The sequence below is a fragment of the Monodon monoceros genome, unplaced genomic scaffold, assembly GCF_005190385.1.
Source record: "Monodon monoceros isolate NGI ecotype Baffin Bay Population unplaced genomic scaffold, NGI_Narwhal_1 Super_Scaffold_21, whole genome shotgun sequence".
NCBI lineage: Eukaryota > Metazoa > Chordata > Mammalia > Artiodactyla > Monodontidae > Monodon > Monodon monoceros.
Window position 1 is genome coordinate 151,645,607 of NW_021703778.1, and position 72,089 is coordinate 151,717,695.

At 37.9% G+C, this 72,089-nt stretch overlaps 1 protein-coding gene across 2 annotated transcripts; it reads right to left on the reverse strand.

Moving 5' to 3' along the window:
- Positions 1 to 15,603: 15,603 nt before the first annotated feature.
- On the reverse strand, positions 15,604 to 24,806 carry DIO2 (iodothyronine deiodinase 2). Of its 2 annotated transcripts, none has more exons than XM_029239106.1 (2): positions 24,570 to 24,791; positions 15,604 to 16,191 (listed from the first exon to the last, which is right to left on the reverse strand). In XM_029239106.1, exons 1-2 carry the CDS (start codon positions 24,789 to 24,791, stop codon positions 15,604 to 15,606), a joined length of 810 nt encoding a protein of 269 aa, XP_029094939.1. The 2 variants fall into 2 exon arrangements, with proteins under 2 accessions (XP_029094939.1, XP_029094940.1); XM_029239107.1 differs by having other exon boundaries at positions 15,616 to 16,191; positions 24,570 to 24,806.
- Between the last annotated feature and the right edge of the window lie 47,283 nt (positions 24,807 to 72,089).

Consider the following 72,089-nt stretch of genomic DNA (forward strand, 5'->3'; position numbering starts at 1 on the left):
ATATTTGTTACCAGGAATAGACACCTAGCTAGCTTATACAAAAGCTTATACACAAGAAGTTTTACAGGCAGCTGAGAGAAGAGAAAGAGCAGGGCCACAAAAGTATAATAACTGGAACTGGGAAGTCCAGGCGTGGGGCACCTCATTTGTTTCTCTTGGACAGCATGGGCATCTGCCTTTTGGCCTCTCTCTGTCTCCTCTTTATCTTGATTGGCCTCCTTTGGTTGCATATGGTCCAACATAACGTCTTGGGAAATCCACCATCACTCATTTTTAACACCTAGGAACATTGGCTCAGGTGCCTCTCCTTTGATCCTATCAGGTATGACCATTAAATTCAGGGCTACATGATAATAGAAGGCAGTAGGGCTCAGTGTAAAGGCAGAGTTTTAAAAAAGGGGATGAAGACAGAGATGCAATCATTTAAGTGGCTAAATCTACTCTTCAAGAGTAGTTTGGGGCTTATTAATGGTGCCAAGGATGCATGGATTAAGGAGAAAAATGCAGGAAATGGTCTCCTTTATTTAAGAGCCAGGCCAATAAAGCATAAAACCAGGGTAGACCAAAGTGTGATACATCTCCTCCCTTTTCTTGTGTTTCCCCTCAATAGGAAATAGTGATTTCAGCCTTCTGTGAGTCATAAAGGGAAAAGAAAACTCTTCAAGGGGGCGTCTAATTGTGGTTTAGAAAAAAAATGCCTTATAAAAAATCTGTGCCTGATTTTCCCCTTACCAGCCAGTACACTCAGCATATTATCACCAGTAACCAAAATATTAATATAGTCCTAGATTGTAAATGTCTTTCAGTTGCCTTGTGCTTGCCTTGTGCCAGTTAGATTGTGTAAGTCACTGCAAAAGTACAAATGACGAACCCATACCATGGCCCGCTCGCCTTCTTTTCCACATCTGCCTCCATCTTTCACCACAAAGAGCCTTAGCCACATGGAGTGAACACCCACCTCAATCCATATTCCTCCTCCAAAACAATTATCCCTTTGGCTACTTTGGGGTCAAGAGAAAAAGAACAACAGTGTAGTTCACTCTTGGGAGGACAGACTGGGGAAGAGGACTGAGTAAGCACTGAGAACTGCCTTCAGCATCTCAGGTTCCCAGAGCAGTACAGAAGTAAGGAGAGGTCTAGCGTAGGGAGCACACCCTATTTGAGAGGTTGACCCTATAAAGTGCTGAGCCAAGGTCAGAGACCTTTTGTTGCCATGGTCCAAGAGCAGTGCTGGCTGGCCAAGAATGTCAGAAATCACCTAGGCATGCTTTGACCCAGGTGAAGTCTTTGACATTGAGTCTAGAACTATGCCTCTAAACTCAAAGCAGGGAAGGCAGCAGGAGCTTCTATGGGTCATTAGCCACAGGGAGCTGCGAGTGTCTGGATTTCTGCTCATGTGCTGTCAAGGAAGGGAAGGATCGTTCAATGAGACAATCACAGCTCCAAAAGAGTATTTTAGGTGGAGTGCAGCCATTATTCCATAAAATCCCAAAGATGTGATGTCTCTTCAACAACAGAGATTTAACATATTTGAAATCAAATTCAACACTTTTTCCTCTTCCTTCTTCCCTTCACTATCCTATCCGTGCTAAGAGCAGCATTGTTCTCCCAATAACTTTGACTCTATATCTCTTCAGTTTCTCTCTTTCCTGAACTCTCTAACAATGAATGCTGTCATCAAGTCCCCTTGACCTTCCTCTCTATTAGATCAAATGTCTCTCCTCTTTCCTATCCCTGCTTCAGAGATGTAGTTCTGGTCCTTATTACTTCCTGTCTAGACCATAACAATAAATTCCGGTCATTCTTCCACTTGAATCCAATCTAAACAATAACAAGACTTCTGTCTTAATCTTCTCAAAATACAAATCTGTTCACATTAATTTCCTTCTTAAAAAGCTTCAGTGGCTCCCCATTGGCCAAGAACTTTTCCAACCCCCTTAACCTGGTATCCAAGTCCTCCAAACACAGCTCCAGCCAAGCTCTTGACAGCATTTGTTTGCTTTTTTTGTTACTATAAAAATAATCCCAGGTAATTGTAGAAAATCTATGCAAAAAATATGAAAAATGATATAAATTTGAATCCTAATTTCACCATTCAAATGTATTTTGGTCTAACTACAGATGTCCTTATTTACAAAAGTGAAAACATCTTTTCTTTTTCATTTGATAGAATACCAGTAGCATTTTTTTATACTTGAAAATAATTTTTAATTGTTAAAATACCATATGCTGCACTGGCTCAAAAATAGAAATTCTTATGTATCATCTGTAGCAGCTTGCATACTACCTTTCACAAAGCAGACGATCAATATATACTAGACGCATTAAAATTATATCCAATTAATCTTAAATGAGGTGCTTAGATCTTGTATTCTGAGTAGGGATTTAAAATGATAATTTATGATATAGATATTGGGTCAAAGAGAGGAAACAGTGACAGACTGCATAAAGGGTATGAAGGTGCAATAATCATTTCTAGTATTTTCAAGGTTTACAGGCTAAAAACTAGGAATAATGTTGACTTGTTAAAATAACAAAGTAGCAATGTTTGATGGGAGAAGCAGTTTGTTGAATAAGATAACTTCCACCTTGAACACCTTGAGCTTTAATAGCTGATAAGATACTCAAGTTGCTACTTCATATTTAAAAGTGCCTAAAGGAAATAGAAAGAAGATGAGAGTTTAGGTCTGAAGACATAGATTTGGGATTCACTGTCATTAGCATAGAATTGGTGATAATAATGATTAGAATGGATAACATTCCATAGAAATGAATAGCATCAAGTTCTGCTTTCAGCAATAGGATCAGCTACATATTCCAGAAAAACCTTCTACTACAAACCCTGAGAAATTCTGGATAAAATAAAACAAACAGACTTTAAGGCATAGATGAGCAACAAAAGAGCAAGAGAAATTCACAGGTTTAAAAAAAGAAGCCTAGGGCTTCCCCGGTGGCGCAGTGGTTGTGAGTCCGCCTGCAGATGCAGGGGACATGGGTTCGGGCCCCGGTCCGGGAGGATCCCACACGCGGCTAGGTCCGTGAGCCATGGCCGCTGGGCCTGCGCGTCCGGAGCCTGTGCTCCGCAAAGGGAGAGGCCACAACAGTGAGAGGCCCGCGTACCGCCAAAAAAAAAAAAAAAAAAGAAGCCTAAAAGCCTGAAACTGAGTGTAAGCAAGTGTTAAAGTCACAGATTGCCTATGGGCATCTCCTGACAGCAGAAATCTAGATGGCCAAGACCAAGAAAGGTGAGAAGACCTCAGTCTGGGTCACAGTAATAAGTCAAATCTGAGACTCCTACAGAAAGTTGGGTTACTTGAAGGGATATTCACTCAATAAAAATGTGAGCCAGAAAAAGATTCATCCACTGGGAAAGAGAGCAACAGAGGAACCAGTTTGCCTTAGGTCTTGGTAGAAAGGAAAAATGAGTCTGCATTGGAAATTCATAATGACAAGCCTGCCCTCACATGGGGTAGGGACTTGAACACATGTTACCTTTGTATTCTAGTAAACTGCAAGCAAAATTAATTTTTAAGGGCTTCTAGGTTATTAGTGGCCCAGGACACCTGACAGAAGGAAACACAAATCCTGTCTAGAGAAACAATTCCCTTAACCTAGATTCCTCAGAAACGCCATAAATTAATATCAGCAAAAAGGAAGAATATAAAGTAAAATTATCAAAAACACAGGTAAACAATGCACTAACAACAAGTCAGAGAAAAACAGCCCACGGTCTTCAAATGTTGGAATAATCAGGTACAAATTATCTTAAAATATGATTTAAAAGTTTTGAGGGTAAAGAGAGAATTAAAAATAAGAATATAGAACATGGTACTTTCAAGAAATACCAAGGAACATTTGGAAAAGGACTCAAAAGAACTTTCATACATTAGTAACATGAATTTTGAACTTCAAAACTCAGTGGATTGGTTAAACAACAGATTAGACACAACTGCAGAGAGAACTGAAGAAATCATAAGACAGATCTGAAAAATTCAAAAAAAAGAAAAAAATGCAGCACCTTTAAAAGCTGAAAAAAGTATAAAAGCCTTGGAGAATAGAATAAGAACACACATACACCTATTTGGAATTAACAGAGGAAAAAATAAAGAAATGAAGAGAACTGATATTCAAAGAATTGATGGCTTTGAATTTTTTTGACTCTCTGAAAGACATGCATCTTCAATTCAGGAAGCACAATAATACTGATAAGAGTAAATACCAGGAAATTTCCATTTTACTACATGATAGTAAAATTTCAAAACACTATTGTCAAAGAGAAAATCTAAAATGTAGCCAGAGGAAGGGAAAAGTGCATAAAAATTGGTAACAGACTGTTCACAGACTCTCGGCAGCAATATTGGAAACACCAGTAGAATAATATCTCCAAAAGGTTATGTATAATTATATCCCTGCCTGAAGAACAAGAGTGAAAAAGGATATTTTTAAATAAAAAGAAAATAAAGATAAAAAGTCTACTACAAATGCACCATCGCTAAAAGAAGTTTTAAAGAATGAACTTTAGGAGAAAAGAAACTCATTTCATGAGGTAGACCTGATAGTCAAGAAGGATTGGCAAGCAAATGAATTGGTAAATCTGCAAGTAAATATAAATGAATATCTGTGTATGAAATGATAGTAATTTGAAAAAAAAAAGAACTAAAATATTGCACCAAAATAACATTTCAGAATATGTGTGAGACATTTATTGAGAAAATTACAAAATTTCATTGAAAAACAAAAAGAATACCTAAACCAATGGAAAGATATATCACGTTCATGTATAGAAAGATGCAATACCACATAAATGTCAATTATCCCAAAAAATAATTAGAAATGCAACAAACTTCTAATTGAAGTGCTAAAAATGTTCTTTCTTGGAACTTGGAAAATTGATTCTAAAATTTATATCAAAGAGCAAAGTGCCAAAAATAACCAAGATGCTCCTCAGGAAGACAAGTATGTATGAGGAAAGTAGGGGAAGGAATTTGTAATAACAAAGCTTTTTATGAAACTATAGTGTTAGTTTTGAATCATATGAAATGGACATTTTTATAGGGCAAAAACTAATATTGCTAACTTCTCATAGTTCAATATAATAATAAAAAAGATGTAATAAAGTATTGGTTTAGAGAACAACAAATAGATGAGGAAAATTCAGACTAGAGTACTTTGGGACGGGCCCATGCATATTTGAAAACTTGTCAGAGCTGGCATTATAGACCATTGGAAGAAAAAAAATATAAAGATGCTGTAATAATTAATTATCTGTTAGGAAAGTAAAGCCAAATTAGATTTCTTACCTAATATCATAGACAAAATTAGCTCCAGGTAGATAATCACATACTTATGAAAAGCAAATATTTAAAATGCTAGAAGAAAACATAGGAGTATGTCTTTACAGATATGTTTTCTCCTTCTTCTACAGTAAAAAAATTTTCAGGTGGGCACACGGCTGTCCAAAATAAAGACATTTTCTAACCTTCTTTGCAGGTAGGGTCATCTTGTGACAAAAGTTCTGGCCAATGGGATATAAGTGGAAATGTCCATAAAAATGTTTCTTAGAATCTCCTTAAAAGATAGCTGATACACCCATACTTTACCCCCCTTTTTTTCTCTTCCTTTTTGCCCTTCTGCCTGGGATATGGGTATATAAGAACAATAAGGCTTCATGAGGGTGGAGCAGAAAGCTAGAAGCAGCCTAGATCTCTCAGGACTTCATGGAACAGAGCTTCCTTACCTTCTGCAGATTTCCTACCTCAGGATTTTTGCATGAGAGAGAAAAATTAGCTTCTGTCTTGTTTAAGTCATTATTATTTTAGGTCTCTGCTCCTAACGCACAGGCAGACCTAATGCTAACTAGGGCAATTTGCAATGACATGTCTTTTCTCCTTATTTTAGAAAGTCTACAAGAGAAAAACAGGATAGGAATAATCCTATAGGAACATCCACTTTTAATAGACTAAATGGGAAGAGAGAAGAATAAAAAAGAAAGAAGAAGCTATAAGAGTTTAGAAGGGCCACATGCTGTGAAATACAGAGTGAGGATGGGAAAAAAATTACCTGTGGACTCGTCTAGATTAGAAGGAGGTCACTGGTGACTTTAGAGGACTCCAAAGAATGTTTCCAAAGAATGACTAAGAAGTCAGTGAAGCAACACAACACTCAAGGGATTATTGCCACTTGCACGTTACTTGGAGGCCTTCCAGCTCCACACAAAACCAGCATACAAACACGTTTGGTGTTTCTGGGCTACGGGTGTAACTAGATGTACCTGAATCATCAAGAAACAGAAATAGCCCTTACCCTGGATAATTTCTTAATGTCTTTTCCATAATTATGACACACCCAATAGGAACATGCCTGGTCTACTCTATCTGGTCGCAGTTGAATTGATAATTCAATAGGGATCCAACCTATCTCTCGTCTTCACTAAACAAGGGGATTCTTTTTTCTCTATTGTTTAGAAGATAACCATTTTATGCCATGGGATGAACTACACTGATTACTACCAATGTGTATTATAGATATCCATAGAAGTGTCCACCTGTAACAGAAAATGACAAATCTTCTGAAGGTGCAACTAAAATGTGGGCCTGATAACACTCACCATCTGTATGGAAGCCCTGAGCACCAGAACAATGGAAGAAGTGCATGCAGGCCAGAACTTAGAACTTAACAAAACATGAGTAGGCATTCCCCGGTTATACCCAAGGGAGATGCTTTTCAGAAATGTGCACAAACTGAGAATACACAGGCCAAAAGAAATTTTTCCATAAGAAATAGTGGTAAAGAATAAATTTAGGGGATTTCAGTCATTACAACATACAGCCTCTACTTATACATCCGTCAAGTATAATAGGGAGCACACTTAAATGGGTAGAGTAAGTAGTGGAGTTGACCAAAAAAAAAAAAAAAATTAGTGTTGGGTTTGATGAAGGAAAGTGCAGCCATTACAAAAGCAAGGGAGGTTTGTCTCCATAGGGTGATGACTGTTGGAAATGGGGGATTATGGTCCCCTAGTACCATCAGAGGGTGGAAATTCCTAAACTTTCCCTTAGGATTTTCTTCACTGTAAAGAATCTTTCCTATGCTGGACATTTACAATGCACCCCCCCCCCGGGAGAATTTGGTAGAGCACCTAAACCTCAAACAATTAAGGGAGCAAGGGCAACCTATAAGGTATAGATAAATAGAAACACAAAAAGCAATGAAAACTTGGTGGCTGAAGTAGGAACACCTGATGAATAAACATCCTGCAGCATTTATTGGGGATGCCACCTCCTACAGGAGTGGCCTATGAGGACACCTAGGCCTGTGGTCTGTACACGTTATTAAATTGCCTAGACTGCCTCACACGTGTTGTCTAAAATATATGAATCAAGATTTTTTGCCTCAATTACCTAGACTAAATCAACAACACAATCCACTCCATTCCATCCCATATCCATAATCATGGCATTAGGCTAAAGTTCTTATTTTTTTTGGAAGGAGAGGAGAAATAAGAAGGGGACAGCAAAGCCAGGAGAGGAAACAGAAGTTAAACTCCCTTTTCTAACTTTTTTTTTTTGGCCGCGCTGCATGGCATGCGGGATCCTAGTTCCCCGACCAGGGAGGGAACCCCAGCCCCCTGCAGTGGAAGCATAGAGTCCCAACCACTGGAATGCAAGGGACATCCCCAAACTCCCTTTTATGAAGCAGGAATGGGAATGGGTGGGTTCCTGGATCCCTAGCATTCTTTCAGTCCACTCTCCCTGGTTTGGGCCAGTTAAAATGGCTACCATTTATCAAGAGGTACCTGAAATCTCTGCCACTACTCTAGAAGACCTAGGCAACTGCAAGACCCAGAACTGTCCCCCCTGGATATTTAAGCTACATTGTACAAGTGTCAGTTTGGGCTCCAAGGGGATCAGGGCTCTAGCCAGTCTTGGTTCCTGAAGGTAGAACCATGGATTCCCAAAGTCTAGATGTGCAGGCTCACCCAGGACAGCTCATTAATTTCATAACAACAGACCCTGCATTTTCCTGATTAAGTTTTCAATTTGTTTCACTAGTGTATGTTGGGAATTTATTCTACTCTAGCAGATCTTCCTTTTGTCTCTTGCATAAATCTAGGCCACATCTTGACCAAGATGACTAAACCACAGTGAATCCTCACCCCTGTGAAAACTGGGAAAGAAAACTGGGAAAGGATTGTGAATGCCTTTGCAAAATGCCCCAATGCAACACATTATTATACTAAGGAATTTTATTACAAATTTTCCTGGAATATATTTCAGGGCTCAATGCTGGCTGGAAGACGCCCTTATTTTTAAAACACCCTTTTCTATGTTTCTTTGTCTCCAGTTCCTTCTACAAGTCCTTCTAGATGGAGTTAAATGGCAAAACTTCAAGGTTTTACAGTTCAGTATATTTGAAGATTATACATTAGATACTATGATGCTTAGATTTTTCATTTACCAGCCAGACTATAAACACTTACAGTATGGGAAACCGTATTTTATACCATTTGTATATATACCCACCAAAGGTAGGTTTTGATGTTTTGATGACTAGTGCTTTATTTACGACAACAGGTGCCCAAACATTCATTGGCGACTTTATTGTTGGTTATTTAACTGTCTGCTCACCCCAAAGAGGAAGAAATACAAAGAAATACAAAACGTATCTCCTATCCTCAGTTCTCTCAACTGTTATGAATTGGATTGAATTCTCCCCTCTAAAAATCATCGACATATTTTAGTGTCTTTATGACTGCTTTGGCCTTCTTAGTCCCAACTAATAGACACTCTGTAAATACATACTGATTAAATGGGAGACATTCATCTTCTTCTCCATCTAAATCTTGCCCATCCTCCTAGGTCAATTCAAGTCCTTTTAAACTCCACAAAGTCTCCCCTGAGAGCTCTATCCTTTCTCTGAACTTGTTTTTAATGTTGTACCTATCCGATCACTTATTGAGGTGCCCCTCATTTTTAGGGAAGTTAAAAATAGTAGCCATTGAATTAATTTCTGATACCTTGTATATTCTCAGCATTTCTCGCTGTCCTTCTGGTAACAGACACTACTCCCTTGACAACAGAGTGAGCGTGTTACACAAGCTGGTCCAGCTCAAGTCCTTCCCTCGGGATAGGTTCAAACTCTATCTGAGCCAACCTGATAGTTAGAATAAGTGAGGAGCTTCCCCCAGCCAGGTTACCCAGCATACGGAGAAGCTGGTCTGAAAGACAAAGCTGACACCCAAAAAAGAGAAGAGACAAAAGACCTAGCAAGCACTGAAGATTTCTAAGTCACTGGATTTTGCTGTCCCTGAGTTAAGTTTCATCCCAGCTATTTGCAAGGTTTGGTTATATCAGCCAATATATTCACTTTTTTTGTAGACTAACATCAGTTTGTCACTTGCAGTTTTTTTTTTTGTTTTGTTTTTGTTTTTTTGCGGTACGCGGGCCTCTCACTGTTGTGGCCTCTCCCGTTGTGGAGCACAGGCTCCGGACGCGCAGGCTCAGCGGCCATGGCTCACGGGCCCAGCCGCCCCGCGGCATGTGGGATCTTCCCGGACCGGGGCACGAACCCGTGTCCCCTGCATCGGCAGTTGGACTCCCAACCACTGCACCACCAGGGAAGCCCTTGTCACTTGCAGTTTTGACGAATTCATGACAGGTGCCTTGAGGGAGTCACGTCTTTGTGAGTTTAGTTTTACCGCTTTTGTACATCCCATTGCACCTAGCACAGGGTGCACCCTGCAAGGAATAGAAACTCAGTCAGTAGTTGTCAAAGTACTGATTCTTTAAATTTCCATTAAAATTCTGGAATATTATATGACACTACAAATATTAATTACTATGTGTAGGAAATCATGAGCAAAAGTCTCAGATACTGATACTGTGGTTAAGTCACCTGTTTTTGGGAACAAAATGCACATATTTAACCATGTTGCAAATATATTCCTTGTCATTAACAGGCCACTGCCTTCACAAACCATTCTTATCCTTTATATCTTTGCATAGTGGAAAGTGCTTGATATAAATGTTTTCAGATGTTGATTTTTTTATCACACACTATTGTACTACTGATCATGTAACAAATTATACACACACACATATATATACACACAAACACACACACACATACATACATACATACAGTGTGTGTTATATGTACTGCTTTAACCAACTTCCTGGAAAGTTTTTTTTATTGCACTTAGAAAACTTGGGGTATAAACGTAGCAAAGTAAAAGTGTGCTCCACAGTCTCTTTAACAGCTCCCTTTCCATTAATTCTGTGTGCAACTTGTTCATGAATATGGAAAGTATCTGAAGATTTTCTTTTAACTTGTCTTGATTTCCTTGAAGACTGGCGCACAGCATGAGATTAAAATAACCTGGCATTGCTGGTGATTTTGCCCACAAATACCAAGGAATAAATATTAGAATGATGGATTCCCTTTCCCTTGTCAACCATGAACATGTTCCAGCCAGGGGCAAGGTCTAGAGAGTAAGTTAAAAATAAACAAACAGAACCAAAGAGTAACTTTATTCTTTTTATTCAAAGTTTATTAAAATACAAGAACAAATTTAAAAGCACATGTACCACTCAGCACCAATATAATAACTGATTTCTACTGATAATCTCCAAAGCATTTCTGTTTCTGCAGCTAAGAAGCAGAGATGTACACACACACATTCTCACCACATTTACCCAGTACTCATAGCATCATGCCCCGAATATTCTCCTTGCTAGGGAGGCAAAGATGGGCAGAGGCAAACCAATGTGACTATATCCAACCACTAACTGAGTCGATGACTCTTTCGTCAGTAGTTATCATTTGCACACTAGTAACCTCTGCACATCCCAATCTCCCTGTTTGGGCGCCCGATTACTTGGGCTGGTGATAGAGTCTGGTGATAATGTGACGCAAATTTAAACAAAACTGGCCAACGTTCCCTACCCAATATCTTTTAATTGCTTTGGTTATAAAGTACTGGATACAAATGTCTTCACATCTTCCAATCTTAACACACACAAAAACCACACCGACCAGTGACATGGTCTGGAGAAGTCTTGAAACAATTTTATTTCTTTGCCACTCCCCTCTGTGGTCTTCTTTCATTTATGTGTTCACCTATTTGCTTTTTTGGGGGAAAAGGGGAGTTTTGTGCCAAAATAGTGACTTCATTAAACGTCTCCTGGGTCTTCGAAGTCTCTGCAGCAAATATTAAATGAACTCCGTGGAGTTCTAGTGCAGCTGCCCAAGATGGGCAGAGAGTCCCAACTTGCATGAGCAGTATTGTTTGGAGATATGTACATGTTTGCTTTCTGTTGGTTCAGACTCACCTTGGAACAGAACTGGATCTTAAGTCTGAGACCTTGCTTCTAGTGCTATCCAGAACATAAGGCATTAGGAAGTGGCCCAATGTTTTGCTAAAGTCACTCAATGACACTCATCAGCCCTCCTCCAAAGGTGAGAAGTTTCTTTCCAAATCTTCCAGGATCAGTAGACCAAGCCCTCAGGGCCTAGTTCTTCCCAGTTAGCAACTTCCTGAATCTCCCAAGTCCCTGTCCCCCTTCTTTCATAGGGGACCTCAGGACACTACCAAGACAGCGTGGGTCACCAAGCAGAGGCTGGTAATTATGCCCCATCTGGACTTACACAGGAAGACTGGGTTTAGCTTCTATTTTTAAGATAAAGGAAGAAGTACAGAGGAGGTTGTAATATAACTAAAAACATTTTAGCTCTGATTTTTGGCAGTATCATTTAAAAAAAAACTCCTGGAATTAAAAATCTTATTGTTAATCTCCACTGCTCAGAGACATAACATTGGGTATATTCTGAAAAGCTCTAAATGCTGGTAAAGGTTTTTATTAATTCTTCAGTGGGACAGAAGTTAGTGTCTACATTTTCCATTTTGCAATGGCCATGTGATTCTAATTAAGCTTATCTTCCAACTATCAATAAGAAATTAGGTAGAATAAAAGTCCATGTTTATCCTCTTACGATTTACAGAACAGGAAGTCCTGCACATCAGTGCGTTCTTCTTGCTGCGGACATGGCCCATAGTGCATGCTGAGGGTACCTTGTATCCAGCTGGGAGTTTTCCAAAAGGCATAGACATTGCCTTTAACCTACCTCTCTGGTATTTTATGCATCAAGGCAGCACCCATGCATGACCTCACCATATTTCATAATTTTTATTCAAGAGCCCAAAAAGTGAAATACACTCAGGCAAAATGAAAGACAGCAGGCCTTTCTTCTCTCCTTGATCACAGAATCAGCATTTCCTGGTTAATGGTAGGAGAACTTAACTAAATCAACAGACCATTTCAAAGTTGATGTTACCAAAAATCAGGGGTACATTCTATAAACAAGGTGAAGACAAAGGACCAGAGATCGAAAGTCATATGAGTTAAATGACTGTAACTTTAGCTATACAAAGTGAGAACAGCATTACTAACCTGCTTCTAAGGAGGTCAGTTAACATTTTAATATCTGTATCAAACACTTCTACCCTACCATGCAGACATTTCAGTCATGCCCATTCAAGAAAGTCATCCTTGATTCCACTAATGTTTTCTCTAAGCAATAAAATAAAGTAAGTTTTGAATAGTTCCAAGACATAAGTCTTTCAAACACTAAATGTCTGAGTAAATCCAGATGTTATAATAATACCTAAAATTGCTTGGAAACTATTTCTGTAATGGACAAGCTAATCCAGTTTAAAAGACTAAACTGATAGCTCCATGTAAACATAGCCTATGGGGTGGGGGGCAAATGTTTAAGTATTAAAAAGAAGAAATCACATACATATGTTTATATATATAAGCTTATAATGTATAAGTTTATATATATATATATAACTTATAATTTTTGCCTTGTGAGAATAGGAACTACAATTCTTCAAAGAAACATACCTTATAAAAGATAGGATAGGTAGGGTGGGTATTGACAATCTAATAATTTCTCTGAACATACCAGCTAAACATTGATTCTCCTCTATCTCAAATAATGAGTTCTTGTTAAGTTCATAAAAGATACACCACAGGAAATCATAAAAGTTCATGATGAGATAAATAAGTTACATAATTATAGGCTTATCCTAACTCTGATAACACCAAGCCATTCTACATGTTGTAGGATTCCTGAGCTTTGTCAATTTACTTTCTCTTCTGGCCCCCTAAAGCCTTTCTTCCAGTAACTCTTCTATGTTCCATTGAACATATCTTTGTCCCTGATAGTCAGCCTATGCCTCTGTATGTTTACTTCCGCTGCTTCACTTCTCCATTGCCCTATCCTCAGGGAGAAGAATTGCACACACACAACCTTCTCTTTCTTTAAAAATATATCACAGCTGGGTAGTTTTCCCATCATCCTTTTCCCCAGACAACTAGCACTGCCTGCCTTAGCCAAATCTCATCCCCCCACCAGCATCTCTAACATCCTGTTCCCTTATTGTACATGTAGAACAAAGGGGAATTTTAAGGACAACAGTGTGAGTGGGCTGCCACCAATTCTTCATTTTTCTTCTCCTGGGTACCACATAAATCTCAACACCATTTTGAAGATAAAAATCAGTGGGGTCCACCGATAAGCCTTGAGTTACAGGGTTTAACTACTGAGGACTCAGAAATAATCTATTCTCAATGTGATTTTCCAGAAATTCATTAGATAATGTCACATTTTCAAAATTTGTTTCTTTGTGGGCGCATTTTGTAGAATTTAGAACAGTGGGAAACTTAAATGTTGCAGTTAAAAATAATCAGTTAAAATGGTGCTTTAATATCTAAACAATAAACTATGTAGTGATATGACTATTACGTTGTTCCATTAAAAAAAAATAGACTTTTGGTTCTTGTACACTCAGTTCCCACTTTTTTCTCATTTCAGGCAACTAGTTCAGGAAGATATTTTCAATTTTAGATATCTCTTTCTATTAGTTTTATTTTATGATTCAATTATTAATGGAATGGTCATAGGAACCTTTGATTGTACATATAAATATGGCCATATACTGTGATTTGATAATATCCTCAAATTTACAATAAAAAAATTAAGATACAAAATTGGTTGGTCTATTCTTTTGGAGGTTAGGATATTAGTTATTACTTACATTAGTTATGAGTAAAACTACAGTATCTTCATTTTAAAGAGAAATGTGGTATATATTAAAATAGCATTATAAAAATGTACTATAGAGGCCTTAGACTACTATACCTCAGCTAAGAGGAACAAAGGAAAACCCAAGTCCAAATTCAAATATTAATGGGAATTCCATGGTACTGAGAATTGCCTTATAGCAAAGCCTCCAAAATCACTGATGGGAATTGTCTCAAACTTACTCTTCTTCCGTTTTGCTCCTGAAGAAACCTTGTTTGTTTTCACCTATCATTCATTATAGTTCACCTACTTTGGGAGAAAAACAGTGCTGCAGCTGAATGGCCGGGGAACCTACATCCCACAGCAGCTGAGAATGTGTGTATAGAAAATACACACTGCTGAGCTCAGCATTCAGATGACACTGCCATAGAGACCGAGACCAAGGAGTGGGACCAGAGCAAAATCGTAGGGATGGAGAAGGATAGACCAGCACCACTGGACCCACTGGTTTTACCTTTCATCAGCATCATGGGGTATAATTCACCTACTGAAAATGTACACACCACAAACATGTTTGAAAAAGTAATACAAATATTAAAGCGTCTCTTCCCTCTCGATCTCTCCTTCTCCTCAATCTAGGAGTGTATGATAAATACATTGATTTCATACGTATATTCTTGATGCTATTTTAGTGGAGTTTCTTCTTTTTCTAGCTTTGTGTATGTTTCCATGTTTCTGTGACTAACAAATTAGTCCCACTCTCTACAGTTGCAAGGTGAAGCACTATGAAGTCTCCTAATCTTTCTGCCGCCTCCTTTTCCTAGCTTGTCAATTCGATTTTCTTCTACCACTTTCCCCACCTGCCTAGAAAGTAACCATCAGAGATCAGATGATCATTCTAACCCTCCAGGTAGGGACCATTCTTGGTATCTGCAGATATAGCTGCGAGTTCTGGGATATTTAGACTGGCATAGAGCACCACATGGCTAGAAACTAGAAGATCAGAGACTACTGTGACATGTTAAACACTAAGGTCCTAACCACATGGCCTGGGCTTGAAGATCATTATAAGTAAACATTTGGGAATTATCCAGTTGGGCTCTATCCATGCTGAAGAAAGCCTAAGCAATACCCCGTATACTAACAAGGATGGTAGAGTTATTCAGGTAAGTCTTTTCTTCAGGTCCCAAGGCATGCATCAGAGGTATCACTTCTTTTTCAGGGCAGAAAGGAACACATGCTGAAACAAGGTTTCTTCCTCTCCATCTTGGGATCTTTTCATTCAGGGCTTTTCACCAGGAAGAGAAGTAACGGGGCTACTATTTAGCCAAAAGCCATTTAAGTGGTGAAAGTAGTATCGAGATGTTAGAGGTTTATGTTCTTCTGACACGTAAATTCCTGTCTTTCAGTGAGACAATGGGACTCAGTTGAAATAGTGGATTCAGTTCTTAGTTTCCTTGTCTTTACATAACTTAAAAAAAAAAAAATCTCTATTACAATCATACCTTTAACCAGCTAATCTAGCTTTCATCTCTTGCTGAAATTCTTCTCCAGCCAACGCCGGACTTCTTGAAGGTTGTAGTAGAAGGGGCCCTTTCCTCCCAGATAAGCAATTTTCTGTCTCTGCACAATACACACACGTTCAAAGGCTACCCCATAAGCGACATTGGCATTATTGTCCATGCGGTCAGCCACAACTTGGCACTGGGGTGGCAAGGAGAAACGCTCCATTAGCTGGTGGGCTGCTGCACATCGGTCTTCCTGGTTCCGGTGCTTCTTCACCTCAAAAGACAAAGAAGAATCCCCAGGCACCGCCCAACCATCTGAAGGATGAGCCTCATCAATGTAGACCAACAGGAAGTCAGCCACTGATGAGAACTCTTCCACCAGTTTGCTGAAGGCTGGCAGCTGGTTAGTAAAAGGAGGTCAAGTGGCTGAGCCGAAGTTGACCACCAGTGGGCGCTCAGGGCTGGCAAAGTCAAGGAGGTGGCACTCAGCTCCATCAACTGTTTTCTCATGGGCACCATTTCCACTGCTGTCATCTCCTTCAGGATTGGAGACATGCACCACACTGGAGTTGGGAGCATCTTCACCCAGTTTCACCTGGTGGTGAAAAAAAGAAAGAGGGAGAGAATACCACATTGAACACATTGTCACTTTAATTCACTCTGTATAGAAACAACTGGCTCTAATAAAATGTGGTATTTCCTTCAGAGGATATGGTAAACATATATTGATTTGAGTAAAGAGCCATTGTGGCAGGTAATATAATGAATGGCCCTGAAGAGAATAAAAGTCCTTTTCATTCTGTATAGTCACTAAAGGTAATTATTTTCACGATTGAAGGTGCTGCAGTTAACTCTCTTCATAATTAAGTTGAGACTGGTATTCTTTACTATCCTTATTTTGTGTCAGTGCTTAGCACACAATATACAACAAAGGTTTAATTGCCTTCATTTTTGTGGGTTTTTTTGTTTTTTGGCCGTGCCCTACAGCATGCGGGATCTTAGTTCCCCAACCAGGGATCGAACTCGTGCCCCCTGTAATGGAACTGCGGAGGCTTAACCACTGGACCACCAGGGAAGTCCTTGCCTTCATTTTAAAAGTAAAAAGTGAATGGTCCACTTTAAAATACATTATCAGAATTGTGGGACATAGTACCTCTTTCTGTATTCCCACTTCTGAATTCTAAAGTACTCAGAAAAGACCTTTATTTTCTTGCCTGATACTAAGTCATTTAAGCTCAACCAATGCACAAGGGTACCAGTGGGCTCTATTCCTGCCCAGAACTAGAAAACCGGGGGTCCACCATTTATAAGAAGAGCTACTCCCATTTAATCTCTTCAGTACTTCAGCTTTCCCATCTGTAAAATGGTGATAACAACCCCTATCTTCCTCATACGGTTATAGGAGGATGACATACGAAAAGGGCTTTGTACACTATAAATCACTGTGGGTGTGTAGTTTGCCATTATAGATGCCGCCCAAAAATGTGAAACAGAATACTATTTTCCTGACCAATTCTCTGTTTAAAAAATATCTACTGTTAGAAGTGATTTGAGCTCTCCTCAGTGTGACATCCTTCCCAAAGGCTTCTATGGCTACTGAATACTTTGGGGTTCTTTTGACTAGAACCTCACCATTTCCATTAAACAAACAAATGAGTGAACAAAAACATAAAATTTTACTTTCTGCAGAATTCTACTTTTAATTTCTCATATTACATGTGTTTTTTGTTTGTTTCACTTTTTTAATCTAAGAAGTCACAAACCATTTACTTTTCTACCACACATTTTATTATCAAGTTCCTCTGAATTATAAAATACTCAGGCAGAAGAGGTGTAGAGGAAAATTGTTCCAGGTACCCTCTTTGCACGTAGTTTAAATTGTTGAACACAGACTGAAAGAAAGTTTGCTGGTCTTTGAATCTGTAAACTGATAATAAAAAGCAGGCAACATAAAAGAGCCAATTACTTCAGTTTGAATTAATACAATTGGATCTTCCCCTAGAATGCTTTAATCAAAGCCAGTAACACTGGGGACAACTTATAACAGTATAGTTGATTTTTATACACTATCCTTAATATTATAAAACACTTCCAACTGGATCGACTTTTTCCCCTCATATAAATACCACCACATATAACATTGCTGTTAATTGAAGTCACTTAGAAGTGAATTGTTAAAAACTCAACAATCCAAACTGATAAAGAAAAAAAAAACACTCAAGGGCTTTTATTCAGAAGCTTCTATCTGATGTTAATGCATAACTCATTTTAACTGCAGAGGAAGAAGTAAAGAAGCCCTTTTTCTCCCTTGTGAAAAATCCTAGCAGGGCAGGTTTGAAACAAGTACTGTTAGTTTTCTAAAAGAAATCTTAGAATAACAAATTTCTTTCTTAGAAAAGGAAGCTGTTGGTGTGGTTTAAATAAGTTCATTTGTTTTCAGTCACTATCAGGAAGAAAGTTATTTTATTTGTATTTTCTTGGTTAATTTGCAAGTGACACTAGGTGAAGAAACCGAATAAGCCACTTTTAGCTAGACTGTTTTATATGAGCTAGACTTGTCTCTGAGGCTTTAAAATATACTTAAAATTTAAAGATATATACATTTTAAAGGTATTATAAACTTTTAAATCTATGGGTTCTTTTTGTACTGCTTTGTAGATTTAGGTAATAGGTAGCGTTACCATCACCTTCTCGTTAGATGTTTCCCACGTCAAATAGCAATAATGATTCTAGGACGGCTGCTTTTAACAATATCATTGTGCTGTGTTTTGCAACACACTGTGATACAACGATCTGAATGCATTCAGATCAGTCTGAATCCATTAGCTGTTGTAGCAACTTCTCATTAAGTGAGCAACCCATACACAGGAGAAAAATCATCTCTGGACAACAGACTTGGAGGTTCTTGGTAGGTAAAAACATCCACCTGCATTTCTGAGTCATTTTTAAGAACTCTGAGCAACTGTGCTGCCTTGTTAAATGGGCCTCTATCGCCCCTGACTCTCACCCAAGCTGAACTGTTGATCCTTGCATTATTCCTGATTATTCCTGAGTAATCTAATCTGACTTCAGTCACAGGTGACACTCTTGTTACCTGTAATTAATTTTCTTGGAAAGGTAAAGCACCTTCTCCTTCTTCTTAGTGACAATGTATCATCCAGCCACATAATTCTTTTCAAAATACAAACAGACTGGTTCAACTTAGAAAACTTAGAACAAGTACAACATCTTAACTTTAAAATCAAAAGTGAGGAAAGTTACCAAATACGTAATGCTCTTTGGTATTTGGGGGAAGGGGGTGGTGGGAGGTGTTGGTATTTTGTTAAGCTGGGGGAAAATTTATACATACACTTTAAAATTTTTTATTACATACATTATTGTTACTATTAATTGTTGTTATAATGCTAGGTAGAGGTCAGTGAAGAATTTTATGCTTAATAATAACCTTAACCTACACTGAACACAATCACATTTGGGTGACGGATGAGCTAACTGAGGCAGCTTATTTAGAAGAGTGAATCCTGGATCCCACCGTATAGTACCGCCACAATCGACACCTAATGCTGTTGATCTGTTCTTGATTATCTCAGCTGGTCAGTGTGTAAAATGAAAGTAACCAAATCCTCTTCATTTTGTTGAGCAGCCGTAGGACTTGACTGAAGATTAGAATGTCATAAACAGAATTATCCTCTTAATGAGCGTGACTAGGTAAGAGAAAATGCACAGGTAAGAACAGTGCTATTAATAAAACTACGAGGGAAAAACACACACCCATTTTTTGGAAGTCCAGATGTGAGTAGACCAGTAGTCTGCTTTTATAAGTGTCACAGACTAATCATAAAATTTGTCCATCTTTGCTAAAAACTGCTGATAGAGGACAATTTAGCAACAATAAAGAAAAAAAACTTTAACAATTAAAAAGTGAAAGTCTGTCTTAAACTGAAAAAAAAGAATCTTTTAGAAGGACATTATTGTTCATTTCTCGTCTTCCTATTCGGTCACCATGAAAATTAAATACGTATTGTGACTAAAGTTACAAATGGAGAGTTTCTTGGTTTGCTTGGCTTTTCACCCTGCTGAGATGGAACGGGAGAACCACCATTGTCTTCAATGATGGAAGATCTTTGCTTTCCTCAGGAGCAAATCATTCCTTGACAAAAAGCCAGAATGGTGAAGAAAATAAAGTTGGTCCCATAATAACATTTAGGCTGCAGGAAAGAAGCTCGACAAAAACAGGTTATCCCCTGGTACTTCCAAACTTTGTTTTAATTTCCCACAGTGGCACAGAAAGTGTCCTGGCCACAAGTTACCTATCATCTTAATTTCTCCTTCTTAGAGGGTTTGTGTTTGGTTTTTGTCCTTAATGAGACATATTTGCCAAAGAGGCATTCAAAAGGCATTTTTTACTCTTGCGGAAGAGTAATTAGGTCGGTACCTCTTTCCCTGCCAGCATTAGCCGCTCTAAAGAGAACCCTGCCCAGTATTTAATGCCCAAACACAAGCATCATTTCCACTAATTGGTCTTGAAGTTCCGATGTTCCCAAAGGGTCTCTTTATTTTGCAAGGATCAGAAAGGACATACGTAAAATGTAATATCGTCATCACTGACTTTTCTCTCTCTCATCTGCACTATTACAGTTGTCCTTTCTTATGTTTTTATAATCAACATGAACACAACACCAACAAGGGAGGAAAATAAAGGGTTTGTATTTTTACAACAGAAGACATCTCTGGGCCAAGCTCAAATGTTGTGATAGCCATATTTATAAATATGAACAAGAATGTAAATATATGACATATATTTGATTCCCTTGATGATGGGATTCCTTTTGCTGACAGTTTTCAGTGCATGGGGAAAAGGATAATGCTGCTTTAGCATGTGGACTGTGAAATGCAGGGCAAGGGGAAAAAAAAAAGAAAGAACCATTCATCAAGTAGAAGCTGGAAATAGAGCATATACTACTAACCTTGTTTTTTTTTCTCTTCCACAGCCTGAGAAAGGCTTCTGGACAAAATATCACCTAATCTCACGATAGAAAGCAAAGCGGATGATAAAAATGGGGTAGGTATGTGGCAGAATTATTTTTACACATCCTTTTTGCTCTCCAAAGCCCTGGAATGGCTTTATTAACTGTCAGGAAATTTCAAATTCTTTGACAATAATGACCAGCCTACATCAATGTCCTTACAAGTGTGGCCAAACAATTATTAAGCAGCATTTTAACCATTTATATTCAAATTGGCCCAATAAATCAGCGTTGAAGGATAAGCTACCTACTCCTTCCTCTGAGTTCAATTCCCTGTTAGCTATTCTCTTGTTGATTTGTAACTTGAAAAATATAGCTCTAAGCTCTATCATTTCCCAATGTTTTATCCAAGTGATGGACAAGCTCTGGCTGTAGCCTTCTTTTGGGAATGTTTCTTTCTTAAAAGAGCCATTTTCCATTGTGGAAACGAGTGTCAAAAGGCTGAGGTGAATGAAGAGGAGGAAGAGAATGTTAAAGAGACCCTTTCAAAACCAAAATTATATGTTCAAATGAATATGTTTTCTGTGCCACAGCAATATTGACCGTGTAGAAGCTAAACTGCTTGTCAGCATCTATACTGTGTGTTTACTTTTACACTTCATTTAGGTGGGAGCCAGGCTCCCAGACAGAGTAGTTTGTTTACTGGTTGTATTTTTGAGTCTTTGAGCGCCAGCACAAGGACGCAGTGCTAGATGCAATGACACTGACTAGGGAAAACTTAAATAATAAACATCTGTTATACACCTCAGTCTCTCACAAAATTCAGTAGATTTTCTTTTTCCTCCAAATCTTGCATGGACCTCCCTCTAACCAAACCCAAACTGTCTTTAAAGGCTTCCCTATAAAGTTTATTTTAAATCCCATTCAACATTTTAATGAAGAAGGGTTTTTTGTTTTATTTTGTTCTAATTTGTTTACATTTCTTTGTTGCCTCTTGTAGGAGCCAAACACAGGCACAGCGCTTTTACCGCACTTTCTCTAAATAGCTTCCCAAGTATCTGCCATTCAACAACCGGGAGAATTAGAAATGACGGGCCTCATCGTATGGCGTGTGCACACGCCTCACCCTGCAAAACTCCGTTTCTGGGGGTGGCAGCCTCAAAATAACGCAAGTCAGGATTGTGAAACACTGTGGTGCCGACTCAAACAGAGACTCCTCCAGTGTGTCTCTAGACAGGGCTACACCCAAAGGCAGTGGCACAGGTGACAGTAGCATTTGGGGAAGTGATTCAATCTGTTTCACAGATTCTGAGTGACCCTCAAGTGCCACCACAGCCGCGAACGCCCTTGCTACACTTGGAGACAGAAGGAGACCTAAACTCAGCGCAAGCTGTGTTCACCATGCTTCCATCCATCACACACCCAGTCCAGCCTTATCTCTGGATATATGGGTTCTTGTGTTGCTTCTTCTCCTGGCAGCTATCACATAAGTCATAAAAGCAAACATAATAATGTCAGTCATGAACTTGGTCACTAATCAAATCAGTAGACAGAAACAATACAGGAGAAGAATACACAAACCGTGTGCAAAAAGGAAAACAAATTACTCATCCTTCTCAGTCTCTCAGCGTAGGGATAACGAAATATTGCGACACAATGAAACACTATACATTGGTGAAAAAATAAACAAATGATCAAGTTTATTAGAGGCATTTGTTTCCTTTTCCCTTTTTATTTCAATAAGCTGCTTAATAGGAGAAACGACCTCACTTAATATTTGTGGGTAACATCAACCCCCATATTTTATGTGAGAATATACATGCATACAGGTAAAATTCTCCAAAGCAGTGCCTTTTCTTTTATAGGCAGAAGTCACTTGTCTTTGAAAAAAGTAAGAGTTTATTACGCTGAGACCAAATAACTGACATTGCCATGTTATCTCCTAACACCTATGAAATACAGGTATAGATGAGGGAACTTCTTAATTCATAACATGCCTGACATACTTGTGCGTGCACACCCCACCCTCCTCCAAATTCTCTACCCCCAGAAGAAAATGTGAACATTTCACATTCAGCGTATGCATTTGTGGAAATGAAATGATCATCTCAGTATGTCCTTCCCACATCTCCCATTCACCCCATGTACATAATATAAAGTGAGTTTTTACTGTTAGAACTTTTGAGCATCGTTTTGAACTATTATAAAGAAATTTTCACTTACTAAGAAGAGCTCTTACTATGTTCCTGTCTTTAGGACAACAAATGCCAACCTTCTGCAGGTTGCTCTCAATAACAAAGACATATACTGTAGGAACACTTCCCTAATCCACCATGAGTATTCTCGTCTTGAACACTTATTTGATTTTCAATGGAAGGATCCTACTCTGGATTCCTTGCTACTAGAAATTACTTCTTTTCCATTCCTGGTGCATAGATTTTTTTTTTTAATTTTTATTTTATATTGGAGTATAGTTGATTAACAATATTGTGCTAGTTTCAGGTGTACAGCAAAGTGATTCAGTTATACAAATACGTGTATCTATTGTTTTTCACATTATTTTCCCATTTAGGTTATTACAGAGTGTTGGGCAGAGTTCCCTGTGCTGTCCAGTAAGTCCTTGTTGGTTATCTGTTTTAAATATAGCAGTGTGTACATGTCAATCCCAAACTCCCAATCTAACACTTCCCGCCCACCCTACCCCCCTTGGTAAGCATAAGTTCCTTCTCTAGACTTATTTTTCTAGTATTTATTTATGGAGGACTCATTCTCCTTCCCCCTCTTATTCTGAGTTTTCCGGCTCTGTTTCTGAGGTACTGCCTGCCTATAGTACACCACTTCACTAGCTCCCATATTCTTCTCAAACTCCCTTCCTGGCATCTCGGACAGGGTCTCTCAATACTGTTAGGGAAAACCAAGAATGTCTGCTTTGATACTAGCTTTTGCCAGATGAGTCAATTCTTCCTAAGCCCAGGGACATTCAGGAGTCCCACGGGCACAGGGAGAGAGAGCAAACTGACAAAGGACCAGTGCCCTTTCCTCTTTGCCCCTTAAGAAGATCTGAGCTGAAGATGCTTCATCTCCAAACAGTATGCTTCACTTAGAAACAAAGATCACTCTGGTTTTGAAAGGGCAGCCCCTGGGACGCAGCTTCTGCAGGTAAGTGTGGCGACTGCTACAGTGTTCCAGGCACCAGTTATAAGAGCTTTGAGATTGCCATGAACCATAGATTTATCTGCTCTTTCTAAGACGGCTTACTTAACTTTTGAGAAACAAAGCAAATGTGGTTTCTCTAACAAAGTCTGGATTTTTGACAGCTGGTTCTCAGATCTTTCTTCTTCAAACAGATATCTAGTAACTCCAGACTCAGCACCTAATAACTGCTTCAAAAGGTTCTAATCCAAATCAAGGTAGAGGATGATGGTGCACACAGGCTTGCTCTCATTAACTCTTACTTCTACCAGAAACGAAGCAGCCACTCTGCTAAATGATACCTGCTGTTATTATTTTGTGAAATCTTGCCAGCTCCCTGAGAGTTTTGAGTGGTGTTTTCTTTTTTTCTTGCTTTTTAATGCCTACCCATTGAACTGTCTTTCCTAATGCACCTCACATAGCCTTTCATCAAGCAAAAAATGCCAGTTCGTGACAAGAGCAGAATAAATGCAGCGGTCTGCCCTCCCCCAACACTTTCTGACTTTTCTCAAAGTTATTCTACAGGCACCAATACCTTCCACTCCAAAGTCACAGCAAGCCATTAACGGCCCTTATTAGGAAGACTCCTTCCCAGGTCACGCAGAGTCACTGTGACTTAATACCTGTCATCCCCAGATCTACTGTGTGTGACAGGTGTAGAGAGCAGACACAGGAGCAACCTTGAGCATAACCGCTAGGCCCCCAAATAGGGCTGCACCGTTCTCACTCCAGTGCTCCAGCTGGCACCCGGCCCCCCACATTCCAGCCCCTGCCCCGGCCGCCCTGCGGAGAAGCCCCTCTCGGCGCAGCTCACCTGTTTGTAGGCATCGAGAAGGAAGCTCTTCCAGATGCAGCGCATCCCCTCTGAGGTCAGCATGCGCCTCCACTCCCCGCGAGTGGACTTGGAGCGGCTCAGCAACAGCACCACGTGCTTGAGGAGAACGACCGAGTCATAGAGCGCCAGGAAGAGGCAGTTGGAGAAAAAAACTGGCAGAATCTGCAGTGTGATCAGCAAGTCTACGCTGAGGATGCCCATCTTCTCTGCCTCCTGGGTCAGTTGCCTTGTGCGCTCTGGTTCCCCTTCACCCTCTTATTTAAAAGGGGGGTGGTGATTGAGGGGGTGGGGGAGGGGAGGGGGAGGTTGGGGGTGGGGGGAGAGGGAGAAAAACTAAATTAAAAGGAAGCCCAAGTTGTCTCCTTTTTCAAAGAAGCAGAAATGGCAAGACCAAGTCCAGTCTCTCCAGCCCAGCAGTTGGAGTGTGCCCATCAATTCATTCAATTCGGAGCTGCTGCTTTTTTTTTTTTTTTCAGGATTTAAGATGTTTAAAAAAAAAAAAACTGGCGTACCCGTCCCTAATCCAGTTACCCCTCTCAGAGTCGGTTAAAGACAGGCAGTTCTACTTTCATTTCCAAGCACCTATGAGACTGTGGCAGAGATTGCAAAATTTTCTTTAGCTTTTCATTGTCTCTATGTTCAGAAACGTAGCCTGTTTCTTTCAAGAATTGCCAGAGTTTTTAAAATGTGCTTTAAGGGTAGTTTTTTCCCTTCTTTACTCCGTTTACACACACTTTCTGTTCTCCTTCTCCCAGCCTGTCTCACTCTCTCCCTTCCTCAGGAGCGACTGACTTCTTTTTCCTCACTCCCTCTGGCTTTTCCTTCGTGCTATCTGTCTGTGGTGCAAAGTGCCTCTCTCTGCAGCCCAGTGAGTCTCCCTGAAGCCTTTTATACATTCCCTGGCTAATTGCTGCAATAGAGAAATGAAAGCCTAATCTTGGTAAAGATCTTGACGTCATTGAGAAAGAGGGCTTTACTTTGGCCAGGACTGCAGTGAATAGAAAAGCAAAACTCGGCAACTTTTTTTTTTTTTTTTTTTTAGGAGGTGGGGTGGGGGGCAGAGGGACAGTGGAATTTTGCTTTGTGATTTAAAGAGAGAGAGGGAAAAATATTAATACCTTTGAGGGTTTTCAGGAAATGCTCCCAAACTTTGGGGAAAGTTACTTAATACAATGTGTAGATTGACAGGGAAACTCTCTCTCCTCTGATTATTATTATTGTTATTGTTTATTTATAAGGGGTTTGGGAAAGAAAGGATCCTGCAAGACAAGTAGAAAAGAGGAAGATTAATCATAGATGGTCTCTGTTCTATTTCTTGGACGATGTGAATGCTTACCTTCCATCTTTACACCTATATACTATGACTGTCTCCCGTCAGATTTGTGACCTAAGCTCTTTAAATATTTTTGAGTCATAACCTTATTTAAGAAAATCCAAAGTGAATTGTGAGGTGGAAAACTTTTAAACTCTCTGAGTACCACCACAGCAGTTTTCTAAAGCTTCTTGTTGAAAATTAGTACAAGTTTTCTTTTTAGTTTTACTGAAGCTTCCAATGCAAAAAAAGAAAAAAAAGAAAATCTTCTAGACATGAAAGTAGCTGGGTGACCAGACCTTCTTTTAGTTCCATTTTGCCTATATGCAGATTAAATAAAATTTTTATTAAGTGGCATTAAGCATAAGGATAAGAAATAAATTCTTTATAAGAGAACTCTTTAATTTCTGCAGTTGCCCTGCTTCTGTTAACCTAGCCCCTAAGAGACCTGACACTTTAATGAACCTTCTTTTTGCTTGAAAAAAAAAATTTAATTAAATTTGTAGGTGGTTAAGAGCAGACTTTGAATTGGCTCAAGAGTCACACTGACCATTGCTCAGTGGCTTGCCTCTCCCACTAGTCTCCAAAACTGACAGGTACTTAGGCAGACAATGCTTTGGCAGAATGCCATGACCCCCATCTCGTTCTAGTTTTCCTTCCTCACTTACCTAACAGATCACCTCTAGGAATTATGTTTTCTTGGAAGAAGGAGTGGCAAGTACAGACATTGGGGTGGAGATATAGAATGTAAATTGAAAATTAATTAGCTGACTTCTTCACGTTCACGGAGCTCTCATTAAGCATGAGTTAAGCAGTGGGTGCAAATATATGGTCAGTACATTTCTGTGTTTTGTCCCTGTGGTTAAAACCTGCAAGATCAGAGAACTAATTTAAAAGCCTAGAGTAGGGGTCATTAACTGGTGGGCCCATGGGCTAAATTCTGCATGCATATGCATTTTATTTGCTTGGCACAGTGCTTTTTGCCTTTAATAAAATAATTGAATGTGAGTGCCTTTCGGTTCCGAGAGACCAGAGTTTCCCGTCGGCTTTGTTCGTTGCTATCTCTCAGCAGTTAGAACCATGCCTGGCATGCAGTAAGTGCAAGGAAGGTGTCCTGAATGGATAAATGGGACAGGCATGCATTGCTCCACACTAGGGGCACCATTCACATACCATATGTTGTGACCATGACTGGGGTACCCCAGAATTGTGTGCATCCTGGTGGACTTGGGTGTGGCCCTCCCCATTGACACAACCCTCACCATTCCCTATTGTCCTAAAAACCTGATTCCTTCATTTTTATCATCAGTTTAGCCCATGACAGTTTTGGATTTGCATCCCATGGACTAAATTTTTAGAGAAGACTTCAAAGCCTAGAAAAATGAACATAAACCACATAGAAAAATATTTTTCCTATGACTAGCATACATTGTTAGCAAAGGATATTATTTGTATACATAATATATATTTACTCCATTCATTCTCTCAATCTTCTCCTTGTGGGAAAAAAAAAAAAGGACAAAAAAGGGAGGTGGCAACATGGTATTTTAACTGGTATAGATGGGAAAGCTACGGTGCCAGACGGAGTGCCAGCCAACAACGACAGAAGAAGGTGTGGACTCGGGAAATGACACTTCCACTCATCGCCCAAGCCTTAAAATCTCACCCCTTCTCAGACATTCATTTTGCCCTGTTTGAATTAAACCAGTGCTCCTTTAAGGTAGAGATTTCTTGGCAGCTATAAACCAATTCTCCCTCACTTGTCATTTGCTTTCAATGAGAGGCGTATGTTTGGAAATGGCAAGACAAGGAGGAGGATTGGTAGAGAATCAGAAAAAATGCCTTCTTTTTAAATGCAAAGTTCAAGGCACGTGCAGACTACAAATGGTTATAAATCAAAATTTTTTTCTTTTTACAAAGTCAGAAGTGTTTTGAGAGGTTTTTTTTTAAAAAAAGAACAAATTGGCAGATAGCCAATCTGATTGTGACATTTCTCAGATTTCTTCTGTCATTTTCTTTAAATGAATGAATAAATCACAAAACCGAGAGCCTTTCTTTTACTTGTTAGACAGTCTGTCCAATCTAGAAATTACATTTCTCCAAAGCTATTTCTCTTTTTATACATGATTCACAACTGCTTGTTCTAATTATTAATATTTAGCACTTTATAGCACTTTGATCTTCAAGTAATTTTATACCAATTAAGTAACAAAAACAACCCATAAGGTGATAGAGTATGATTTGTCCCATCATGTAAATGAGAGAAAGTAGATCATCAAGGTTGTAAAGTCAGAGCTGGTGTTGGGATATTTTTCCCAACTCTAAACCTCAATGCTTTTCCTATATGACTATTTTATTGGTCCAGGTCGTAACTCTGAGAATGAAAACCCTTGCCTAAAGGATATCTGGGATTTCACATTTGTTTAATATTGCCCCAATTCAAGCTCCTGGTTCCATTTGAAAGGCTTGGATATCTTCTTGGTCATGTAAGTGTTCTTAGCAATCAACACTGTACACTGTAATGAGTTAGATGCAAACCAATGTGTGGTACGTTTGTTGAATTTCCCCATACAATGCTGTACACAGGTTTTAAATTCCAAAGAGAGGTAGCCTAGAGAAAAATGTTTTAGGCTTTTTAATAAGAACAGAACCACTGTAAAATTGTTTAATTTTTTTCCCTTTTCATAGTTTGAGAGCAGCATGTCCTACCATAGCGTCCTTCCATTTGGAAAAATAAGCATATGAGTGATAAGGCTTCCTTTGGTCCACTTTTTGACTCTTAAATTTAGATTAAGAAAATGAAGTTGGATAACCTGAAAGCACACCTGGAGATTTCAAGGATGGAAGCTACCACTACTCTTTCCTTACTGTTATCTGAAGGCAGCAAAGGGCATTCAAGAACACTATGGAATTCATGCTGTGGATTTTCAAGTGGTCTTAGTTTCGTAAAATTTTATTCCTTCCAATTCAAGTGATTTGCTAAATATAATTTTTAAATGGAGATTAAATTTTACTTTAATAAAAACTTGTCTAATAAATATATTATAAATCCAATAATGTCTGGTCAGGACAGGTGCATTGATCCTGGGTTTGGAAATATGACTGCCATACATATAACCCCCTGCCCCCCACCCAAATAGTGCGCCTCTTACCAGAGAAGGAAATCACAAACTGTACAAGCTCCCACCTCTAGTGACCCCTGACTGTGCTGAGGGTGAGCTATAATGAAGGGTTTACGCCACAACTACTGAATCACTCAAAATTCCCTGTGGGCCCATCCATTCTACAAACACAGCCATGTTCCCTGCCCTGTGATGAAAGGAGAAGCTCAATGGATAAAACAGACAACCCCAGAGTAAACTCTGACACACCTTGAGCAAAGCAACTTAGGGCTGGGGTCGAGAAGGCGGACGCTCTGGGTGGTATGAGAATTCTATCCCAACAGCCCAGCCGTGTCTTAGGTCCCTTTGCAAGCCCTGGCAGAGAGCGCAGTCTGAGGTGTTAATGCATTCTTCCCTCAGAAACTGCTGCTGCTCTTTTTTCTTCCAGGCCACCTACTGGCAAAACAGAGAAGGAAAAGAAAAGGGAAAACACAGGAGGAGGGGAAAGCAGAAATGGAGAGAAGGAAGATGAGGAGGGTGGAGAGGAGAAAGAGGAATGTAGAAAAAAGGAGAAGATTCGATGAATTGCCTGCAGAGGCTGCCAGCCAGAGAGCCAATTAATGCCAATTGTGGCAATGCTTTTTGTGAGGAAGACAGCTGTCCAGAAACTGGATGGATGCCAGCACCGCATTTCACAGTGGCCACTGAGCAGCTGTTAGGAGACAACAGCCTTCATTTGCTATTGACCTGATCTAGATCTAAACTGATGGCCAGTCCCCAACCCACTTGGTCAAACCTCTTTAGGTGCTATGAGGCTCTCTGAGTGTTAGTTTTGAGACTAGTTTATTAACCTCTAGAGACAGCAGGGTTGGATGGAGGGTAGTGGAATAGATGAGAAGAACACTTTGTAAAGTTATACATGGTGAATTCCTTCAGGACAAAAAGCCCTCAGAAGGAACAAATTGAACTCACCCTCTCTTTTCCAAAAATTTGACTCAACATCCTCATTCTCCCTAAATCCTTGACCCAATGCAATAGACCAAAAGAAACAAGGGAACATAATCAAAATCAGTCATCATTTTTGGAAGAACTTTTCCTCTACTTTGTTTCATTCCACAGCTCATAGGAAACCACCAGATGACATTAAGTTTTAAAATAAAGTAGGTCATACTTTATAAATGGTTTTATAGTAGCTTTTAAAAAAAAATCCCTCATATATCACCACACTCATACGCTGAGTACATGAACACAGAACACGACAAAATGTATTAACATAAACGCCAGTTCATGCCATTCCAGAAGTAATAATGTAGCTTGTTCCCACTGAGAGCAAAGGATGCCACACCACCTCTCTTAAGAGTCAGTAGATACTAATGCACAGAGGAAATATTCTATTCCAAGCTCAGTGGAGATGGTGAAGCTAATAGAATTAACTGTAGCATGAAAAATCCATGTTTGATATGGGAGTAAGATACCTTCAATGAGGATGATTGTACAATGAGATATGCTACCAAGGGAGGTTATGGAAACGTTATCAGTGGACCTATTCTCAAGGTAAAGAGGGAAGCCCATAAGATAATCTCTCAAAACCTTTCAAGCCTCTGGTGCTATTAATAGTTAAGAATAAGTTAATATATAACACATACATAAAACCGTCCAACTGGGCTAATGGCAGAATACCATAATCATAACTTATTGCTCCATGCCCATTTCAATTTTGAAGACTAATTTTTTGTACAATTGAGTGAATCCTTATGCTTTTTTAAGGGAGACTAGATGAGATGAGAAGGCAACTCCTTAGATGTCTTCTAAGGAGAAAATATAAGACGTGAAATTCAAATCTATTTTTAACATTCAGCCTCATTTATTAGATGGACCCTGGTATCTTTTATCAAGACACAACTACTTAGCTAAATGATTATTTAAAAAATAGATGTATACAAATTCCTGAATAGTCTTATTTTGTTTTCCGAGGGGAATGTTCTATCATGTTTTGAGGACTCAACATCTACCTTCCCGAAACAGAAACAACACTCTTTACGGTTGCTGCATTAGTAATGAGCTAAATGACACACAAATCTAAGACCTCAAATTCCTCAGAGCACAATCTCTATTGCTTCCTGGTAAATGTTAAATAACACCAGCTTGCTCAAAGATTAGCATTCACCTCCTATCAAGAGATGTCTTATTCTGACGATCATCTGACTCAATCTATTTCCGGGGCCATACAGGTCCATACGACCAAAAGCAGACCCCTGAACTGATTTCTCTACCTATAAAATGGAGCTAAAGATGTCTTCCCACATTTATCCCAGGTTGGTGGCTGAGATAGTCATAACACAGTCATGCTTTTAAGAAACTTAGTCTTTTTAAAAAAAATGCTGAAAATAAAAAGCAATCTTGGATGATGTTTATTCAGACGTGCCAATGTCAATAGATTCCCTCTAATAAAAACTTCTTTGGATAAAACAAGTTCCTGGCAGGTCAGATCTGATTTTAGTATTAATTACCTACCTGCTCTACCAGACTTTAAGGAAATTTTGGTTACTTAGTGGAAAACAGGAAGGATTACCTGTAATTGGGGATGTTAGAAATGGGCAAATTTTTGCCTAAAGAATGATAATAATCAACCTGAACCTTTGCCCAAACTCAAAGCTGAACTGAACCTGCTCGAGAGCCCTCTAGAAAAGCATGAACTTAACGATAAATTATTCACCACGTCACACTCCTGCACCTTCCATGATTCTAGGGAGAACAGAAAGAAAAGCTACCCAAATACTTCTGATCCTAGAAAACAATTGTTCTCCTAGGACAGATAAATGTTCAATAACAAAGGAGGAAGACCACTGACATTTTAGTGGATAATGTGCTTGTCAAATTGAAGGCTTAACAAAAGTCAATGGCTGCCAATATGTGTGGTACTATTTTGTTTTATTCATCCTACACAGAAACATGTCCCTACTATCCAGAACTGTGGTCTCAAAAGAGCTATCAAAGCTATTAGTTTTCTTGTGTGACAAAATGACTCTTCCAGAAGGAATTAGTAGGCTTTGCGTGTTGGGAGGAGACAGGAGGCAAAGCAAAAAGATGGAAGACAGAGCTGGATTTAGAATAAATGTAATAAATATTGGGGGGGGCAGTGCATAATCAATAGCATTTGATTCCTTGATCACAACAGGTGCTAAATATTGGGAAAAACAGAGAAACATAAAGAATGTAGAGGTTCAAGGAAAGGATGTGAAATTGGAAGTCAGTGGGCAAAATACTTTGTTTTTCTATATGCATCCCCCAGCGAAAGGATATGGGAAATGGGAGAAAGGGGATAGGAAAAAGTCAAAGACATTTGCTTACCTTGTGAAATTAGCTCAAGTTCACTCAAATGATTAGCCACGATGACATTTATTCAGTTAGCCATCCTCTTAAAACAGACATTTACTGAAACCTACAAAGAGCTCGTCATTGTACTGGGCATTGAAAAGGATCCCTGGGTCTCAATTAAATTCAGAGTCCAGTAGGGGGAGACAGATATGTAAACCAAAGACGGCAACTCAACATTCTAGGGGCTATAATAGAATTGCAGCATACAGTATGGTATAAAGGAAAAATTAGCCAATTCTATGTGGGATAAGAGTCAAGGAAGAGTTAATGAAGAATATACACAGGCCCCACTAAATATAGTTCTGCAAAATCTAATTTAGAGATGTGGCCTTTGTTAATGGAACAAGCTTTAAACAATGTTTTCATATACATCCATGTTTGTAATATTTTATCATTAATCTCTACTAGAGGGACTTACATAGTATTTTTTGACTCTGAAACATAAGTTGTTTAGGAATCAATAACCTTCTCTTGATAAACAATAAAGCTGTTATAGCTACACATAATGAAAAAAGTTTGCTTAGAACTTTGTTTTGACAGACCCTATCAGTAACAAAAAGAAACAGGGACCTGGGTATATCCTTTGATTTTCAATTGACAGGAAGTTACTATGTACAAGTTCAATCTTAACATCTTAATGTTATGGATATACCATGGAAGCTGGGAAGCACTTCTTGGCAGTGCTGTTCACGTCTAGTTAAAGAATACCTCAGTGACAGGCATAGCAGTGACCAGAACAATTCCACTTCTCCATGACCACACTTACATGATTTCAAGGCATTCATTTCATTTTTAGGTTCTCCAGGTACCTCACCAGGGAAGCTAATAAAGCACATTAAGCTTCCAAATTAGTGACTATTGAACAATGTAGGCTTTAAACTGCTACAGGGAAAAATGGGTCCAGACACTCAGAATGACTTTAATCCAAATTTTCAGTCTTTCTGTTCTTTTCAGTCTATAGCTTAGAGTACCTCTCTTGATTCTTTATTTGTGATTTTTATTACCTTTGACCTCTCATGACAAATCACCCTGACAATGTACAGAAAGCAGGGTTAGAAACACTGAGGATGTTTACTTGCTGGGAAAATTTATGAGCTAGTTCAAGAATGATGTGGAAATCAAGATTTTATGGAAACAGGTATATTTGTGAAATGCAGAATCTCTGGTATAGGTGCACAATGAACATTCTTATTTCCATATTTAGAGTATAAACTCCTCCTGGGAAATAGTTAAATCCTGAGATTTGAAAACAGTGTTTATTATGGGAAAATTCAAACACATGTAAATGTAGAGCGATAAGAATAAGGAACCCTCATGTACCCATCAGCCAGCTTCAACAAATATGAACTCATGACCAATCTTGTTTCATTTCCACCCACTTTCCTGCTTCCCATGTAATTATGAAGGACATTCCAGTCAAGATTTTTGATTCTCCCAAAACATCTACAATGTTTTTTTGACTACAGAAAGCATCATATAAATTAGCTAGCTAACTGATATTCTCTTGTCTCTATCTTTTTAATCACTGACACATCTGTCAAGCCACTAAGGAAGAAATGTAAAATAGACATTCCTCCCCATTATTTCTGAGCTTAAATCCAATCTTTCATCTGAGTACCCTTGTGCTACAGTGATGGGAGTTGTAAAAAAAATGCATACATACATTGATAATAAAACTATAACATTTTTCATAAGTTACTGAACCACAGTCATTTCCTTTTTTCATTCATTTTTGATTGTATGCAGTACACATGCTGACTCAGAGTGAGATTGCATTTTAAGTTACAAGGTGGTCTCAGTTTACTCATTTGCATCCACCCCCAAATGCAAGGTATGACATGAAACTGCCTACTAGGTCATAAGAATCTGACAATTCTGACAGAACAAAAGCTTATGATAAGAATTCATGGAGGTGATCAATGACAAGCTAATGTGTTTCTTGATGTGAAGTTTCTAATAGTGAAACTTCATTGATACAAGAATATAAAAAAATTAATATAAAAACAAACATCACATGAATATAAAATTTAACTTCTTTGTGAAACCCATAATAATAGGTCTGTATGCCTAATTCCCTAAAGTTATTCTTCCTTGAGTCATCAAACATTCCCTAAACAGAATAATCTCTTCCATTAGAGATCTGGCATCTTCTCAGCTACTTAGAATTCCAGAACAACCCCCAGCCCCAAAAGTGATGAATAGATGTTTTGCAGGGTTTTATGGAAAATATAATACCTTTCTATTTTATACCATATAATACCATATTACTAATCACTAAGAAGAAGGTGGAGGGGAGGAGGGGAGAAGGACGTGCATCTATTTGATTCTCTGTATTTTCTCCTACAGGAAGTATAAAATTTTACCTGATGCTATTCCAGAATAGTGTACTTGTATATGCATGTCCATTAAATTTTGTAGGTGTGCTTTGCTATATTGGAAAACATATTCAAATAATAAATCTCAATAAATGAAAATGAGTTTCTTTTCCTACAGTACATAAAAATGCCAGGGCAATCTGCTTTCCATGCTCAGACACCAAAGAGCTAAACATTGAGTGATATCCAACTTTATGAGACACATAAAAATGAAATAAAAATGAGTAAGAAGATAAACATTAAAGACATAAACACTGTCAAACAGAAATGATTACAAAGTTTGTAACAATCTGCATTTTTCATTGCTTTCTATTTACCTAGTTTCCCCACTATGCATTTCTTTTGCTCATTTCCCTTCTTTTAATAATGTATGTTCCCATAATCGCAGATACTAAAGTAAAGGATCTGAAACAGGACTTAGTTTATATTTATCTGGAGAAATATAAGTAACTTGAAAATACAAAATTTTCCCTATATACTTGAATGTTTCATCTAGCCACTTTCATTTAATAGCGCTGGAAAATTGAGCTCCTTTTTCACAGGGGTAGTTTGCTTTGTACTATATGAAACCACCATATTCAACATTTTTTGACCTACAAAAACAGCAATTTCATATTGTTTAACCTAATAGTATTTCAAATAGCAAAAAGTCTACAGATTGCCATTTCTCTTAAGCTACATATGGTATTTATTGGTGAAATGCATATAAAAAAATGAAAGTATTGTTTCCATTGGTGTACCCTTGACATTATTGAAATTTTATTTTTTAAATCATAACATATTAATAATAAAAAACAAATTAATATTGTTTTTTAGTCTGGTCAGTCAATGACTCTGTCATTGGCCTAATGTAGCCCCTGGAAGAAATTACACCCTACCAATTAGTGTGTTCAGTAGACATAGCAGTTCCTTCTTCAAAATTATGATACCTAAAATGTATGTGAGAACACAGAATGTCACTATTTATAAGACCTAGGAAAACCTTTAACTAGGAAACGTTTTGTAGACAATATGTTGCTTTGTTATTAAAAACTTAGATGTGCTTATTCTATAGTAATGATAGGGGGTGGTGTGGGGATGGACAGTCTAAAGTTTTGGAAGTAGAAAAGTCAACCTGAATGAAGACTGATGTTATAAAGTCAGGTTACATAACGATGGTACTCAGTTTAGCAAGAAGGGGCTTCTGTCACAATCTAATTTTACGTATGTCCATAAAAAGTTGAAAAGGTAACTCAGATATTTTAAGTATAGAATAATTTCTTCTCTGATCATATAGTTCATGTCTGCTACTCTGAAGGTATTAGTATTAATGAGAACTTTTTAAAGACTTGATTTCTGAGTTACCATCTCAATTTGGGGGTTAACTTAGTCTGTCCCTATTGTAGACAAAGTTCAATAAGCTCCACAAAGCAGACCAAATACATTCTTTAGACACCAAGTCACTACTTTATTTCTATGATGTACCTTCATTAAATTTGTCAAACAAAATAAAGTAACAGTAAAGAAATATGGATTATATAATAGACCACCAAGTAAGTACCCAATTATCTCACTTAATCCTTCTTTTATGATAATGATATCAACACAAACAGCACCAACAAGTAATGACAGCTGACACGTATTGAGACTTCATATGTACTACTCACTCTTCTAAATGCTTTAATTGTATTAAGTCATTTAATCTTTATAACAATCTTACTGGCCTAAATACCATTATTAGGCTCACTTTGTAAGTGAGAAAACCAAGGCTCAGGGGAGGGGTAAAGCAAATTGCCAAAGGTCACAGTCTCTGAATTACAAAACCCTAATGCTAGAAGGGCTCATGAAGCACTCAATCAGTTTATCCCTCAATTTGTGTAGTAGACTAAAAAAAAGGAAAGAAACCCAAAAACCAACCAAACAAAAACCTCCCCTGCAAATGATATTAAGTCCTAATCCCTGGAACTCATAAATGTTAACTTATTTGGATAAAAGGTCTTTGCAGATGTGATTATGTTGAGGATTTTGAGAAGAGAGATGGAGAAATTATCCTGGAATATCCAGGTGGGCCCTAAGTGCCATCTCATGCACCTTTTTAAAATGGAGGCAGAGGGACATTTCACACACATACACACACGAAAAGGTAATGAGAAAAGAGAGCAAAAATAGATTTGAAGACGCCAGCCTTAAAGATTAGAATGATGTGGTCACAAGCCAAGGGATGTTGACTACAAGAGGAAAAGAAAGCATTCTTCTCTAGAGCCTCCAGAGGGAGCATGACCCTACCCACACATTGATTTTTGACCCAGTGATACTGATTTCATACTCTGGCCTCCAGAACTGTGAGAAAATAAATTTCTATTGGTTAAAGCCAATTAATTTGTGGTAATCCATTACGGCAACCGTAGAGAACTAATACAGGCTGAAATTAGAATGGTTAAACTGTTGAACATAAGTTAAATGTTGTTTTTAAAAACTCTAAAGATTAAAAAATTTTTTCCTTCAGTAACACACTGCAACATTTGACCATCTCACTCTTGGAAATAATTCTTTCTAATTTATAAATCATATACTTCCTTTTGCTCTGCCTTCTATAGGAAGAGATATTAGTTTATTTTTTTCCTTTATGAAAGTCCTCCATACTCTAAATGACTTCATATCACTGTTAAATTTCACAGGATGAATAATTCTCATTTATTTAGTCTCTTTATTACAGGACCAATTTCTGGTGTTAGGATTATCTTTCTAGTTTTCCTCTGAAGTCCCACTATAGTTGCAAAACTCAGAAATGGTTCCAGATTTCCAATAAACTAGATTTTTTTCAAGATCTAAGCATAATGGAGAGAGCTATGGAATGGGGTGAGTGTAGCTGTGTGATTTTCAGAATTAATAATGATCTTCAACTTATAAATACTTACATTAATTTAGTCAAAATTCTTCTAACATTAACAGTGATTATTTACTCTACAGGCATTTCTATCAATTCCACAAATTGCTTCTAGTCATCCAAATAGACTGTCAAAAAATTGTTAGATAATAGCATCTGTGATTCCTATACTGAGAATTTAATCTATAAGGTAGTACAACAAATTGAAACAACATATATTTACTTAGTGATGGTAGACAAGATTTTTGAATAACAGAAAAAACAGGGGATATCATGACCTCTAATCCATTTATGAAAATTATAAAAATTACAGATACACTTACTTGTCCTAAGCTCTGGAAGGTTTTACACCACCTGACTGATTACTCTGAAACCACAACTAGATTACTCTGTGATAGGATGGCCAACAGAGGTGAAGCTATCTGCACATCTACCAGATGCTAGTCGCACCACCTCACCTTAGCCCCCAAACAAAAAATGTCTCCAATACTGTCAAATGTTCCCTGGGGAACAGAATCAATCCCCATTGAAAATACTGATTTAGAACAAGCATAAATAATAATTAATATAACCAGTTGCTGAAATGGGATAATTTAAGAAACAAAGAGTGGAGCTAATGCCTCTTTTACATTGGTCTTGCTTTAAAGGAAATCATAAAGGTTGTAAGGCAGGCCAACAAGGACCCCCTTGAACACAAAAGATAGACTTCTTTAAAAGAACAATTGAGAGTTCATTTATTTTTGTTATTTTTTTGAGAGTTTATTTGTTAATCAGACAATTTTGTGACTGATCTCTGGCCTCCAAAACAGCTTGCTCCTGTTCCATATCTCTTCGACGTCTTAGTTTAGTTTTCTGAGAATGAGGATTTTAAAGCCAATCCTTGACTGACATGGATTACACTGACATTCAGGGCAGGTGTGCATCCAGAGCAGTTCTATTCATATATGTATCTAGAGCACACAAAGGCAATGTTCCTGCGTTAGATATTAACAGTTTCATTAACTTAAGTGGCCAACAGACATATTTTTAATTCCCTGGGTGATTTAGAAGTGGAGATAAGGAGAAAAGGATTTAGTAAAAGGCCAACTGAGATGCTTTCCCCTTGTTTCACCCCCAAATGGGATCTCTGTTCTTTCTACAGCAGAAAAAATAAAACTAAGTGATATTAGTTAAAAGACTCCCAATAGCAAAAAGGTAGCATGATCTTTAAGAGAAATAGAAACTTAGGAAGCAGATTTTCAGCCCTTTACTTTCAAAATAATAGAATATGTAAGCACAAAGAATCTTAAATCCATCAATAACAGATTTCTGTAAATGTTTGTAGAAATGACACCATCTGAGTTGCTAGAACTCTAAGAAGCTTCTACTGTGATTTCTCTTTAAATCATGTAATTTTTAAAAAATAAATTTCTTTCATTATTTATTTTTTGACTGCGTTGGGTTTTCATTGATGCACACGGGCTTTCTCTAGTTGCGGTAAGCGGGGGCTACTCTTCATTGCGGTGCGCGGGCTTCTCATTGTGGTGGCTTCTCTCGTTACAGAGCACTGGCTCTAGGTGCGTGGGCTTCAGTTGTTGTGGCACACGGGCTCAGTAGTTGTGGCTCGCGGGCTCTAGAGCACAGGCTTCAGTAGTTGTGGCACACGGGCTTAGTCGCTCCACGGCATGTGGGATTTTCCCGGACCAGGGCTCGAACCTGTGTCCCCTGCACTGGCAGGCGGATTCTTAACCACTGTGCCACCAGGGAAGTCCCAAATCATGTAATTTTTAAAAACATAATCGCAGGGGTCACATGATATTCTCTAGACATCTATCCTATTTGCATTAGGGTCAAAAAATTTCAACTCTGCTTTCAGAATTAAATAATCCTCACAACCCCAAAAGACAGTCTATTACAGCCTTCCTCCTATTACCAGGTGAGGGTGAAGCTTAATAGCTGGCTTTCATTTCTAATACCTTCAGCCAGCAATACATCTTTGCCCATCCTACAAAGATAATGCATGTACGAACAAATACGGGCATGTGTTTATTGTTATTATTTTTAATCAGGCATCATTTGTGAGAGTATATGGGCAAAGTTGTTGGAACCTTCCTGTTCCTGGCATCACAGCCACTCCCTTCCAAGGCAAAGGACACAAGCCCTGCCCCAATTCTTGTACCAGCAAGTCAAGGGCTTCTGCTGAGGATCTCTTTCACAGTCATGCAAAAATGAGTACAACCTCTGTAGACTGAAAGTAGATGGGGCCAGTTCTTGTTGCATTCCTGCCCCTCCTTCTGATTAAGTGTTTTGCTCTTTTGATTGAGGAAGTTTCAGTGGGTGAGGAAGTTACCCTTGAATTGTCATCCCTTAAGAGGAAGCTGACAGTGCTAATAGTTCAAGCATGGGTTGATTGATGAGACTGTCGCAGCCTGAGAGGCTGACAATCTTTGTCACTGTCACGATCAGTTAAGCAGTTTCCCCTGCCAAAATGTAGGTCTTCCTCCCCTTCCTCCTATACTGCCCAAAAAAGAGACAGGAGCACTACTGTTACTAAGAATAGAAGTCTCATGTGATTTGAGTTTTGTTGACTTTGTAGATCCAAGGACTTTGGCTCACAAGTTGGAAGAATTCTCCACCAATTTTTCTTAGTCGATAATGTTGCATAAGGGAGAATACAGGGGTAAATCAGGTTTTATAAGGCCTGAAGTTTCTATAATTTGGGAAGGCCCTCTTTAAGAAAAAAAAATACATAGTTACAAATACAAAAATTGGGTACAAAAATAAGTAGCTATTCAGAATGTTGAAAAGACATCACAACAAATTACAAATTTTAAAAGGCTGAGAAATACCACAAACATCACAAAATTCAGAAAAATAGCACGGTATTCTTTACTAATTAACTACCTGATACATTTCTTACATTTGGTGACTATTTTTTTATCACCTCTTCATAAAACATCAATACTGTCATACATTTTTCTATAAAGAATAAAAGATAATAGTCTTTTCTGTAAATCTCCAAATAGGAATAAAATTTCTTCTTATTATTGATTGTTCAGAAAATTTTCTTTCAGCTTTACAACCCATTAAGGTTAATGTAAAGTTTTAGGAGGAATGTCAAATTTTCTATTATATGAGAGTTGTAAGACTAGAATTTCCAGTGATGAGTTTTTGATTTTATATATGTCCAACCTTATTTTTCCTTAAAAACCACATCCTCTAGTCCTGTGGTCCTCTACCTTGTTGTCATAGTATCAGTTGATTTGTCATGGAGGGCAGCATTCCTAGGAGCAATCCCACATCAGGAAAGCTAGCAATAACTTAGTGATGCACAGGTGACTGCAAATAACATAAACAGGTCCCATTAAACCTGAATTAAATGCATTACTACTAAAACTGTCTGCTACTGTCCAACACCACCTAACATAAGAAGTATAAAAGAATAAAAGTTGGGATGTAAAGAGACAGTTGTTTCAACCAATTGTGGTTAAAATACCTCCCTTGTGTACATTTTGCAAAAATATATCACTATGTAAACACACTGCAAGTGAAGGGCCTGAGGCTTAGCTTCATTAACATACCATAATGTAAACAGAACTGTAAAGGCTGTACCCTCTGTCCACACATTCTCATCTCTCCCTTGTTTTTCCTCACATACTTTGCAACCGCTTATACCACAAAATGACTGGCAAGAAAGTTATTTATATAGCTTCCATCAAGTAAATTTGTAATGCTAGTATGATTTTATTAATTATAAAAGGAAGATACCATGAGGACTTAACCACACATTTATCAAACACACAGGATCTCAGGAATAGGGAAAAACAAAGATATAGACACAAAGTAGTTGAAGAGAGCTTCCCTGGTGGCGCAGTGGTTGAGAGTCTGCCTGCCGATGCAGGGGACACGGGTTCGTGCCCCGGTCCGGGAAGATCCCACATGCTGCGGAGCGGCTGGGCCCGTGAGCCATGGCCGCTGAGCCTGCGCGTCCGGAGCCTGTGCTCCGCAACGGGAGAGGCCACAACAGTGAGAGGCCCACGTACCGCAAAAAAAAAAAAAAAAGAAAGAAAGAAAAAAAGTAGTTGAAGAAATAAGTACACAAAGACAACTTCATTCTGTATACATTTATTTAACTACAGGTATTATGTACTTACCGCTCCAAGTACTGTACTCTATGTTAGAGATAAAAATATGATGACAATTTGGATCTTGCCCTCTGAGGGGTCCTCATCTTAAAGATAAAGTATATAATCAAATTCACATGTGTGAAAGATGTTCCTACTTAAAAATGCATGAAATCATGAAAAAAAAACTACAAGAAAAGATAGGTAAATATCTCTTTTGGATGCTGAACAATTAAAGCAAATAATGGAAGAAAACACAAAGGAAAATATATAAATTTAAGTATATTACACTTAAATACAACTCTGCTTACAAACTACTGTCAACCAAATTAATATCAACCAATGTATTTATTGCAAAAGGAGACTAAATATAACTTCTCTATAGTTATTTAAATTAATTGAGAACATTTCTATCAATCCAGTAGAAAAATAGGCAATAGAGATGAATAGACAATGTAAGAAAAAATGTGACCAAAAAAATATGAACATATATTTAAAAGAAATAGTAATGAAAGAAATATAAATTAAATCAATTCATGATATTATTTTTCACTTATAAAATTACAAGTGTTTTTTAAGACAGAAGTTAATCCTAGTGAGGGTATGTTAAGATAGCAACTCTAATATATTGTTAATAAGAGTGTCAATTGGTATAAATATTGTAGTAGATTGAATCATGGACCCAAAGATATCTAGGTCAGAAATGAACAATTATTTCTATTTTCAAAACTATCCTAAGGAATAATCAAAGACAAATACCATATGATATAACTTATATGTGGAATCTAAAATATGACACAAATGAACTTATCTAGGAAACAAACAAACTCACAGGCATAGAGAGCAGACTTGTGGTTATTACTAAGGGGTAGGGGGGTAGGGGAGGGAAGGACTGGGAGTTTGGGATTAGCAGATGCAAACTATTATATATATATATACGTATATAATGCATGCCTTTTCCCTTGTCAGGCAGACAGGGTGACAAGCAGACCATTTTGAAGTAATTAGGAATTGAGCTGGGTGAGAGCTGGGTTGCCACTTTAAACAAAGGTGTGAGCTATTCTGTGTTCCTAATAAACCTCTCCACCTTGCAGAACTTTGACTTCTAAGTGTTGAGACACAGAAATAGTGTTTATTGGGTATTTTAGCCCAGTCTCCCTACTGTACAACCTTAGACAAGAATCCTGTGGAGAAAAATGGTGGGGAGTAAACAGCTATGCATTTAAGACTCATCCAGTTTCCAAGTAGCTATGCCATCCCTCTGTTAAAAGCTCCTGATTTCTCTTTCCCTCAGCAATGTCTGCCTGTCTGTTTTGAAACCTCAGCCTATGATCAGACTTGATAAAAGCCCTCAGAGAGAAAGATGTTTGCCAAATTTGCCCATCTAGAAGGTCTCTTCAATCTCTGGAAATTGATTCCTCTAGACCACTACACAATTATCTAATGACTTTTATATATAATTTATATATATATAAATTTATATATAATTTTTAATTCATTCAGATTTTTCTAGTTGTTGCAGAAGAAGCAATGTTCTGCCAGTACCTTATATATCTTAAAGGAAAGTAGAAGTTCTTATAGCTATAAAATAATTTAGTTCAATTAATTATTTTTCCATTTAGAAAACTCCATACATAGATGACTTTATAGATAAATTATACCAAATATTTAAGGAAACAGTAATGCCAATCTTAAAAAAACTCTTCAAGAGAATAAAAATAAAAAAAAACACTCTCTAACTCATTTTTTTGGAGGCAGCATAACCTTAATATCAAACCTTACAAGAAAGGTAACTTATGACCCACTCTGTAATAATTATAATGGCAAAATAAAAAAATATATAAATGAACTATTTGCAAACAAACACCAAAAGAATAATACCTCACAACCAACTGTGTTTATTTCAGCAATGTGAGGTTTATCATTTGAAAACTTATCAATATAACTTCCCACATTAATTGAAAAAGGAATAAAATCATATGACTACCTAATATATGATATGAGAAAATATATGCAAAGAAAATCTTTAATAAAATTCAACAATGCATAATAAAAGCTCATTGTAAACTAGGAATAGAAGAAAACTTCTTTAATCTGATAAAAAGTTATTTTAAAAAATTACAGCAAACACCCTACATAATAGTGACATGTTGAAAACTTTCTATCTGCTATCAGTAACAAAAGAAGTCTTCCCGCTGTCACCAATTTTATAAAGATGTATGAGAAGTAGCAAAGAAGAAAAAAACTGATAGGACTGTGTACATATAAAATCAAAAAGAACCTACAGATTGAGTACAAAGTCAGTATTTAAAAATCAGTGGTATTTTTCTAATCATCAATGAATAGAAAATGAAAGTTTATGTGACACCATCTACAATAGCATTCAGATACATTACATTTCTAGGAAATAACCTAAGGAAATATTTAAAGCATGTAAAGCATTTCTAAAGCATAGAAAAATAGGAAACATTATGGAAAAAAATAAGCAGTATCCAAATGAGGAGCCACCAAATATTTCTGTAAAGGATCTGGTAATAAATATTCTAGCCTTTACATTCTAGATGGTCTCTGTCAGAACTACCCAACTCTACACTGTAATGCCAATTCAGAAATAGATAATAGGTGAACAAATGGGTGTGGCTGTGTGCCAATAAAACTTTATTTTCAAAAACAGGCAGAGGACTGTATTTAGTCCATGGGTTGTAGTTCACTACTTCCTGATATAAATAATCAGAGGAAAAAATATATTAATATACAATTAAGATATAATAAAGATATGTATTCTCCTTAAACTGATCTTTACATTTAAATCTCTCACAGTCAAAATTCAGGAAGTTGAGTTTTGTCGTCATTGCTGTTTTTGTTGTTATTTTGTTGTGGGCTTTTGGTAGACATTGGCAAACTAACTCTAAAATAAAGTAAAAACTTAAAGGGCAAAAGTTTGCCAAGACATGCTTGAAGAACAGAATTAAACTACTTTGGCAGATGTTGAGACTTATTTTAAAACTTCAGTAATTAAGAGAGCATGGTATTGCCAACAAGGTATATGCCTAGATCAACAGAATGTAATAGATAGTCCATTAACACCCTTACATGTAAATAAAATTGGTTCATGACAAAGGTGACAGTGCAAAACAGTGTAGGAACGATGGTCATTCCAATGAATTATTCTGGGTCTAGATATTGTAAAAGAAAATATTCCTCATAAAATATAGAAAAATCAGTAAGTATACTGTAGATCCAAATGTGAAAGATAAAACAATGAAGCTTCCAGAAGAAACCATTGGGAGAATATCTTCAGTACTTTGAGGTAAAGAAATTTCTTAACTAGGACACATAAGGCACTAATGCTAAACAAAAAGACATTAGAACTAAGAAATTCTACTTATTAAAGGATACTTTAAGAGAGCAAAAATGTAACTCACTGACTGGGAGAAGATACTGTAGAGACTTAGTACACAAAAGAAGGCATCAGAATGAAAAGATGCTCAATGTTATGACACATCAGGAAAATGTAAACCAAAACTACAAGAAGACGTATCAGCACATACCAGCTGGGGTAGCTAAAATAAGACTGGTAATACTAAGTGTTGCTGAGAATGTGGGACACACAAAAGTCTCATACACTGCTCGTGGGTTCTAAAAGTTGAATATATATATGTCCTACTAACCAATTCCATTTTAAGGCATATTTGAAAGAGAAATAAATGTACACATACACAAGAATGTTCATAACAGCACTATTCGAGATAATCTCACATTCGAAACAACTCAAATGCTAATCAACACTAGAGTGAATAAATAATTGTGGCATATTCATTCAATGGACTATTGCACAATAATGAAAATGAATAAACCACTGTCCCACATATAATGTGGATATATCTCACAAACATAACATGGAACAAAATAATTTGCCAGACACAAAAGAATACATATTATTTCACTTAAATAGATGTTTAACAAACAAGCAAAACAAACTATAATATTCTAAGTCAGAATAGAAATGTTTGGAGATGGGGAGAAGATAGCCATAGAGAGAGCATAGGAGGGTCATCTAGGGGTTTGCAATAATCTGTTTCTTAACATGGGTGATAGTTACATAGATATTTACTTTTGTGACTATTCTTTTAGCTATACATATTCACATTATGTTAAAACTTTTGCTTATTCAGGTACATGAATAGAGTTTATGTTTCTCTAATGCATAGGACAAAGACTAGAAGAAAAAACTCCAATATAACAATGCTCATTTCTGGATGCTGAGGTTATAGATTATTTAATTTTTATTTGGATCATCACACTATTAATTTTCCTCCTTTTTATTTTTTTAATTTTTTTTCTTTATAACAAAGTGAATCAACTATACATATACACATAACCCCATATCTCCTCCCTCTTACATCTCCCTCCCACCCTCCCTATCCCACCCCTCTAGGTGGTCACAAAGCACTGAGCTGATCTCCCTCTGCTATGCAACATCTTCCCACTAGTTATCTATTTTGGTAGTAAATATAAATCCAAGCCACTCTCTCACTTCGTCACAACTTACCTTTCCCACTCCCCATGTCCTTGGGTCCATTCTCTACATCTGTGTCTTTATTCCTGTCCTCCTCTTAGGTTCTTCATAACCATTTTTTTTCTTTACATTCCATATATATGTGTTAGCATACGGTATTTGTTTCTCTCTTTCTGACTTACTTCACTCCGTATGACAGACTCTAGGTCCATCCACCTCACTAGAAAAAACTCAATTTTGTTTCTTTTTATGGCTGAGTAACATTCCACTGTATATATGTGCCACATCTTCTTTATCCATTCATCTGTCGATGGACACTTAGGTTGCTTCCATGTCCTGGCTGTTGTAATTAGAGCTTCAATGACGACTGTGGTACATGACTCTTTCTGAAATATGGTTTTCTCAGAGTATATGCCCAGTAGTGGGATTGCTGGGTCATACGGTACTTCTATTTTTAGTTTTTCAAGGAACTTCCATACTGTTCTCCATAGTGGCTGTATCAACTTACATTCTCACCAGCAGTGCAAGAGGGTTCCCTTTTCTCCACACCCTCTCCAGCAGTTATTGTTTGTAGACTTTTTGGTGATGGCCATTCTTGACTGGTGCAAGGTGATACCTCATTGTAGTTTTGATTTGCATTGCTCTAATGATTAGTGATGTTGAGCATCCTTTCATGTGTTTGTTGGCAATCTGTCCATCTTCTTGGGAGAAATGTCTATTTAGGTCTTCTGCCCATTTTTGGATTGGGTTGTTTGTTTTTTGGATATTGAGCTGCATGAGCTGGTTGGAAATTTTGGAGATATATCCTTTGTCAGTTGCTTCATTTGCAATTATTTTCTCCCATTCTGAGGGTTTTCTTTTCGTATTGTTTATGGTTTCCTTTGCTGTGCAAAAGCTTTTAAGTTTCATTAGGTCCCATTTGTTTATTTTCGTTTTTATTTCCATTTCTCTAGGAGGTGGGTCAAAAAGGATCTTGCTGTGACTTATGTCATAGAGTGTTCTGCCTATGTTTTCCTCTAAGAGTTTTATAGTGTCTGGCCTTACATTTAGGTCTTTAATCCATTGTGAGTTGATTTTTGTGTATGGTGTTAAGGAGTGTTCTAATTTCATTGTTTTACATGCAACTGTCCAGTTTCCCAGCACCACTTACTGAAGAGGCTATCTTTTCTCCATTTTATATTCTTGCCTCCTTTATCAAAAATAAGGTGACCATATGTGTGTGAGTTTATCTCTGGGCTTTCAATCCTGTTCCATTAATCTATATTTCTGTTTTTGTGCCAGTTCCATACTGTCTTGATTACTGTAGCTTTGTAGTATAGTCTGAAGTCCAGGAGCCTGATTTGTCCAGCTTTGTTTTTCTTTCTCAAGATTGCTTTGGCTATTCGGGGTCTTTTATGTTTCCATACAAATTGTGGATTTTTTTGTTCGACTTATGTGAAAAATGCCATTGGTATTTGATAGGGATTGCATTGAATCTGTAGATTGCTTTGGGTAGTACAGTCATTTTGATAATGTTGATTTTTCCCATCCAAGAACATGGTATATCTCTCCATCTGTCTGTATTAACTTTAATTTCTTTCATCAATGTCTTATAGTATTCTGCATACAGGTCTTTTGTCTCCTTAGGTAGGTTTACTCCAAGGTATTTTATTCTTTTCCTTGCAATGGTAAATGGGAGTGTTTCCTTAATTTCTCTTTCAGATTTTTCATCATTAGTGTATAGGAATGCAAGAGATTTCTGTACATTAATTTTGTATCCTGCTACTTCACCGGCTTCATTGATTAGCTCCAGGAGTTTTCTGGTAGAGTCTTTAGGATTCTCTATGTATAGTATCATGTCATCTGCAAACAGTGACAGCTTTACTTCTTCTCTTCCGATTTGGATTCCTTTTATTTCTTTTTCTTCTCTGATTGCTGTGGCTAAAACTTCCAAAACTATGTTGAATAAGAGTGGTGAGAATGGGCAACCTTGTCTTGTTCCTGATCTTAGTGGAAATAGTTTCAGTTTTTCATTACTGAGAACAATGTTGGCTGCGGGATAGTCATATATGGCCTTTATTATGTTGAGGTAAGTTCCCTCTATGCCTATTTTCTGGAAGGTTTTTATCATAAATCGGTGTTGAATTTTGTCAAAAGCTTTTTCTGCATCTATTGAGATGATCATATGGTTTTTATCCTTCAATTTGTTAATATGGTTTATCACATTGATTGATTTTCGTATACTGAAGAATCCTTGCATCCCTTGGATAAATCCCACTTGATCATGATGTGTGATCCTTTTAATGTGTTGTTGGATTCTGTTTGCCAGAATTTTGTTGAGGATTTTTGCATCTGTGTTCATCAGTGATATTGGCCTGTAGTTTTCTTTCTTTGTGACATCTTTGTCTGGTTTTGGTATCAGGGTGATGGTGGCCTCGTAGAATGAGTTTGGGAGTGTTCCTTCCTCTGCTATATTTTGGAAGAGTTTGAGAAGGATAGGTGTTAGCTCTTCTCTAAATGTTTGATAGAATTCGCCTGTGAAGCCATCTGGTCCCGGGCTTTTGTTTGTTGGAAGATTTTTAATCACAGTCTCAATTTTAGTGCTTGTGATTGGTCTGTTTATACCTTCTATTTATTCTGGGTGCAGTCTCGGAAGGTTGTGGTTTTCTAAGAATTTGTCCATTTCTTCCAGGTTGTCCATTTTATTGGCATATAGTTGCTTGTAGTAATCTCTCATGATCTTTTGTATTTCTGCAGTGTCAGTTGTTACTTCTCCTTTTTCATTTCTAATTCTATTGATTTGAGTCTTCTCCCTTTTTTTCTTGATGAGTCTGGCTAATGGTTTATCAGTTTTGTTTATCTTCTCAAAGAACCAGCTTTTAGTCTTATTGATCTTTGCTGTCAGTTCCTTCATTACTTTTTAATTTATTTCTGATCTGATCTTTATGATTTCTTTCCTTCTGCTGACTTTGGGGCTTTTTTGTTCTTCTTTCTCTAATTGCTTTAGGTGTAAGGTTAGGTTGTTTATTTGAGATGTTTCTTGTTTCTCGAGGTAGGATTGTATTGCTATAAACTTCCCTCTTAGAACTGCTTTTGCTGCATCCCATAGGTTTTGGGTAGTCGTGTTTTTATTGTCATTTGTTTCTAGGTATTTTTTTATTTCCTCTTTGATTTCTTCAGTGACCTCTTGGGCATTAGTGTATTTTTTAGTCTCCATGTGTTTGTAATTTTTACAGATTATTTTCTGTAATTGATATCTAGTCTCATGGCATTGTGGTCAGAAAAGATACTTGATATGATTTCAATTTTCTTAAATTTAACAAGGCTTGATTTGTGACCCAAGATATGATCTGTCCTGGAGAATGTTCCATGAGCACTTGAGAAGGAAGTGTATTCTGTTGTTTTTGTGTGGAATGTCCTATAATATCAATTAAGTCCATCTTGTTTAATGTATCATTTAAAGCTTGTGTTTCCTTAGTTATTTTCATTTTGGATGATCTGTCTACTGGTGAAAGTGGGGTGTTAAAGTCCCCTACTATGATTGTGTTACTGTCGATTGCCCCTTTTATGGCTGTTAGCATTTGCCTTATGTATTGAGGTGCTCCTATGTTGGGTGCATAAATTTTTATAATTGTTATATCTTCTTCTTGGATTGATCCCTTGATCATTATGTAAGGTCCTTCTCTGTCTCTTGTAATAGAAATAAAGACTAATTTTAAAGTCTATTTTGTCTGATATGAGAATTGCTACTCCAGCTTTCTTTTGATTTCCATTTGCATGGAATATCTTTATCCATCCCCTCACTTTCAGCCTGTATGTGTCCCTAGGTCTGAAGTGGGTCTTTTGTAGACAGCATATATAAGGGTCTTGTTTTTGTATCCAGTCAGCCAGTCTATGTCTTTTGGTGGGAACATTTAATTCATTTATGTTTAAGGTAATTATCGATATGTATGTTCCTTTTACCATTTTCTTAATTGTTTTGGGTTTGCTATTGTAGGTCTTTTCCTTCTCTTGTATTTCCTTCCTAGAAAAGTTCCTTTAGTTAGCATTGTTGTAAAGCTGGTTTGGTGGTGCTGAATTCTCTTAGCTTTTGCCTGTCTGTAAAGGTTTTAATTTGTCTGTCAAATCTGAACGAGATCCTTGTTGGGTAGAGTCATCTTGGTTGTAGGTTTTTCCCTTTCATCACTTTAAATATGTCTTGCGACACCCTTCTGGCTTGCAGAGTTTCTGCTGAAAGATCAGCTGTTAACTTTATGGGGAATCCCTTGTATGTTATTTGTTGTTTTTCCCTTGCTGCTTTTCATATTTTTTCTTTGTATTTAATTTTTGATATTTTGATTAATATGAGTCTTGGCATGTTTATCCTTGCATTTATCCTGTATGGGACTCTCTGAGCTTCCTGGACTTGACTGACTCTTTCCTTTCCCACATTAGGGAACTTTCCAACTATAATCTCTTCAAATATTTTCTCAGTCCCTTTCTTTTTCTCTTCTTCTTCTGGGACCCCTGTAATTCGAATGCTGGTGCGTTTAATGTTGTCCCAGAGGTCTCTGAGACTGTCCTCAATTCTTTTCATTCTTTTTTCTTTATTCTGCTCTGCAGTAGTTATTTCCACTATTTTATCTTCCAGGTCACTTATCCATTCTTATGCCTCAGTTATCCTGCTATTGATTGCTTCTAGAGAATTTTTAATTTCATTTACTGTATTGTTCATCACTGTTGGTTTGCTCTTTAGTTCTTCTAGTTCCTTATTAAAAGTTTCTTGCATTTTCTCCATTCTATTTCCAAGATTTTGGATCATCTTTAGTATCACTACTCTGAATTCTTTTTCAGATAGATGGCGTATTTCCTCTTCATTTGTTTGGTCTGGTGGGTTTTTACCTCTCTCCTTCATCTGCTGTGTATTTCTCTGTTTTCTCATTTTGCTTAATTTACTGTGTTTGGGGTCTCCTTTTCACAGGCTGCAGGTTGGTAGTTCCCTTTTTTTGTGTGTTTCTGCCCCCATTGGCTAAGGTTGGTTCAGTGGGTTGTGTAGGCTTCCTGGTGTAGGGGACTAGTGCCTGTGTTCTGGTGGATGAGGCTGCATCTTGTCCTTCTGGTGGGCAGGATCGCATCTGGTGGTGTGTTTTGGGGTGTCTGTGACCTTATTTTGATTTTAGGCAGCCTCTCTGCTAATGGGTGGCATTGTGTTTCTGTCTTGCTAGTTGTTTGGCATAGGGTGTCCAGCACTGTAGTTTGCTGGTTGTTGAGTGGAGCTGGGTCTTAGCGTTGAGATGAAGATCTGTGGGAGAGCTTTCGCCATCTGATATTACATGGAGCCGGGAGGTCTGTGGTGGACCAATGTCCTGAACTCGGCTCTCCCACCTCAGAGGTACAGGCCTGACAGCCAGCCGGAGCACCTAGACCCTGTCAGCCACACGGCTTTCTTGGTGCCGAGTTTCACTGTAAGGACACCACAACCCAACCCACTCCTAGGGGCAAGTGGCCAGCCCAGTGATCTTCGAGCTCCACTGGGGCCAACAACCAGGAACCAGGCTGACTGGCATTCTCTCTTCTACTTTTTAATTATTATTTTGCTGTTCTATCTCTTTAATGTCAATGCTTAAAATGCTGTCTGATTAATTTTGAAACTTCTTCTTTAAGGCTAATAATTTCCCTCTAACACCGCTTCAAATACATAAAACGCTTTTGACAGTAGGATATTTAGTATTATTAAATGCTCAGTATTTTCTAAATTTATCATTTATTCTTTGATTCATGAATATATTTAGTAACATATATTCTAATTTTCAATCCTTTTTCTATTTTAGAGGGTTAATAACCTCTTAGTTAATGGCACTGTGATCAGCTGATATGTTGTTTATGCTGTCAATCCTTTGAAATTTGTTGTGGCTAATTTTATGGTACAGCACAGGGTCAGTTTTCATATATGTTTCATATGTGCTTGAAAAGAATGCTTGTTATCCAGTTGATGGGGGCAATGTTCCATATAGGTAAATTAGAATATGCTGTCTGATTTTGCTGTTTAAATCTTCTATACACATAGATATAAAAGTATCTTAGTTAGCTTGTGTTATCAAAGACTAAGAGATATATCACCAACATTGATGGTGTTTTGTGAACATTCCTCGCAATTTTGTCAATCTTCGATTTAAATTTCTGAGGTAACGATGAACATACAAACTGAGAATGTTTTAACTTTTTGATGAACTTAGGCTTTCATCATTTTCAGTGCTTCTCAAAATCACAAGTAATTATTTTGCCTTCGTGTTTACTTTCCATGATATTGATATAGCAGCTTCCTTTTGGTTAGTATTTGACTTGAAGTCCAAGGAGGTTGCATGACAAGCCCAAGTTCACACAGATAATTCACAGAAGTAGAACTTGGACCCACACTTCCTGACTCCCACTCCAGGACTCTTGCTAAGTGTCCTAGTAGAATGACCAGGATGTGGTACAGAGAGCAGACAAGAGCCAGAATGGAATGAATGATAAGAGCCACGGAGCAATGGGGAATAGCAGGCACAGCTATAAAGGATCACTGGGGGACAAATAAAGGCAGGCACAGAGTTTTAGAATTTTTTGACAAGGGTGTCATGACAAAACAAGATTTAAGGAAGCCTATAATTTTAGCAGTATACAGGACAGAGAGGTGGGGGGAGGAAATAAGACTGTTTAGGAAGAGTCTGAGACTCTTTGAGACTGTCTTTGTCCTCCGCATCCCACAGAATGTAATAAGAGCTTGAATCAAGACCACTGGAATGGAGAGGAAAAGGTAGATTCAAGAGCCACTGTATGAAGGAAATGACACACTGAAATGACTTAATGGATTTTGGAGATGAAGGGAATTGTAGAGTCAAAGATACTACCTCATTTATATCTGTAGTACCCTGACAGCTTTATTATTTCTTAGGTTGGAAGCCACATAGTTGAGAAACAGTAGCTGGCCTAGAGGAGGAGAGAAAATAATGAGTTTTCTATCCGTGCTCTAAGTCTGGTATTTCTAGTACACAGCTGGAAATATAGGATTTAGAACAGATCCAGATACGAAGAGTTTTTGATGATGATGATGAAGATGAAGATGAAGGGGACTACTCACATAGAAATGATAGTCAAATCTTTGGATTAGGCTCTGTTTCTTTTTTTTTTTTTTTGCGGTACGCAGGCCTCTCGCTGTTGTGGCCTCTCCCGTTGCGGAGCACAGGCTCCAGATGTGCAGGCTCAGCAGCCATGGCTCACGGGCCCAGCCGCTCCACGGCAGGCAGACTCTCAACCACTGCGCCACCGGGAAATCCCCTAGGCTCTGTTTCTTAAGCATATCTGTTTCTTAAGCACCAAGTATCATTTATTGCCAAAATTTTTAAATTAAAAATTGCTGTAATTTATTACTATCATCTTTTAAAAATTGATATCAAGGATAATGGCTTCATGAATAAACTTCTGGACGACCCAGAAAGCGTTCTGGTACAATCACTGTACTCCAGGTCACTTTTGAGCATGACTGTATTAAAAAGTAAGGTTTACTGCTGCAGACCTATAAAATTTCTTGTAGACCTCCGCTTAAAGTATTGACAAAGCTCAACCCTATTTAATTCACAACCATTAAGATCAAAGCATTCAGTGGTACATCTGCTTATGTAATTATCAGTAATGCCAGAAAACAGCTTTATGAATTTGGTCACAATGAACTCTGAGGGAATAAGCAGTTGGAAAGGCTATGAGAGCTTTCTCCCCAGAAGTTAAAAAAAAAAAAAAAAAAATGTACTCAACCCGGTGAATTTTTTTTCATTGAGTTTGGTTTTGTTTTTTGTTTTTCCAACTGGATATAATAAAAATGTCTGAGATTTTGCTACATAATATGATCTTTCAGAAGGGTCAACACTAATGTTTTAGGTCAGTTCAGCAGGCTTGAGTTCAACTCTGGAAGTGGGTAAGTTCCAACAGGATTCTAACAAATCCACCCAGAAGAGGCAGAATGTGTCCATAGATTATTTATGTTGAGTTCCTTCACTGGTAGAACAGAGAAGCCCTGAAGGAATCGTGTAGTTGTCGGAGCATCAGTTAAAATACTTAGAGGCTCTGGGGCTTCCCTGATGGCGCAGTGGTTGAGAGTCCGCCTGCCAATGCAGGGGACACGGGTTCGTGCCCCAGTCCAGGAAGATCCCACATGCCGCGGAGCGGCTGGGCCCGTGAGCCATGGCCGCTGAGCCTGCGCGTTCGGAGACTGTGCTCCACAACGGGAGAGGCGGCCACAACAGTGAGAGGCCCGAGTACCGCCAAAAACAAAAAACAAACAAAAAAAAAACTTAGAGGCTCTGAAATCAAATTCAAATCCTCAAAAGGCCCACTTAGTCCTCACACTACAAGGTACATTCATGGAGTATAATGTTGTCTGCTAGAGGAGGCTTTAGGATGAGACTTTTATATCAATACAATGCACACAGAACTTTGGTCTTTAAAGATCCCATGGTATTGAGAGGCTTGCCTTAGCGTTCTCAGCCAAAATTTCTGGGACTCAGCTGAAATTTTGGAGTCATTGAGAACTTGGCTATATATATCTAATCTCAGATTAATAATAAAAGACATTTTTAAATTTAAAATCTCAAACTGTCTTACATATCTAGAGTAAATATAGTGCTCCAAAAAATGTCTCCCTACATTAGAATGAGAAGAATCTATTTTGGCCAAGTTTTCACCTTCGAAATGCATACAGAACCATGAAGCAGTTCTAAAAATTTCCAAAGATTCAGGTAAATATACAGTTCTCTAAAGCTTTTTGGAAAAAGAGGTTTTCTTTTGTTTGTTTCACCAAGAAACCTGCTACCTGTCTGTATTCACCTTAAAGCACCATCTCCTGCCTCTCTCCCCTCTTTCTCACTGGAGGATGAATGGGACATGAATGAGATCAACTGAAGTTCTTTAAAGTCAATCATTCTGTCTATTTATCTGTCTCACTCTCAATCTCTCTCTCTCTGAACTTTCATGTGTAGCTACTCTTGTCCCTTAGGTCAGCATTCCTTACACTCTCTTTCAGATAAGTCCTAAGGATCCTTTAGCACTCAGCTGTCACTTCCTTCAGAAACCTCTAGAAATTCTAATCATCTTTCTCTCACTTTAAGCTTCTCTCTTTTGACCAGATTAGAACCTTTCCAACTTCCACAGTAACTTTTGCTTCTTTCTGTCATAACACTTATCTATATGTCTCCTCCTCCAGCAAGAGTTCCTCAAATCTAGACTGCCTTATCTGTACCTAATTTTTAGTCTAATTTTGTTAAATATTTGTTAATAAGTGTGTAATGGAGAGCTGATAAACTACTTTTTCTCTCACTGGCAGAGATACAAAGCAAATGTGCATCTTTTCTTCTGAGGTTGTTAACAAATTACATTCATTCATTAATCCATTGAAAATATTTATTGTAAAACTCATGTGTCTGGCACTTTAGGCACAGAAGACAGAATGATAAACAAGCCAAAAAGTGTCCTAGAGCTTATATTCTAGTGGGGGGGACATACAATAAAGCAAAGCAAAGCAAAAAAAAAAAAAAAAAAAGTAAATCTACAATATGATGTCAGTGTTATATGCTATGAAGAAAAGTCATTCAGAGCCAGGGATAGAAAGTGAATGTTTGTGTGTGGTGGGACGGGGACAGGAGTGGGGCTCAAGGGAGCCTTTTCTGACCTGAATAACGTGAGTGAATGAGAGCAAACATGGAAGGAAGAGCGTTCCACTTAGGGGAACAGCAAATGCAGATTCTGACATGTAAGCATGTTTGATGTACATGGAGAACAGCAAGGAGGCAGTGTGGCTACAGCAGAGAGAATGAGCACAGAGTGGTAAGAGAAGGATGTAAAGCTGGGCAGAATTCTGACCATTCAGAGGCTTGGAGGCTCTTAATCGTCTTTGCATGGGATGCATATAATGCAAATGTGAAGGGGGCCCCTTGGAGGGCTTTGATAAGGGACATGACAGTCTGATTTAGGTTTTAGAGGGAGCACTCCCGCTGCTAGGTAAAAACAGAATGTAGGAGGACACAGACAATTGTTAGGAAGTTCTTAGAGGAATCTGGGCCAAAGATGATGGTGGCTTTACCTAAGGTGGTAATAATGGAGATGGTGGGAAGTAATCAGATTTCAGGTCACTTTTGAATGCAGAGCCAATAGGATTTGGTGCTTACTATTGTGAAGCTATGTTTTAAGTTTATTACAAAGTAAATAAGGATCAGGTTAATCTCATGATTAATCATAACACTAACAACACATACACATGCATAAACACGCACACACCAAACAGATATAGCTAATGACACAACATACATGAAGCCCGTGGTTTGGCCTGCTCTGAGGCTATAGACACTACTTTTAGATTCTATGGGTGACTTAGAATTCACCTGACAACCACTGAGTAATTGCTCCAAGTGAGCTCACTAGTCTACAGCTGCAGTTTGTCAGCATTCACTTCACAAATGCATTGCCCTGAGTACAAATATTAGTGTGCCCGTGAGGAGTTACTTCTACCCCTGTGCCATCACAAAACCCTGGTTTGGTGTCCATCCAGAAAGGCTAGGCTATCCCAAGCTCCGCTTCAGAGATATAATAAAAAGGGAGAGGTTTGGAGTTTGAATCTTGACTTTGCCACTTAACTGACCGAGTAACCTTAAATGACTTACTTAACCTCTCTCTGAAACTTAGTTTACTCATGTATGAAATGTAGATAGTCAACAAACTTGGAAAGATGTTTGAAATTCTTCCTCGTCCTGCTTCCTGTGCTTCTGGACCTCATTCAGAGTCTTGTCTGGAAAAGTATAGCATCAAAAAAACTGGTGAAACCACCAACAGGAACATCCATGGCATATTCAACATTCACAGCCATGTCCAATGTCAGAATTTGTCTCTGCTCCAAAGACCTTTAGCTTGGAACAATTCCCGTCTAGAGTGGCATCCCTAGGACTGCTTGCTCTCTCTGTAACAGAATCCAAAGACAGCTTCCAGTCTCAAGTTTCCATGAAAATCCTTGGCACTCTTGAGGGTAATAATACTGTCAGCACAGCAATCCACAAATAGAGATGATAATAATGTCTCAGAAAGCAGGCATCGAACTGAGACTTTTTCAAGATTTGGCAAGTCAGTCTCTTTATGCTGCCCTTTTGGTCACTGAAGAGCTAAGGCCACTTTAGTTTCATTAATGTTAGAGCAGTGTTTTAGGATAAAGGTTAAAATTGCTCCAGTGGGAGAGAGGGAAAGAAAGAGCAGACAAGAGCCAAGGGTTGAGAGTTGAGCAATGTGTCAATACAAACAATGGAAATTATCAGCAGACACTGAGGGCAAATTACTTTCATATATAGAAATTACGCCACAATAAAAGAGACTGATAGATGCTTACACAGCTGTGGTTATTAGGGCGACATAATAGCGTTTGTTCAAAGCAAATATTGAAGTAGCAGCAGGCTCAATGTGACAAGCTTTCAGACCTTACCAACGATGGAGAAGAGACAAGTACCAAATAAGGCAATAAAATCATCAGGGAAAAAAGAATAAAGATTGAGCCCTGGATTAATGTGATGAAGTGGGAGTGATGTGAGGAGGGTTTTAACAAGGATACTTTTCTGGTGTGTGAGGTTAATTCTAGATATCTAACAGGTTAACAGACAATTTTCAATTTTACAACCTGTGCGTAATTAGAGTGGTTGTGAGTTACTCGTTTTGTTTGTAATTGAAATTTGGAGTTTGGACTGTGCAATGATTGATATCAGAAGGGAGATGGAACATGCAAAGAGGTGGCATTTTGTCCTCCAGAAGGAAACGTCCCATAGATAAAATAACCTAAAAACTTCTTTCCCAGCAGTGCATTATAATGTGTAATTTGGATAAAATGTATTATTGGAAATGGTGGTAAAGAATGAACTAAAGTAAGTGTGTATCTCTTCTGTTGACGTCATCTTTTAACACGTGCCTCAATTAAAACTAGGCTCTCTCTTCTCAAGAAATAATATGTTTTCTTCCCTTTCCCGGACACATTTTACCTGAACAATAGCATTTGGTTTTGATAAATATACCCTTTGATGTCATAAGAGAGATGATCACTACCTTTGTTTACTTCCTGTCTCAACCTGAAATGTGGCTCTGGAAATACTACCTGTTAAAGATGTCAAGGAGAGGAACAACTTTACCTATTATATAAAATTGAATATTATATGTAATTTTTAGTCATTTTTATAAATTTATAGCAAAAAGCAGACTCTATAGCCACTGTTAAAAAGCTATTAGCATTATTAGCCAACCAACTCTAATTCAAGGAACACTGTAACTCATTGACCATAATCTGCTGATTATCTCTTCTGTAAACTGTACTTCAGGCCCTTTAACTACTCAAAATTTTCTTCTTTCTTCTGAGCCTGAGAGCCCACTTCTTATGGAGGAGCTAACTGTGAGTCTGTAAAGCTTAAAAACTTCACAGTTTCATTTGCTTCTTTTTGTTCAACTGAAAGAGGCCTTGAGAAAGTTTGACTGACATTTGTGATAATTATATTTGGAGATTAAAATAATGTAGGGTTTCGAAAGGTTTAAAATTTATTCACCATATTGGACCTCACATGATTATGGCTTCCTTTGTATCATTTTAGTCAGGTATTGAAATCCATTTGATGTGAATGTAATAGTCATTTTAATGGATATTGTTAATTCCTTGTTTTCAGCATAATAGATAAAGGGGATTTTAATTAAATTCATTGTGTGAGTGCTCATTGGGGGTAGAAAGTTTCACAGAATTATTATTTTTTCTGGCATGACATGTAAAGAACATTGTAAAAGACAGGGAAGACAGCAATATCAGAGTACAGCTGGCATTAGAGTCAGGCCAGTTTCATCTCCCCCATAGATGATGGGACAGGCTTCAAATAACACTAAAAAGTGTGCCTTGAGACTATAGTGTCCATAAGGGACCAGCACAATGTAACAACATTGCTTGCTTTCTTCAAAACTGGTGGAACTCTTAAAGGTGAGAATTTGGGTTTCCCCAAAAGCCTCAAGAGAGAGCCCAATCCTAGGTCCCATAGCAGCCCGCTAGAAATATGGTAAGAAATGGCAAGAGATTTTGTCCCAGTATTTCCAATTCCTGTGACAGCTCAGAAAATCATAAGAACCGCTTCTCCCTGGGGGTTTTAGGACACTCCTGGTTATAAACCCTGGGTGACCAAGGGGCTCCAAAAGTCATTGGTCTGGTCACAAAGGAACTATGACATCAGAGAGGGTAGCATTCAGAGAATGAAAAGTCCAACAAGAACCACTGAGATGGTGAGTTCATTTTGGTAGAAAGGGAAAGCTTGAATTATTTATTCTGTAGAATTTTTACAACATAGTATTGATTGACCATGTCTCTCTGGGTCACTAAGCCCAGAAACTCTGCCCTTAGCCTGCTACTCACAAACCTTTGTCATAAATTCCTTAGTGTTGTTAGACTGCTTTCATACAGCACAATGATTAAGTGTAAAAATATAGTGGAAGCTTCCACTGGGGAAAAAAATAGTTATATGCAGTTCCAACCATTTCCAAACAATCTCTGCAATGAATAAACCCGCTACACTCCTATCTTATCTTTGAAACTTTGAGTTAGGATGCTAAAATTAACTTATGCAATAGGTATATTTATACACTTACACACACATAATACGAATATGTTAATAGTTTTCTCTGGGCAGAGGAATTATGTGTGACTTTCTTTTCCTTTCATGTGACAATATTACAATGGTAATGAATATATATTACTTTTAAAATCTGCACAAATGCCTTGAAAAATTGAAAAAGTAAGTAACATATAAAAAGGTATCTTTCTCTCTCTCCAAACAAACCCAGTTCTTCCCACACTCAGTGTTTATCCTAACAATCTCTCCAAGATTTAGAAATAGTTGGTATGGAGAGGAATGTATAAAATCTAACTACACCACACTTCTTAATTTTCCCAAATTAAGTGGAAGGAGTAGTTTTAATATACATTCTTTGGGGAGAAAAGGGGACACCCACTTTTTTTAAATTGGAGTATAATTGCTTTACAGTGTTGTGTTAGTTTCTGCTGTACAGAGAAGTGAATCAGCTATAGGTATACCTATATCCCCTCCCTCTTGGACTTCCCTCCCCCCATCCCACCCATCTAGGTCATCACAGAGCACCGAGCTGAGCTCCCCATGCTCTACAGTAGGTTCCCACTAGCTATCTATTTTACACATGGTAATGTATTTATGTCAAACCTAATTTCCCAATTCATCTCACCCTCCCCTTCCCAAGCTGTGTCCATACGTCTGTTCTCTACGTCTGCATTTCTATTCCTGCCCTGCAAATATGTTCATCTGTACCATTTTTCTAGATTCCACATATATGCATTAATAGACGATATTTGTTTTTCTCTTTCTGACTTACTTCACTCGTATGACAGACTCTAGGTCCATCCTCGTCTCTACAAGTTACCCAATTTCATTTCTTTTTATGGCTGAGTAATATTCCATTGTATATATGCACCACATCTTCTTTATCCATTCATCTGTATACCCACTTTTAACATGAACTCCCTGATATCACTCTCCCTTTCATGATTAAAATTCTCAGGGGTACTTCTTGCCTCAACCACCTTGCCAAACACTTCTCAGTATTTACCATGTGCTTCTACCTCCCACCCACCAATTCCTTAAAACTCATCTCCCAAAAGTCACCAATGACCTCCTATTAACCCAATTAAAATATGCTTCTCACTCTTCCTCTTTGACTCTTCTGCTGTATTTGACAATTTTGACTTGCTCCTCCTTCTCCAAAAATCAAAGGCAAACTGAATTTATTACTCTTGCCCTTCTCCAATTCCAGTGTCTATTCTTATCTTCTCTAATTCCAATGGCTATTCTTATCTTCTCTAATTTCAATGGCTATTCTTTCTTTGTTTTCATCACCCATTTTAAGTTTTATCTTGGCCCTGCTTTCTCCTCCCACTTCCCACGTGAAAGCCATTTCCAAGTCTGTTTTCAATCTTCATGCCACTTTATTTCAGCATACACTGCTTTAAAACCTGCTACATATTTGACATTGTGCTAGGCACTGGGTATGGACTGAAAACAGAGTGATATACAAAGGAGAAAGTGGCAGATTTGCTTGAAGAGGGTATGGAATAACCTCCCCTGGGAAGAGGTAGGTCTCATAGGTCATAATAAAGATGCTGAACAACTTAGACTTCATCTCATGAACGAAGGGAAACTGAGGAATTTTAAGCCAGGAAGTAATGCATATTTGCATTTTAGAAAAATTGTTAAAAGGAGTGAAAGAAATGAAAGAAAATACTCAACTAGAGATGAGGAGACTTACTGGGACATGATTCTTGTTGCCTAGGTGAGAACTGATGCAAGCAGGAACTAATGCAGTGTCAATGAGGATGGAGAAGAGTGAAGGAAGTTAAGAAGAGTCAGAATTAAAGAGAGAAAATCTATAGGATTTGATGTTGATTTCATATAGGAGGGACAGAAGGTGAGAAAGAATGGAATCCCAGGATTCTGATTTGGGTTTCTGAATGGATGATGCTGATGCTATATCTTACAGATAGGCAATATAGGAAGAGGGTGGTAGGGGAGACAGGGGGTTGAATTTTAGACACATTGAGATTGAGATACCTCAGGGAAATCCAGGGAGTGTTGGCTTGATGGATCTGGAAATGCTCTGAACTGGAATATAGATTTGACACTCATAAGTATAAAAGAGATAGTCCAATCCTATGATTATAACAGGAAAATAGATGAGACACTCAGGGAGAAAGAACAGAATAAGGAGAAAATAACACTAAGTCAGAGTCCAGGAAGTAATGGCACCCAAGTGTAAGAAGAAAAAATTAGCAAAGGAAAAAGAAATGATTGCTAATTCTATAAACCCACCTGCATTTGTGGTGATATTCTGTTTTCCTTCTTGCTACTACTGAGGTGTCCCACTAAAAATTTCTACCCTCCCAAGTAAGCTTGCAAACAACTCCAAAATCTGTGTCACTGACTCAACTTCTTCTAAACTCCTTAACAAGGCTCTCCAAATCTGATTCAAGTCTATTTTACCCAGACTTTTCTACCATAACTCTCTTACATAGCCCCTGAGTTTTAGCCAGTCAAGACAATCCCTTTTCTTCAAAGTTTTCATTCACTGTTCTGCCTCTCTGCCTTTATTCATGTTGCTCCTTCTTCCTGGAATTCCCACATCCCCCATACCTAGCATCTCCACCAGCCGTTGTTCATCATCCTTACCCATGACTTATGAGAAGCTAAAAAGAGCCCAGACTGGAGTCACTACCATCAAAGGGAAAAGGACAAAAAATACTAATATTTATTTGGGATCTACTAATGTGTTAAAACTATGCTAGACAGGGAGTATGTGAGTGCTTGTGAATATCATTTAATCTTCACAGCAACCTTAGAAAGTCCCTTTTGTAGATGAAGACACTGAGGCTCATTCATCACTTAATGAATGTTTATCAAACATCTATTATTGCCAGGCACTGTGCTAGATGCTAGATAAACAATAGGGAACCAAAAAGAGTCTCTAGTTGCTCCTACAAAGAGCTAACAATAGTGGGAGAGACAAATATTAAAATATATTTGTGTAAATAAATGTTTAATGACAAATTGGAGTAAGGGCCATAAAGTGAAAGGATGGGAAACTAATTCAGGGAAGGGGGTCTCTTTGCTAAGGCAGGCTCATTTAAGCTAAGACCTACAGGATGAGTAGCCAGATGAAAGGAGTGGAAATAATGTTTCAAGCAAAGGGAAGAGCCTGTTTGAAGTGTAAGGAAATTATGAAAGGCCAATGAGGCCAGAGAGATGTGAGTAAACTGGAAAGAAGTGCTCTGTGAGACTGACAAAGTAGGCAAGATTTTGCATGTCCTTTGCATGTCCTTGTAGACCATGTTTAAAAGTTTAGATTTTTCTCACCAAGCAATTAGAAGAGATTGAAGGATTTTAAGCAGCAGAGTTACACGAGACCGATGTTTACAACAAATCAGAAAAACTAAATAAAGTCATGCCAATAATAAATGGTAGAGCAAAAGATTAAACACTGGGTCTGATGCCTAACATTTGCAGAAAGTTTGTAATCTCAGTCCAAGCCTATTAGCATAATCTGAAAGGCATGGTCACCCCTGGCCTGGCTTGGGTGGTCTAATTCAGATACTGATGGCTTTTTTTTTGGTCACACCACATGGCATGTGGGATTGTAGTCCCTGACCAGGGATCGAACCCACACCCCACACCCCCTGCATTGGAAGCATGGAGTCTTAACCACTGGACTGCCAGGGAAGTCCTCTGATGCCTTTTTTTTTTACTCGAAGACTTAGCTGACAATCTCCTGAGTAACATAAACTTTCTCTTTTCCATATGGAACCACAGGGCTGTCTTTCAAGTGATGCATGCTTTTTATATCCACCTGTAGCAAAGGTAACCTTGTCTGCCTTTTAACTCAGCATCATCCCTTAGAATGACAACTGTGGTTCAGTAAGGTGCTTGGGGTGGTGCTGCTGCTGTGAAAATCAGGCACATCAGTATCAAGGCTTCCTAGAAAGACATCTAACTAACCAAAGGCAGCATCGGGTGGTAGAACCTGATTGCCTAGTTTCCAAATCTGGCTTCACCATGTTAACTGTATGACCCTGGGCTAGGAACTCTGAGCCTATTTTCTCCTCTATAAAATGGGGATGTGATAATAATAATAACTAATTCATAGAGTGGTGAGGATTAAATGAACTAATATATATAAAGCACTTGCAACATTACCTAGCACTAAATAAGTGTTATATAAGTGATGTCTATTATTATGAATAATAATAAAGGCATTTGAAAGTTAGGGTGTTTCTAAGAAAAAAAATTGCATATATCCATTTGTAACCATTTTTATAAATAGACTGGCCTTTTTAGGTGAAGAATCCAAAGGAAAGAGACGTTATTTCATATCCCTACGGTAACATGTGAAGTTTGTGCTTGTCAGATGCTTCATGACCACTTTTGTGCTTCTGTCCCAACATGAGAAGTAGGAAAGCTCAGACAAGTGGACTGTGTTCCCATCTGGAGTCTAGTAGAAGGTACACCCTCAAAGAACCACCTCTGAAAAACACTGCCATGGACTTCCCTGGTGGCGCAGTGGTTGAGAGTCCGCCTGCCGATGCAGGGGACACGGGTTCGTGCCCCGGTCCGGGAAGATCCCACATACCGCGGAGCAGCTGGGCCCGTGAGCCATGGCCGCTGAGCCTGCGGGTCCGGAGCCTGTGCTCCGCAATGGGGGAGGCCACAACAGTGAGAGGCCCGCGTACCGCAAAACAAACAAACAAACAAAAAGACTGGCAGACTGGCAGGATCTGAAATCCACTCAACAAGCTTTTAAGACCGTTTCTGGTGCTTATCAAATCAACAACCATTAATAAGGTACAGAAACAAGCCTAGAGACCATGTCAGATTGAACACTTCACCAAGGTGACAACTCCTAAGAGGTTCTAAACTAGTTTCTAGACAAGTTCCCTGAAATATATTACAATTGGCCTCCCCACCTGATTCCTGAAATAGAGAATGCAGAGCATTCCCTAAGTAGGGAGAGGGCTTCCCTGATCCTATTACTACATTGAAGAAATGCAAGGCTCTAAAACCATTGGTCACTTAAATGGAATGAGTCCTCAGGTTTATTGCTGCCATGTTTTGCCAAATGTTGAGATCTAGCTCAGGTATCCAAATTGACCTCTCCCTAGAGGAAAGAAAGAGGGACCTTGAAAATGTTTCCAAAACTAGGAAGAAAAAAGTGTAGAAGAGGGAAAAAATGGATAAAATCCGGGTAAACTTAATTGTAGGGGAGAGGCACTGGCAAGAAATGAAGGGCAAAATATAATGAGTAACTGAGCACAAACAGCTTTCACCTATTATAGTTGAAAATTGATTTAAAGAGCATCAAGAAGAAAAGATGCTAGGGAAGAAGACAGGTAATTTCCCTTCCAACGTGACTCCATTGTCTACCTGAGGACAAAACTAAAATCTTCTATGATTCTTCTACCCAGATAACCATCATTAGCTTTTTGGCATGTATGCTTATTATATTCTTCATAGATATATTTATATAAACTTAAGTTAAATTGGAATTATACTTTACACATTGTTTTGTAAACTAACCTTTCATTTAATAAACACTTACCTAAATTATTACTCTTCTAAATTATGATCTTTAATGACTGCTTAGAATCTTCTCTTATGGCTAAATTCTAAATTATGCAATCAATAATCCATTGTTGGCCATTTCAATTGTTTGCAATTATAGTAATGTTGCAATTATCATCCTTATATCAGATTATTTCTTTAGACTAAGTGGAAAGAGAATTATTAGGTTGAAGGCTATAAACATTTTTAAGGCACGTGTGATATTTACTGTTAACTTGTACCCATTAAGGTTGTACTATTTGCCTTTCCACCAGGAGTATATGTCTATATTGATTAAAAAACAAAATATAAGCAAAGGTAAATAACAGTTTCTATGTCCAAATAAGAGGAGGACAGGAACTATAAAGTTATAAAAATTAAAAGAAGCATAGCTTTACTTAAATTAGTGAGCAAATAAAACTGATATATTTATCACTGATTCATTTTAATGCTCTTCTAAACCTTTTTTTTTTTTTTTTTTTTTTAAATCTCATTTACCTCTTTAAAAACACAGTAGAGGATAACTCAGACAGGCTTTGGAGTAAGAGAGAAGTGGGCTCAAGTCCTAGTTCTCCAGTTGAAAACCCTGGTGAATTACTGAACTCTGTGAGGTTAAATTTATTCATATATAAAATGAGCACAAGCACACCTCTCAGGATTGTTGGAAAGACCACACAAGATGACGAATGGAAGTTGCTTAGGACAGTGCTTGATTCTTAGGAGGTCTTCTCTCCTAGAGAATCTTCCATTAACTTTATTTTTTTTTTATTAAATTTTATTGGAGTATGGTTTCTTTACAATGTGGTGTTAGCCTCCACTGCACAACAAAATGAATCAGCCATACACACACAGATATCCCATCACTTTGGGACTTTCCTCCCATTTAGGTTACCACAGTGCATTAGGTAGAGTTCCCTGTGCTATATAGTATCGTCCCATCAGTTGTCTATTTTATACATAGCACCAATAATGTTCCATCAACTTTAAACATGTTCTGTTCATGGTATTTTTTTAACATAATGGGAATATGCTCGTATGTTGCTGAAATGAATCTAAAAACTGTTGTGCCCATTCTTCTTTTGTTAATATTTTTTCATCAGGAAATATTAAGAAATAAGCCATAAATCCTGACGTAAATATTTAAGAGAAAGCTTTATTTGTTCAGTGTTTTAAAAGTTACAATTATCAATCAAACTGAGAAAAGCAGGATCTACCCTTCAAATACCAACTGTGTTGGCTAAACCCTTGTTCCTCCTTCTCCATGGTTATGCAGGCCTTTTCCACAAGGGGTCCACCCACTAAAAGAGCCATTTTTAGTCTCTTTGTCCTCATTGTTTTCTTATATTTTTCAGATCTTCTCTCATGATTAATCTTTCCCATAAACTCCATGCCTCCTGATTGCTTCTTTTTTGCTCCATTTTGTGATTTAAATTCTATCAGGCAGTAGGGTTGGGAGGCCAAAAAGCTTATAATGTGAGACACTGAAGGATAAAGTGGTAGAGACTTGTCTAATACACTGATGAATAGCTAACGTAATTGACTCAAACATATGAACAAAAGAAAGTCATAAGAACTAAAAATGCGTGGGCATTGAACTATGTCATAAACAGGGGAGATCAGACCAATGAGTCACAGAACCATGCTATCTGAATATTAGAATATGGATTGAGAGGAAAATAGATGAATTTTTACCTTTTGCTCCAGAACCTTCTTTTTTTTTCATTGTGATAAATTAAGCTTTCACATTTTTAAAATCCTAAGTGTGAGTGTATGTGTTGACTAATGCCATCTTGTCTTCATTTACTGTTCACTGCAGTTACCCTTGGGAATCAGCATCCCATTCAAGAAAGCTACAAACTGATCAGATGTTCAAATTGGCCTCTGTAATGGCACAAGATGAGTGCATTTCAAAGGAGGATACTGCTGAGCTCTTTGTCCTTTAGTTTTATATAAAATTAAGGAATTTTTAAAAAGAAATTATGATGTGTTGCCATGTACTAAATGTTTGTGCCCCCCCCCCCGCTAAAAAATTTGTATGTTGAAGTCTAACCCCCAATGTGATGTTTTGGGCAGTGGGGACTTTGGGAGATAATTAGGTCATGGGGGTGGAGTCATGATGGGACTGATGCCCTTGTAAGTACATGAAGAGCACAAAGCAAGAAGACAGCCATCTATGAAAGAGGAAGTAGGCTCTCACCAGACCCTGAATCTCTTGGCTTCTTCATCTTGGACTTCCCAGCCTGTAGAACTGTGAGAAATAAAAAATATTTTCAGGCCTGATAAAAAGAGACACCAAAAGAGAAACTCTTATCATGCATTTAGATGCTGCTGCGTGAGGTCATGTTACCTTGAGCTGCAAAAGCCAACGTACGAACACAACAGGAAAAACCTAAGGACAAAAACCATCACACTAAGGGTGGAAAGATGGAAACTTTAAAACCCTTCAGTGAAGACATCCTTATAATACTGAATGAATCCTTAAATTCACCACACTAAGACTTCTTGTTTAGTGATACAACACATGCTTTTTGTAATTTAAGCTACTTTTAAAAAAAAATTATGTGTCGGGTCTTAGTTGGGGCATGCGGGATCTTCACTGAGGCATGCGGTATCTTTCGTTGGGGCATGCGGGCTTCTCTCTAGTTGTGGCGTGCGGGTTTTCTCTTCTCTAGTTGTGGCGTGTGGGTTCCAGAGCATGTGGGCTCTGTAGTTTGGAGCATGCAGGCTCTCTAGTTGAGGCACGTGAGCTCAGTAGTTGTGGTGCATGGGCTTAGTTGCCCCGCGGCATGTGGGATCTTAGTTCCCTGACCAGGGATCGAACCCGTGTCTCCTGCACTGGAAGGTGGATTCTTTACCACTGGACCACGAGGGAAGTCCCTAAGCTACTTTTAATTAAACATTCTGTTACTTGCAGCTGAATTTATCATAAGTGTTATAACTAGTTAGGTATAAGACATCACTTCCAGGAAGGGTCATAAACCCCACATCTACTTTGCCTTTAGCCTACTCTTTTTCTATATTACTGTATCTTTCCATCTGGAAATACTTTCCTCTCTTTCTCCCCTGAACTACTGGCCAAATATCTCCTCCTCTGTAATGCTGTCCTACATTCCCCTGCAAGAATGGAATTACTCCATTATCTGTGTTTCTATATAATTTAGTCACTCTCAGCATTATTGCTATTATCATACAATTATAAACATTGTATCATGCAATTATAAACAAACATTGTATGTGTACTCTGTGCCAAACATGCTAAATGCTTTATATGTTTTACATGTATTACATCTTGTGGTAGATTACTTGTTCCTAAATATTTACTGGCTTCTCACTCATGCCATGCTCCTAGATGGCAGAATATTCTTCCCTATCTATCTATTTGGGGCTTGGCCATGTACCTTGATTTGGCCAATGAAATCTGGGTAAACCAGATGTACCATATGTCTGAGCAGAAGCTTTACATGCCTACATATAGTCTGGCTCTGTCTCTCTTACTCTTGTCCTCACCACAGGAACAGGATGTTCAAACATGCGCCCTTAACATGACTCCCAGAATGAGAAGACATGTAGAACTCAACAGAGACCAATCAAGCCCAGCAAAACAACAGATAATCTGCAGCACTCACGTAACAAGAGAAAGAAGCACAAGTTGGTTTTAGCAAGCCACTGAAATATGGGGCAAATGCTAATACAGTACCATTTAATCTAAAACTCGTAACAGTATGAAGTAACTATTATATTATTATTATCCCATTTAAAAGTAGAGGAGACCAACTTCAGTTACAGGACTTAGATTCTTCCCCCCTATAATATAATGCACATCTGTCTCTCTTCCACTAGACAACTCTTTAAGGATAAGAACTATATATTTTTTTATCTTTCTTTCCCCAATACATAGCACATTGTCTACTCAATTAATTATGCTGTTGTAAAGAGGAAGTTATGATTCTAATAAATCCCCATTATTAACACATCTTCATGACTCTTACATTTTATATACCCTGATACCAGTTGTTTGCTATTCACTGTTTACTCTCCATTGTCCTCTGATTTTTAAATACAAAATGGATCCTTTGCATTTTTATTTAAATAAATGAAATAATCTGTACGGTAGTCCTATATCTTAATTTCTTTAGAGCACATGCCATGAAAACAAAAATCTCAAAAACTTATCTGGATAAAAAGTCACTTATCTATTATATAATAAAATATATTTTTAGAAAATTGCTAGTCTACTTGTTACATAGGTTTGTGAGAAGAGATATTGAACAAAAGAAGACACTGTGTACATTGTTTTTAAAAAAATTAACAATACTCACCGAGTAATGTTTGGCCAAATTTCTGGGCACCTCGTGGACCAGTCAAGTTGACAAATAAAACTACCCATCACACACGATTCCTTCATTTAACAAATACGTACTCAATGTGTTAAGTGTCTACTCCATGCTTTAAATCTGTCAACAACTCTGTAGTAACTAAAATTTCACCTTTCAACAAAGAATTTTTATCTTAGAAATTATGTTATCCAACTGAGTCATTTATACAGGTAAGAAAATTAAGGTCCAGAGTATATCATGTTGCTTGCTCCAAGCAACATAATTTTACTGGTAAAGGTAGAGGTAATACTAGATCCAAGGTCAAAAGCAAATGTTCTTTTCATTATACTGCCCAATTCTACTTCTCCTTCTCTATATTAGATTGTGAATCCCAATCCCAGAAGGAAAAAAAATTAATAGATACAAATCCTACATAAGCCTTGTGGAGTGTTTATCTTGTTACAGATACATACACATAAGCATTTATGAATACAGGGAGAGATAAAAGTTTTATGATAGCTTCCAAGCAACAGTCAAATACATTTTAGATATAAAAAACAAGATCCTCATAGATAAAAATGCATCCTTTCTAGTTTTTTATACATTAGAGAGAAATATAATAAAACACCCAATTTCTACTCCTGAATGAAGCATTTCAGAAGTTTAATTTTTCTTGCTAACATCCAAGTAACTCAATGATGTTCATCTAAAAATGAGGGCAGGGCTTCCCTGGTGGCGCAATGGTTGAGAGTCCACCTGCCGATGCGGGGGACACGGGTTCGGGCCCCGGCCCGGGAGGATCCCACATGCCGCGGAGCGGCTGGGCCCGTGAGCCATGGCTGCTGGGCCTGTGCGTCCGGAGCCTGTGCTCCGCAACGGGAGAGGCCACAACAGTGAGAGGCCCGCGTACCACAAAAAAAAAAAAAAAAAAAAGAAGAGAGGAGTTCATGAGGTTCACCGTCTCTGATCATCTGGAAGTTTTATGTAAAATAAATGTATTCCTTTAGCAATGATGTCTAGAAAACTGGATTTAAATTACAATTTTAATTCTAATTTTTTAATTGCTACAATTTACCTGAAGCTAAAATTGCTGTTCATCACTCATTCATTCAAGAAAATTTTACTGGGACCTACCATGTGTCTGGCATTATTCTAGACACTGGGGATGTAGCAGTGAATGAAATGGACAAAAGTTTCTGTCACCATGGAGATTATATTCTAGTATGCCTTGTGTGTCAGGAAGAGAAATGACATTATCCAAGTCTAATACAAGCCAATGGATGATATATGGAAATTTCCATATATATGGAAATTTAACAGAAAATGATATACAAAATAAAGAAAGGGTCTTCTAGAATCATGTTAGGGATGGGAATGAAGTTTCCCAAAATCACAATAAACAATGACAGGAATGACCTTACTATAACAACAAATGAAAATAACAATTGGAGAACACTTCCGGCAGTTTTGTGGTGAATGAAATGGCTGGGAACGTTGGAACTCTACTTGCTCATTTGAAAACTATAATTTTTCAACCAGCACACAAGCCTTTTGAAGTAGCAACTAAGTATTATATTCCTTTGGCAAACCCCCAATAACCCTAGGATAGAGATGAATCCATCTAATTAAATACCTCAAGGGCATCCTTATATGCCCCTCAAGGAGAGCTAAATAAGAAGTCTCATGATGGTTCTTGTTTAAAATCAGAGAGATTCAGCCATCCTAGAGTGTATAGCCCTGGGGCTGAATTCTAGTGTGTGTATGAAAATGTGCCTTCAACCTTTAAACTGCTTGCCCCCTGAGTGATAGCTGAGGATAGACACAAGACTGACAGAACTGTTAATGGATTTTGTAACATGACTGAGTATCTAGAAACACATTGCAAATAGTATAATGCTGTTTGGCAGTTATAGCAATACATAAGGAAGGATTTGTAGAACTTATATGCACATGTTATCGACTTATACAAATAATTTGATATGCAAATAATCACTTTTTGTTTGGATGCATGTAATTTTAATCCTGGGAATCCCTAAAAATCAAAGTGCTACTAAAACACTTTACTAGTTAATTCATAATCTACTCATTTTGAATTTGTGATCAGAGAAAGGCTAAAAAAAGGAGAAACTGTATATTAATCAAATCACTAAAATACATGGTACTGCGTAAGTTCATGTTTGACTAGAAAATATACATTTTACTGAGTACCTTATTTTTATCAATCCTTAAACAATTAATGTATTATGCATTCTTCTTATTCATTCACTTTTTAGGAATTTAGCAAATTCCTAAATGACCTCTGAAACACTTTAGCTACCAATTGTGTAGTACATACTTGGAATATATAAAACTAAATTTTTTATAGAACCCAA